Consider the following 72,089-nt stretch of genomic DNA (forward strand, 5'->3'; position numbering starts at 1 on the left):
AAACTAATTTTACCTCTGTGTATCTCTTTCTGAGGATAATTCACTTCTGTACCATATGCTGTGTTCCATATGTGTTCCAATTCAACTTTCTTGTAAAGGAGAGAAACCTGGGACAGCAGCAATGCATCTTCAACTTCTAAAAGGGAAAATGAAGACAAACAAAAGCTGAGTTAAAAAAGGATTAAAAGTATCTGATGAAAAAAAAAAGTATTTATATACAAAATGATGACTACTAAAAAATATATCAGAAAACAAAAATTTGCTCCTTAGAAAAGTAAAAAGCTAAGAGAAGTAGAGAGACATCCTTAAACATTTTTAAATGGGAAAACCAAAAACGGTAATTTCATCATAGAACCATAAAATCATTTTGGATGGAAAAGTCCTCTAAGATCATTGAGTCCAACCATCAACTTAACATCGCCGTGGCCATTAAACCATGTCCTAAATTGCCATGTCTATAAGCTAAATTTAAAAATGACAGTATCTTGTTTCAAATTATTTCTTTCTTGCAATACTTTTTTTTTTCTTTTTTTTTTAAACAATAGGGTCAGTATGTTGCCTGCAGGCAGAAATGCCAGACATGCATTGCTAGGTTGCAGCTTGATTCAAAAGTGCAGTTCCATTTCTGCTCCCAGTGGGCACAGTGCCTTCATTGCCTTTGTACTTCTCATGGCCTTCTGGTTGCAGCTCGTTAGCTTGCCTTTCCCCTGCAACACTCTACTCTTCCTGCCAAGCTGTTGTGGCTCTGTTTTCCAGTGCTTCTGGGCAGTATTTTTCCCCGTGGCTCTCATGCTGTTATTATTACAACTTTTAACTCATAAGCTCCAGTATTGCTACTATGGGTAGCTCTCAGAGGAAATAACGGATGCTCACATGAGAATCATTTCTCCTTTCTTCTCTTTTCTACCCTTAGGTTGTAGCTTTTGCATTAAGTTTAAATTTAACTTACATTATCCAATGAAATGGATCCACAAATGTTAACATCTAATCAGCACGCATCTCTCTCTGATAAAAATGTGTCCTAATCAGTGCTGATACCATAAGAACAAAACCAAAAAAAGACACAACAGGGAGCTTTGAGTGAGACCTCACAACTTATGGTTACCATAGATGAAGTCTCCAACTGGTTTGTCAACAGAAGAGGATATAGAACAAGCTAAATGGTGACACACTGCCAGGAGCAGATGGTATTCACTCAAGAGCTCTAAAAGAACTCAAATGTGAAATCACTGCAGTGTACAGCTTATTGTTTAGGTCAGCCTCCATACCAAGAGGTGGCAAATGTGACAAAATCTGATAAAAGACTCCTATGAGATATTAAAGAATGATAGTTCAGGGAGGCTGACCTTCATACCAACTAAATAAATGCCATAAGGAATAGAATGGGGAGATATGTGTATAAACCAATTATACTGGGGACCGTTTCCCTAAGGAAAGGGCAGTCTTGCATCGTTTTTTATTTTTTTGTTTACTCAAAGAGCAGCTGTTCGAAGATGTGAGCAATGAAATACACTTGGGTTTCCAAAAAGCTTTCAAGTTGTTTCACTAAAAGATAATAAGGAAATGAAACCACTGTGAGATAGGAAGAAAGTCCTTTTGAATTCACAGTTGTGAGACAACGAAGGAAAACAGTGATTAGAATTTGGACTAGAAAAAGGATGGTCCAAGGCAGCATGCAGGGAGTGTGGAGAAGGGGTCACAGTGAAGCAATAGTTAGTTGATGATAAGTGCTTAAAGTATACTCAATATCACTAAATACAAAATAATATGTACAAAACCAAATCCAACTATCAGATTAACATTGTCTAAATTAACTACTAACTTTCAGGAAAGAGATTTTAAATGCCTCCTGGCCAGAAATATCTGAGGGCTGTTTATGAGAAGCATAACTGCTGATGATAAAACCTTTTTAAAACCAAAAGCAGCATGAAACTGGTTAGAGTTGAAGGGCTAGTAAAAACTCAGAGAGAAAAGATCTTCACTACAAGCCACAGGTGGGTGCTAAACAGTGGGTAAAACACAAATAAGAAGCTAAGAATTATTATTAAAATCACTGAAAACAACACAGAAATTATAGTAATACATCAATGCTCAATTATTGGCCTTAAAAAAAGCTACCTTGAAAACTGGATAAATCTAGTTTCACAGGCAAAAAAAACCCCAAAGACATATGCAAAACATGCTACATAAATTAACAAAGACATTACAGGGCAGTGAAGAAAGATGGTTGCAGAACATGTTTTCATTTTCATGTTTATGTTTTCATATAGAACACATGGAAATAGCCTCAAGTGGTCCTTGAGTGCAGAGGCAGAAGCCATAAATATCAACACAATCTGCTGCAGGCAAGGGCTCTGGATGAATGATAATTTGCTGGTACACCACAAACCCCCCACTCAACCAATGTCACCAACCTTATGAGATTGAGCATAATACGAAAGAGAGGGACAGAAAGCAATCTTCTTTATTTTTTGCCTCTCCTATGAGGAGAGACTGAAAGAGTTGGGACTGTTCAGTCTGGAGAAGAGAAGGTGACCTTATTGTGGCCTTCCAGTATCTGAAGGGGGCTACAAGAAAGCTGGGGAGGGACTTTTTAGGCTATCAGGTAGTGATAGGACTGGGGGGAATGAAATGAAGCTGGAAGTGGGGAGATTCATGCTGGAAGTGAGGAAGAAGTTCTTCACCATGAGAGTGGTGAGAGCCTGGAATGGGTTGTCCAGGGAGGTGGTTGGGGCCCCATCCCTGGAGGTGTTTAAGGCCAGGCTGGATGAGGCTCTGGCCAGCCTGATGTAGTGTGAGGTGTTCCTGCCCATGGCAGGGGGGTTGGAACTGGATGATCCTTGTGGTCCCTTCCAACCCTGACTGATTCTATGATTCTATATATAATTTTAACTGCACAAGAACTGAACTGTAAGTGATGGTATCATTGCAACTGGACTAACACTAATTATTAGACTATTAATGCTCTAATTAAATTAGCAGTAAAGTACTGGCTTTGTACATTGTGTCCCTCTTGCCCATAACAAGATTTTTAGTTTAACAAACTAAACAAACTCTACTAGTGCAGAAAGCATCAAAAACCTGTCAGAATTTGCAATGAGAATTTGTAAAATATTCTCATGGAATTATTTCAGTTCCCTAGTTGTTATGTTGCTAATCATCTAAATCTAACTGTCCGATACGTGAATTATACAAAGAAATTACTAAATGTTTAAGCTGAAAATTCTTCTGACTCCCAGAATGTAGAGCTGCTACTCTGCTCTTTCCTTAGCCTTCACTCAGAACAAACGGCTAGGAAAAGTCACATACCTCCATGGTGCAGAAGATCAAGGCTGCTGGAACTGACTTTGCATCTGCTGAATTTAGTTTGTTGGTAATACAGTGCAAAAGGTAAATTTTGCACTCCATAAAAGAGGGTGCTATGGATTTTCAATCTCAGTTTTAGTCTTTGCTGAACTGATGGAATCCTGAGCATGTTGGATGCTTCTAAAATAATTTTAGACAGGTACAAATTGTTCTTTTCCTTGTGTGCTAATTCAGAAAGGTACTTCACGGAATTTCCTAAACCTCCCTCTGGTATCTGGGAGTTTAAAAGATAACGGAGGCATTCATAGAAAGGAATTGCAGTTCAGGCTGGAATAGACCTTTACAAGTCACCTGGTCAAACCTGTTCTCAAAGCAGAATTCTCTCTGAAGTTATATCAGGATCACCTACAGCTGGTTGTCCACAGCCACATCCAGATGGCTTTTGAGCATCACCAAGGACAGAGAGTCCAGGAGACCTGTTCCAGTGCTTGATTATACTCAGTGAAAAAGTGCTTCCTGATGTTTAGATGGAGTCTTGCCTGTTTCAGGTATGCCCATTCCCTCTGGCCCTCTCACTGAGCAGTACTGAAAAAACTCTGGCTCCACTCTCTCTGCACCATTGATTAGGTATTGCTACACATCCCAAGCCTGCTCCTCTTCAGATGAAACAGTGCCACTTCTCAACCTTTGCTCATATGAGAGATGCTCCAGTGCATAGTAACATCAGAGAGCATAATGCAATAACACATGCACACATGCTTTATCAGGCAACACACAAGCTAAGGAAAAGCGTAAAAACCACAAGCAAAAGATTAAAGCAAAACCTCATGTATTTTGGCAAGTCAAATAACTGAGAATAATGAAAGAAGAAAGATTAAGAAAATATTTGCAAGATCAAAAAGTTCATATTCTCGGCTCCTCAGTTCAAGAGGGACAGGGATCTACTCAAGAGAGTCCAACGGAGAGCTACCAGGATGATTAAGGGACTGGAGCACATGCCCTGTGAGGAAAGGCTGAGAGACCTGGGGCTTTTTAGTCTGGAGAAAAGACTGAGAAGGGATTTAATAAATGTTTATAAATATCTGAGGGCTGAGTGTCAAGAGGGAGGGGACAGGCTCTGATCACAGTTGCACCCTGCAACAGGACAAGGGGTAATGGATATAAACTACAGCACAGGAGGTTCCACCTCAACATGAGGAGGAACTTCTTCACTGTGAGGGTCACAGAGCACTGGACCAGGCTCCTCAGAGGGGTTGTGGAGTCTCCTTTGGAGACTTTCAAGACCCACCTGGAAACATTCCTGTGTGCTAGATTCTATGGTCCTGCTCTGGCAGGGGGATTGGAGTTGATGATCTCTGGAGGTCCCTTCCAATCCCTAACATCCTGTGATGTGTTGTAATACCTGTTAGAGGTCAGCACAGTCTTCATTTTATCTGAGGCTTAAACTACTATGAAACTTCAGTACCACTCACTACCACCACCAGAAGAGTGGGCATAAGAGTCTTAATATGCAGACATGATCCACAGTTATAGATCTATGGAAACCTCTCTTTTTGCAGACTGCCTGAAACGAAAACAACTCCCAGCTAACACTGCACACAGATGTCATTGCTTCACTCAACAGAGGGGAAATGGCAAACAATAGTAATACAAGCATGCACCCGAGATTTCAGTTTTATAAAGAAAAGACAATAATGAGAGCACTTACATAGTGCCTTAAACTGCTCTAGAATCAGAAAGCATAGTTCACAGACTAATGAAGCAAATTTCAATTTGTGTGAACCACAGAAGCTAGCTTCTTGCTCCCAAACGTTAAACGAATCCAGAGAGACTGGAAGGACCCTAACTTTGAATGCCATGATTGCTGTACTGAGCAAAACTATTTAAAGAGTGTGTGCAAAAAGTATGACATTTATACAGAGTCAGACCACATCCAAGAACTCTTAAAGCCTTGTGGTATGTTTGAAAAATAGTTTTACAACGTGAAATGAACATAAAAATAGGTCGAACTATTGCTGAGCTTTCAAAAGCCACGTATAATGGAGTGGCATGAAAAGGCCTGATTTACGAGGTATAGTGAAATCTCACTCTGAATTCTACACTCATTTCTCAACCCCTGCTGTGGCACATGAGTCAAATATATCCAAACTAAAACGAAGACAGCTTATGCTTTAGATCAGAGCAGAATTTATCACTTTGTAATAATACTATAACTAACTCATAGCCCGTGTTATCAATTAATCTCTAAGCTCTTGACCAAGGTGGTAGTTCCCATCCTGTTTATGATAGAATGAAAGACCAGGTATAGATTCCTGATTTTCTGAATCCATCTGAACCAGCTCAATCCTTAGCAACAGTCATCTGGGGAAAATATTTCCTATGGAGATGCCGAAGGTGCAAACTAGTAAAAACTACACAAAGATGCAAAGAGGTGATACTTTTTTATCTGGAGCCAGAAAGGCTAAACTTTGCAAATATGTACACAGATGATCCAGTTCTGTCTTCAGATTATCAATTATTAAGGAAATTTCAGCTGGATAAGTTTGCTAATTAGAGCCTTGCCCCTACATTTGTATTCAATGGGGATTTTCTCATGGAGCAATCACAGCTCATAGCAAACCTCTTGGTCAGCCCTGAAATATGGGCACATACAACATCTTTCAAGGATATCTGCTCAGGCCTTTAGAACACAAATGAAAAGCTAATAGGTGGATAGCCCCTGTTTACAGACTAAACTAAGGCTATGGCTGTGACTCTATCACACAATGAGGAAATGCCCACTTCTGTTTGCAGAGTGCCTGGGTTGAAGGCATTATAGTTCCTGAGAGTCATGGATGACCCTTCCTGGAGGTGTTCAAGGCCAGGATGGATGAGGCCTTGAGCAGCCTGGTCTAATGGAAGGTGTCCCTGCCAATGCCAGAGGGATTGGAACTAGATGATCTTTAAGGTCCTTTCCAATCCAAACCATTCTATGAATTGAGTCTGCAACAACAGGTATATATACATACATATATATAATAAAACTGCAAGAAAAAGCATTGGAAAAAATTGAAATGGCTATATAAAAATAGAAATCAACTGCACCAGAGCTGAGGTTAAAAAAAAAAACAAAAAAAAAAACAAAACAAAAAAAAAAAAACCCACTAAACCAAACAACAAAAAAAGCCCAAACATGTTACATTTTTTTTCCATCTGAATACTGACATATGATAAAGATTAAAATATGAGTACCCCTGGATAGGAAAGTAAATTGCATTTCAAGTTCATGTGTATACCATTTGATAGAGCTAGAGTTTTAAAGTAATGCATAGTTGAAATATGTCACTTGTGTCAAAAAAAAAAAAAAAAAAAGGAAAACTAGGATGACTTCACTTGGATGTTTATAATATAGTAGTAATAAGCCAAAAAAAAAAGGAATTTAAATTTCATGACTGTTTTATAAGATGTGTAGGACACAAAGAAATTTCTAGATGCTTCTGTAGATACTGCCAATAGCTTTTAATATGACATGATTCAATATGGGATGCAGTCAGTAGTATGTAGACTTAATTAATTCTCCATATCACACTTCTGTGCTACAAAAGCTCTCAATCTTATCATGCTGCACCCATCTTGAACAGTGCCCAGTGTCAGCAGGTACCCAGCAGTCATCTTCAGGCTGAAAACGTTCATCATTATAAATGTTATTGCTTGATGGGGATTTCCAGACTTTTGATTCCATCCACAGGTATAGAGGGAAGTAGCTCATCCTCCATGGCTTAATTATGCTGTCTGAAAGCTACAGGAAATAACTCCTCTGGAGTTTTTTGTGCATACAGAAAAACAATAAAAATTAACTCTAATCTAACTTTATATATTGGTTAACAGGGACTCACTAGGGATTAGCTGCTCTTGATTACTGAAACATGATCTCCAGAGATCACTTCCAACCCCTATCATTCTGTGATTCTGTGACCTGCTAACATTGTAAATCACTCTAAATTGCATCAGATAATGTAATGCTATTTTCCAACACAGCTTGAAATTAATGCAAAAATTTACAGTCAGCAACATTTCAGGTTCTGTTGTCTTGGATTTGTTAACTTTAAGGCCAATGTTTGTCAGAGACAAAGTGGAAGAAGGAGGATGTGGAACAGCAGCAAACTTCTCAGATTCTGAAGGAAGAAACAATCTGCATTAACAATTTAACTGAGGAAAAAGCTGCATCCAGTTATAAGCAAAGATGAAAGAAAAAAATAGCAGCTCCACTGACAGAGGAAGCAAATTTGAGATGGAATAAAATTTGTTTTGGCAAGGGGAAATAAAACAAAAATGAACAAATATAAAAATAAAATAAAAGCATCTCAGATCTCATTTAATATGCATACACCACACCCAAACTTCTGAAGGAATTGCATACATAGTCACAGAGGTACACACATTTTTAAGGAATCAAGGCACAATGTTGAATCTATAAGAAAGGAAGGCCTGAGCAAATGTTCACTGGGATCCATAGCAATAATCACCCTTTACAGGTCCAGAAGTGCAATCCTGCTCGATATAGGTAGGGAGTTTTATTAATAGACTCCAAACATTCACAGCTAATTCTAGTTCATTTTCAGAAGGGATATCTTAGCTAGACACAAATATGTAGGTGTTCATCCTTTTTGTAGTTGTATCTATCTCAAAACTGGTTTTATGGCATAGCTATTCTGGTGATTATGCTGGTCCACTCAGACTTCTAATGTAATTTATAGCAGCCTTAAAACTGCTGTAAAACTTACTTGCTTGTCCAAAACATAACAGCTAATTTTGGCTCTGGTTGAAATATGGCCACAACACCTCTCCTCTGACCACACTCTATAAGCTAAGGATTGACAGGGTCTTTATCACCTGAAAAACTCTCCACCCTGAAAGAACTCCCAGGCACTAGGCAGGCAGCTCTCTCCCCCTCTGGCTCTGCTAGCTTTCTAAAGCATGAATGAACACTGCCTTTACATAACTGCAAGTTCCACTGTGGTGCAAACCAAAGGTAAGACAGGAATATATTTGAAGTTCTTCATATTTTATCCTTCTAGCACTCTCATTTTGATATCCCTTATCTGTGGCTTACAAGCATAAATCTCTACTCTCCTCTTAAGCATGGCAATTCAGTTCAAATGCCTGGGAAAAAAAATCCACTTCTTCACGTTCTGATGTGTGTACAACTGGCTTAGACTGCAAAAAGTGAAAAAAACCCCAACACATTTCTTGTGTCTAGCTTTCCACAGTACCCACAGAATTGAACTTCACAAGCCTCTGCCTGGATCTGACACAAAAGAATTCCACTCTTTAGCAAGTTTAAAGATAAATAATGCCATATTTTTTGGTTTTCAGGATAAGGAGAGGTAAGAAGACAGAGAGAAGGGAATAAAGGGAAGGGACGATGCAAAAAGGATGAGGACAAGGCACTAAAGGTAACTCACCATCCAAAGCTTCCGTTGTGAAGTGTTGCCACAAATCTTCTCATCTGCAAACACACACACACAAAAAGGTTAATTTTCAAATGGACATTTTTAGGGTGATTTTCTTCTATTTTGTTTGTGCTTATGCATGGAGGAGTATGGATTAGTGTTTCTAAAACAGTTACATTTTGCAGTTCTGTAGGTTACATTACTTCATAAATAACATATAAATAGGCTAATGTTAAGTAATAGTGATAAAATGTGACAAAGCCTATTAATACGTATATAAACTGATTGTTCCCCAAATCTCATAGTTCATGTTAGAGTATTCTACTTCAGTTAAATCTCGATTTTTAAATGTAGTTTTCTACCTTATTTCCTGCATCTCTTATCTTTTCCCAGCCCCTTCCACCATCTGTTCTAAACTTTTTTATTATTAGGAGAAGGCTCTTTCCTTATGGAGGAATCAGCAACAAAAGCTTCAGCACTTTTTAAAATTATTTGTTTCAGAGTCAAAAATCTCTTAGGAAAGGCTATTTTAGAAATAGGAAAACAGAATCTGAAGAGCAAAATCACTGTCAGAGTTACCACAGTTTATCAGACATCATGTTATGCTGCAACACAAGGCTAGCTAACAACTTCTTGAAGCCTTTGCTTCAGAACAGGAGTCTAAAGTTTACAGTACTGTGTCTCACACTTCAGGTGCTTAGGGGTTTGGGGTTTTTCCTTGCAGCCATATTGCTCTTGGAATCATCGCCTTTCCCTTCTATCTTACCAATGTGAGGTATTTCAAATGAAAAACACCTGACAAAATCCTCACAGCATGACATTATAATCAGCTAAGCGATTTTCAGACTCTGAGATACTCAGAAGTACTCAGGACATCACTTTAGAAATTTTAATGAGCATCATTAGGGCAGACATTCTAGTGCATGCACTGCAGTCTGGGAACTGTTGAATGAAGAGTTTATGATCCTTATTAGACTTTTGCATATTTTTTCTTCTTCTGATCTCCAGACTTTAGAAATGGTTGGAAGCCTGGTTCAACATGCCTACAGTTAACCTTGTAAATGATAAAACCTGCTGTTGAGCTCAGTTCTTCCCAGGTATTCTTACTGGTTTATATTTTTCTCCTCATACATTTTATATGCAATTAGTACCTATTTCCTAAGAGATCTGCTTTCTTCAAATAATCTGGGAAATTTGATGGCACTGTGTGACTTTAAAAGGCTTTTCAACAATAAACATTTCATACAAAAAGAATTGTATAAATAGACAATACATCATTACCAGAAAGTATTTTATCTTATTCTGTACTCACTAGTGCAGCAATAGTGTGCTTTTTTTCACATTAGCTTTGAAAACTGAAGTTTGGTTAGCCCATTAAAATCCTCTATCAATTATTATGTTCAAGACCATATAATAGGTCTCTCTTCCTTTCAGATTTCAATTTCATCAACTTAGAACAGTTAGAACAAGCAGTTCCTTATGTCCCATATAATCAATAATAATCAAATAGCTAGAAAGATACAAAAGAGAAGAACTGGTATCATCAGGGAGCTATTCAACAACTACAGACTTCTTGTGATTTTGGCATGATTGACAAAGGTTCTATATTCTCCTAGTCTCCAGTATCCTGTTTTCTTCAGTAATTATGTGTCACAAGATCCTATCTAGAGGAAGACATAACTACAAGAATTCACCGTGATAATGAAATGCTGGATTTAGACAATGTACATAAACATCTGCTACACCAGGCTTTAATCAAAGAATCACAGAAACATTCAGGTTGGAAAAGACCCTCAGGATTACCAAGTCCAACTGATTAACCATACTCTACAAAGTTCAGCCCTAAACCAGAAGGGAAGAAAGGAGGATCCAGGAAACTATAGACCTGTCAGTCTGACCTCGGTACCAGGGAAGGTCATGGAGTAGATCATCTCAAGCACCATTACAAGACATAATGCTACTTTATAAATGTAATTGGTTTCCTAGAGAGTTGGTTGACATCCCAAGCCTGTCAGTGTTTGAGACATTTGGACAACGACCTTAAGAACACAGTTAAGTCTTAATCAGCCCTGAAGTGGTCAGGCAGTTGGACTGAGATGATCCTTTTAAGTCCCTTCCAACTGAAAATATTCTACTCTAATTTACATGGACTGAAAGTCTTCCCAAGTGCATCACAGTAGCTCATTTCTACAGCTAAGAGGGACATGCAAACCATAGCAGTATGGCTCTTGCTAAATGAAGTTTCATTTCACTTTGTTAAAAAAGAAAAAAGTTGAATGAAAAGTGTTGATACAGATCTTTTTTAATTAACACAAATAGAAACTAAGTGGTAATATCTCACAGGTATACACTAACATCTCCTCACATAAGCATTTGCAGTGATCTTGAAAGCCTTTTCTGAAGTCTAAAACCAAGGCAGAATTTAAGCCTGTTTCCACAGTTCCACAAAGCTTGTAGTCTAAGGGCTTTTCTATTTTGAAGATATTCTTTGAGAGTCCCTTTCAATCCAATACAATTTGCAAATCTGTGAATATACCACCTCTTTCCTTGGGCTTTTGTGTTACAATTGGAGTACAGGTAACTTTAATTTTTTTTTTACTGCTTCTAGTCCTTGAGTGACTTATGGCTTCTTTGTGACAGGAAGCAAAAGTTTATGTTTGTTGCTACACAAATATTCGGGATGCATATTGAGCCAGTCCAGGATTGCCAAAACCCGGATAGACCCCTGCCAAAGTTGTGCTTACTCAAAAAGCAACACATGCACAGTCAATAGCACAGCAGGTAAATTAATGAACCCTACTAAACCCAAGTGGGCCAGATCATCTGTGCATCTCCACTGCTCACCTATGGTTAGTGGAGCATTGCCCTCCTTGTCTTTTCATTTTAAAATTGTTCTGACTCTCATTATCTCATTTACAAATAAAGGTTCGGTCCACTGATGATTCTTCATCCATGTAAGCACTGGTACAAAGGCTCTCAGTCAAACACAAGAATCACAAATCTGAGGTTTAAATGTTTCTCATATGAAATGTTCAAAATTATAGTAAAAGATATACAAAAGTAGTAGACAACTTGCCTTTTACATTTGGGTAGAACCTTTTAAAGCCCATTTCTAACCAGAGCACAAGTGATCTGAGTGGAAATCCTGGGGGTGAGGAGACTGATAGTCTTCTGTGGGACCTTATTTTGGCAGTTTTAACAGAAAATAGTGGAGGTGCACTATACTATACATCATATACTACGCTGGTTAATGTCACCTAACTGTCACCAGTGTACCAATACTAAAGTGAAAAATATCTGGATTATATTGACACAGAAAAACTTGCAGTATAAAACACTATATTATAGACAACAAATTGCAAGGAAGGATTACATTTTCAAGGATTTAAATCCACACAGAAGAAAACACTAATTTTGTAAAATACAAGAACTTTTTTATAATTTCAAATGTTATACCAAAAAAAATTAAAAAATAAAGCCAACCTGTTTAAAGACAACTTCTCATTTCAGGTCTAGACTTCTACAGAGCATAGAACTAATAGAAAGTGGGTATGAAAGAAACTTGAGAGATTACAAGGTAAAATTGTAAGAAGGGACTCAATTTTCACAAGGCTGCAGCTCCCATACAAACCCCTGAACAAATGGCAGAATTGTTTAGCTCCCAGTGGCATTAATCTCCAGATTTCCAAAGCTCACTAGCCAAGATAGTGAGCTTTTCTCATAATTTAAACATCTGTCCCACAAATGTGAACAGAGTGTGTTAAAAAAAAAAAACCTGGCCTTTGCTGAGTGCACTGAATGCTTCTGTAATCTTGTCATTAGTGCTTTTATTAGGATCAGGACTTTGAACTCTGCTTTGAAGCAAGTGAGAACCCAATACAGCCACAAAGTGTTCACATCAGTCTGTTGCTAACGAGGTGCATTCCGTATGCTACAACAGCTCAAGAGTTTTGTGCAGCTATTACTTCCAAACCCAGGTAGATTAAGGTAAAGAAGTTCAGCCTGGAACTGAGGAGTACAAAAGGGAAAAGAAAAAAAAAGAAAAAGAAAATAAAGAAAGAAAAAAACTAACTTCAACCACTTAAAATCAAGCAACAGGAAAATATCCACATACTGGCTGAAAGTGGCTGTCTCCAGGACAGCATTCATGCCAAGTGTTAAACCTGCTCTCACAAAACAAAACTTGGTGAACTGAATTGAGAAATCAGTCATATTTGGAAAAATCTGTATGACAGTTTTAATTATACCCAGAACGGGGTTCCTCTAAATCCCATGCCTCCTCCCTCTTGTACTAGAGAAGGAGATATATGAAGCAATGTTAACTCCTAGAGTGGTCTACACCCCATAGAGGGAGGAAATTGTGTATTTAGCTCTAAACTGAAGTTGTCCCTATAGTACTCTAGCAAACAAGCAGCAGTAATGCATAATACGTAATCTTGAAAACCAAAATTGCTTCAGGCTTTTTAACATGGCTCCATGTAGAAAAATATTTGGGAAAGGAGAATGCTATTTTCCCAGCATTCTACAAAGCCTGTTATTGAATGGAACTACTATGAAATTAGAATAAACAAAAAAAAGTTTGAATATTTTGTGTAAGATAAAGCTTAATTCCAGAAAGGTAGGACTCACATTTATCATCCTGACCCAAACAATCCTTGGCTTAACTGCCATCCCTGACAAAGTGTTTTGAGGTGTCTGAGACACAGTGGAGGTATTTTTGATATTAACAACCCAAAACAGCATTATGAGAAAGCTGACAAATCACTGCTTTTCATTTTCTGGGTGTCAAATAATTTCCTTTTCCAGAAGAAGGAGATGTGCAAGATACAGGAAAATTGCTAGTTTTGGAATTACAAGATGTTATGAATTAAAACTATTCTAGTTTAAGGTCTTGAAGATCATTTTGCTTGCATTTGCAGTTTTTACTTTTTGGCATCATTATTAGCCAGCACAGCAATTAATCATATCAAAATACTTCAGAGCTGTGGGAGGGTTTAATCATGTAAAGCTTAATTTATACTTCATGGTATTTCATCCTGACTGGGAAGTGGAAAAACAGCACAACAGTTATTTTTTCTCACAATTAAATGAGCAAAGAAATGTTAATTCTGAGCTTTCAGTAAAGATCTTAAATAAAACATAATTAGTACATAGGAAAAGAAACACATGGAAAATAAAGGAGAGGTTCTGAGTATGAACTCTCAAAGTGCAAAGATTATATACTTATTTCTTTTTTGTATAGGTAAAACCATACATTAATATTTTGTATTGGTATGCAGGTGGCATAGAAATAAATTTAATTTATTTGGAATAGATTTCCAAATAGGTATTTTTAGTATTAATATGTTGAGTAAGCAAAGCTTTTGCAAAATATTAGGAAAGCAGTTAAAAGGTAGGAAGCAGAAGATTAATTCTGTGTGTGACAATAATCCCCACCATGGTGTCAGAATCCTTACAGAATCATAAAAAAGAGGGGGAGGGGGGGAAGAAAAATAAAAAGCAAGCAGCTAAAGAAGACCTTGCAGAGGCCATTTAATCCAAATCTCTGCCAAAAGGCATGTTTCTTCAACGTCTGAACTTTCTCTGCCTGAGCTTGTGCTTGAAAAAATAGAGATGGAATTTCTGCAGTCTCCACAGAACAATGCATGCTGCTCCTGTCAGCTTAATTTTTTTCTGTAACGTGCAAACTAAATCACTCTTGCAGTAATTAAAGCTCTTCTTCTAAGAACTATAGCTGTAGAGAATTGTTTCTTCCATCCATGAAGTTCTGGTTTACATATTTTAAGACGTATCACGTGCCCCTTCCAGTCTTCTTTTCTAAATCCTGTTCTCTTTATAACTTTTTAAGAAACTCAGTTCCTTTGGATCATTTCTGAATCCAGCTTATATGTCATTCTTCAGACCTACCTAAGGAGAGGGTCAGTTTTTCTCAGAAGGGTACAAATTGCCCTGGAGAGAGCTTTTTAATGCAGGTTGGTTGTTGAGGCATGTAACACACACTAATGAAGTTCCCCTGCAGCTGATTTACAGACACGTAAGAGACTAGCCTAACCTGAGAAACACAGTCACAGCCATCTCAAGGATACTAGTTCCAGTAAGAAAAGGCAAATACATTTCCTATGAGGTAATGTTTGAAATATCCTATTATATAATGCATTTTAAATGGAAAAATAAGTTCATTGAGAACAACAGAATTAAAAGGATATGAAACAATATTGGATTTACATTTCAAAGATGAGACAATACTCCAGATAAAACCTGTCATTGCCATGACCTGCTACTGCTGCAATAAAACACAGTTTTATTAAAGCATTGCTTTCTTAATCAGCAGCATGTAGACTACACAGAAAGGTCAGTTCTGGAGTGGGTCTATTCCTGAGGCTGCTGCATGATAGTCATTCTTCCCATTTATTGGAAACTCAGTGGGGCAGATTATGAAAATACAAACCCATCAGACCAAATATCTTGCATCAGTGAATACCGTGTACAGTAGATAAATATGCTGCTATTGCCTAGCCCCAGAAGATGAACCCTTACAATAAAGTTTGATACCTAAATAAAAAATGTTAATTTGAATATACTGCCACTAAATTAAACTTTCTACTCACAGAAAGTAGTGTTTCTATCCTCTAACATCTTAGGCAAAGTTGGTGTCCCAGGCAAATCATAGCTCATGTTTAGGAGTCACTGAGTAAAACACTACTGGCATATGGTTGTTCTATTTACTTCCATGTTGAGTCTTTATCTGAACTTAGCAAAGAGCCACATTTACTCCTATGCTGAGCTGGGTTGTAAAAAGTTGCTGAAAATATCTCTTATGAAGCACTTATGCACTTCAATCTTATGAAGAAGTGTTCCTTTCCTATTCAATGTGCCAGCACAGGGCACACTTCCATTATGTGCCTATCTTCACACATAGCCATCTAAATTGGAAAGCCTGCTTCATTCCCTCAGGAGAGACTATCATTGCAGTGAGAAAGGCTGACATAAAAGGGCACTTCATTTGCATCAAGGCAATTCAGCACAACTGGCTTCAGTTTTGACTCAGATGGATCCTGAGATGTTTCACCTCCCAAGCCGCTTGCTGCTGCACCCATCATACACTGCCTCCCTTTGCCAGTATAACCATTTGGGAAGTTGTGTGGTCAACTGAACTGACTTCTCATAAAAATCATCTACAGAGATTCTCAGTGATCAAGACAAATCTGACATTTCCTCTTTGATGCAATTCTTAAACTAACGTTTCTTCAGTCATTCATAGATGGGAACTGACTGGATACACGTTTCCATTGTCCTGATATATGTGGATTTCACTCTGCTGATCAAACCAAAGCCCAGCAGTTCATTTTACCTCTGCTGATTTGTCTAGTGCATAATTCATCAGCTTGCCAAGAAGGATGTTACGGGAGAGAGAATCAAAAACCTTGCTCATTTTGAATTATTATAAAACAAACAAGCCAACCAACCCACAAACAAAACCTAATTATTTTTAATACAAAGGAAAAAAAACAATTAAAAATATTAAGAGAAAAATTAATTCCTACATTTTCTTATCAAGGTATACTCTTCCATGTTCTGAAGGAAAAAATTCTGAATGTAACTGCACATATAACATACTTTTCTGTTTTGTTTTCTACTCACCACAAAGCACATGAACATTTCCTATGATTTATTAAAGATCCATTTTGTTACTAGACAATCAAAAGGAGCAAATACAAAAATTCTCAGAGATTCTGCTCAAAAAATAGTTTAAGAAAAAGTTTGTATTTTTCTGACCTTCTGAGAAAGGCTAAAATTTTTTACCAAACAAAGACAAAAGGCACTTGTGACAGCAGAGAAAATTTAACACATAATACCAATATGAAAAAGCAGATTTGGACTAGGACTTCTTTTCAGAACAATGGACAACAACAAAATATCTCAATTCTATTCATGGAAGACACAATGAAAGGATAAATTCTCAAACACAAAAGCAAAGGGAAAATAAAAACAAAATATTGAAACAAACTTGAAGACTATGATCTTAAGGAATAGTTTTCAAACAACCATTCAAGAAAGTACATTTAGTCCTATTAAGGGAGGTAACCCCAGTTTTCCAAGATTATGTCTATTTCACTTTTCAATTGTAAACTTTCTTATGATGAGAGCAATTTATTGTGAAGTTGCAGATTACTTTGATAAATAACATGTAGAATCCCATCCATAAGTTACTATACTTATGAGTCATCTCAAACCTTTCAGTCTAGACTTTTACATAACTTTTTTTTCTTGCACATAACTCCCTTCCCCAGCATCAGCATTCTGGTCATTTGGTATTTGCCTCTTTACCATGCAACTGCAGCAACCCTGGCATGAACTTCTGAACTGAGAATTCTATATACTATTCTATACAAATGCAGCTTAAATAAGTTGAATGAATGGACCCTTAATTTTATTATCTCCCCTGCACCACCATCACCAGTGTTATTCAGCATTACCCAGCAGAGTTGTAGCCCTCCAGCAGATGAGAACTTACCCAACAGTTATCAGCATTTTCTAAGTGGTCTGGCATAGGCCTAGAAAAACATCTCAGACAAAACCAAGAAGAAACATGATGTTATTTGTAGAAGGGAAGATAGCAAAATTAGCCAAATCTTTAAAACCATGATCATTTACATTTAGGTATAATGGCCTCTGTCTTGGAAACTGAGTTATCTACCAGCAGTTAGAATGGAATTGAAAAGAAATCCCATCCTGTTTTTGAAATAATGAAAATAAGCACCAGTAACAATAGATGTATTTTCAAACTTGTACCTATAAATGAAATTCCTTCTCAGTAGTTTAAAAAAATATCAGAGACATTAGCTTTTGGATAACAAAATGTGTTTTTCTCAAATATTTAACACATCTAACAGAAGTTGCCCTGGTACAGAAAAGCAAATTTCACCCCTGCAGTATAAATCTTTTTTTTAACAATTCATTACACTGCCTTTTCATTTTGCCATTTTTTTTTTCTTCCCACCAATAAGTCAATTTTCTCATTTGCAAATCAGCCAAGATACCATTTCAGAAACGCTCCAAGCTGGGCGCTCTGTGTGACTGAAGATACCAACATTTGCTGTGCATTTTCACAGCAGCTGAAGGGACCCCACAGGCTCCCACAGGGCAACCAAGCACAACAAACTGATCATGTCCCTGGCACATTTCACTGCAAGATGAACTGTTTTCACGAAAGTATGATAGAAAAAAAAAAAAAACACAAAAACAAAAATAGAGAAAGCATATGTAATTAATGACACTTTACTGCCCTTTCTGGAAGAAAAATTAATTGTAGTAGTTAGGCAATAATTAAATAAATAAATAAATAATCACCTAAATGTGATTAGAAGCTTGGATGGAACCCAGGATTTTTCACACTGCCTATCCCTAGTCTCTCTTGCTCAAGCAAGCTGTCCTTTCCATTTTTCCTCTGTATACCTTTCCCTTCCTGTGGGTTAATTGCCTGGCATACCATGGCACAGTAAGGCAAGTTGATTTAGCATGCTTCAGGACCAAGGTAATTTACAGTCAGCAGGTGTTTGTATTAAATGAAGATCTGCCAAACTGGACTGCCAAAGAGCTGAAGGAAAGAGTCCTGTGAAGATAAGGCAGCACTGATTTGGCTAAAACTGACGAAGCAGGGACTCAGATAACATACACACTTAACTTCAAAACAGATTTTGAGGGACAGAGTGCTCATACAAAGACCTTTGCCTAATTAACTGGAACTGTAATATTAAAGTTGGCACACCTTGGTATGTTAATGAGCAAAAACATATATGACTGTGTTAAACAATCTCCTCCCAAATCACATCAAACATCACCCAGAAGACAGGGACAGCCAGGGCTAGGGTATAAAAACCACAAAAGGAACATCTTTCAAGGGAAGGGGGTATCAGCAACTGCAAAAGGGGTGTGCAGCAGTACCTGTCCTGGCACAAAGGAGGATGGTCAACAGACTATGCCACTTTTCTTCCACTCAAGACAGGGACACATTTCTTGGTAAGAATTGCATCTTCAGTACTCAACTGAACCTTTACAGGCATTTCTACTACATATTGGACCTATTGCAAAGTTCTGCATCTCCAGCTGTGTCAGATGGTACCAAAGATTTATTAACCTGACATCACCTTGCAGTCAGTGCTGTTATCACTGACAATCCCCACACTGTTACATCTGCACTTTGAACAATTAAACCATTTGATTGTTTGAACTTTCTGTGTCAGTGCAAGCCCTTATTGGGGTACTTGAAAGAGAAGTAAACATTAATTTTGCCAAATGGTTAAAGTAGGAGTCCTGGGCTTTGAGACAAGCAGACACTGGGATCTTACCCATAACCTGACACTTTCTTTTTATAGCAGTCAAGTATCCACCAGCAGATAAAATGGACACAGCTTTCCCCTAGCATCTCCTACAGGCTGGTGGTTTCCGAGTTTGTTTGGGATGTGGAAACCATGGTCAGACTCCCTCAAGTCTGAATGCAGTAAATTTGTGCTTCTCATGTCACTAAGCATTAAAGTCATGAGGTTACTGAACCCTAATCTCAAGTTTGCCTCTTATACTTTTCCTGATGAAGAGTGATCATAGTTCATATTAAAGAGTTACAACTTGAGCACTTGCATCTAGGAGTGGTGTTTGGGCCAAGAATCTGACCTTCAAGAAAGACTTTTATTGCCAAACGTAAGTCAGAGCTTACTTTAGGAGAGAGGCATATGCTTATACTTTTGTGTTTGTTGGCTGATGTGAGCAACCCCACTGCATGTGCTCATGGTCGTACATATATCTGATTAATAAGGTTAAAGTAATAATTACTATTATTCTAAATTGATTATTTTCACATTGCATGCATTCCACTGTTGGTATGTTGTACAAAATGGAAAAAAAATCTGAATAATTACATACCTCATCTGCATAACACTGTGGTCAATTAAATAAGGACAAACAAATCTCAGGCCTAAACTGCCTTTTTTTTTTTTTTTCTTTTCCACTGAGTTGTACCATGATCCTGTGCATATCTCAACACTTGAGACAGAATTTCTCTACTTATAAAGTGGAAACTCCTATTTTTGCATGCTAACCTGTGGATACTGTGAATAACTTTGAATGAAACATCCTTTCACTGTATGACATTTCATCAAGTGAGCTTTTTAGTCAAGAGAAGCTTTGCAAAGAAATACCATGTTCAATAAAAGAGAAGTGATGAATAGAGTATTAAGGGAAGCAGAGGTTCAAATCCTTAGTCTGCCTAATCCAGCATGTTCTAGGAAGAAAGGAAGAAAAGAAAAAAAAAAAAGAGAAAGAAAAGTCTATCCTGGTTCATCTAGAACAGTGTAATTGAACTAGGGTTTCCCCTGTGGCAGGCCAATTCCCTAATCACAGCCACATGTTTTGATACATAAACACTGATTTTGATAATTCCATTTGTGCTGCAGCATTCCAAAAGGTTTTGGTCATGTTCCAAGGTGAAACGAAAACAAATGTTAGTGTTGCTATGAAATGGAATTGCTCCAGTTGTGAGACACAGCACAATACATTAACAAAGCATATTATACTTTAAAACATTAGTTAAGGGGACATGTCTGCATTATGGTGTATGGATAGTCAAGACAGGTGTCAGATTAAAAAAAGCTGTAAATACTAGCTTGCAGTGAGCTCTGAGACCAAAATGCAACTGCATTGATACCTCTACAAGCTTGACAAGTTGGTTAAAATCTACTTTGAATTGTACTTAGCTAACATTGCAGTTCTCACTGGTCTTTCTCTGGCAAATACTACGACAACTGAGATGTAAAGAATTTTGTCCACTCTAATTAGATCATTAGTCCACTAAAGAAACATGAGCCAGGTACATCTGTACCTGGATGTACCCAGGCAGGAAATTTGTCTGGTAAACCAGGAAAATCACACAATCAGCAGCTCAATGGATGAAACCTTCATCCTAGGGAAAACAAAACAGTTAAACAAATACATATTTTGATTAGATATTCTATGATTTTTCCTGTAGTCTACAGAAACTGAACTTTCTTGTAAGCAGAAGGGAGAAAAGAGGAGAGAAAGAGAAACAGGAAAGGGGACAAGGAGAGATGGGTTTTATGCTTTTGTAATAGCTGACCTGTACTACTCATAGGAATACTTTGAAAGTTATTCAAAATCTGTTTCAAGAGGCATATTTTATTTTACCAAGAGAATTCTGCAAATGTTTCTGCTTTCTTCTTGAAATAAGAGTCTGCAAATATGATAAATTACTATTGTGTATTTGATTGGAGATATTTTTTCATTTATTCATTCATTTCATATGCCCACCCCCCCTTCTCCATGCAGTGGTCAAAACAATCTAATATTGTAACACTTACCAGAATGTCAAAGATGCCTACAGACCTTTTTCCTGAAGTAGTTGCAAGTCAGTTAATTAGGTTTTGTACTAGGAATTCTATATTCTTACAAGTAGACTTCCAAATTTAATCCACTTTGTATATTCATAAGCAGTATAAATGCATCTCACATTCCAATTTCCACACATTATTCTTACTCTTTCATTGATACTAATAAAGGATTCATGTAATGCTATTTGCCATAAACAGTTAAAAACTCAGTTGGAAAGCAAATGAATGAGTTTCAGTTCGAGTAAGGAAGGACAAGCACACAAAAAACCCCAGTTCAGTGAAAAGCTTAAAAATGCAACATAAATAACAAAATGTGCTGAAGCAGGAGTAAAATAAAGCCAAAATTATTCTTTGGCTCATGTACTTAAAGCCACTCCTGAGAGTTTTAAAACTTCGGGACTGACAAGGCAGAGCACTCCAAAGTTCTCAGTGCTTTTGATTTTTTGTTTTTACAGCTTCAGAGGAAAGCTGTGTTATAAATTGATCATAGTTACAGTATTATGAGTATGGTTTATATCTAGACTTGAAGCAGTAATCCCACTTGTAGAGCTGAGGGAGAATTACTATCTTATCTGAATCATCACATTTTCTAAGTATTATCTTTTCCATATGCTCATGGACAGTAAAACATGAAGTTAGTTGTGTCAAGATTTCTTAATCCTCTGCCTTTCTGTTTTTTCTTGTGTTAAAATTTGATCTTTTAGTACTCTTGAACTTATCATCTAAATTCCTAAGTGTCATTAAGTGTCTCACAGTGTCAGGTATTCACATGAAGATTTGAGGCTAACATACAGTACACGAATTATGGATCACCTCTTGTCAACATCCAGAAAAACCTCATAGGAGCTTTCACAGGGGTGTGATTAGACCATAGGACTACAAAGGGTTAATTTCAAACAGACTTTGTATCCAGATGTATCTTTCTTGCCAAATATTTGCCAAGCAAAAAAAAAGGAACAAAACCAAAGCTGTTCCTGCTACTGAGTAGTTGGTGACATAAAAATTACTCATCTTTTTGAATTTATAATACAGCAGTGCACTCCTTTTAAAAATGTCCTTTTTGGCAACATTGGCCAAACTTCTAATTGAAAAAATATTCATTTATATAAAAATATAAAAGGTTTAAAAGTACTAGCTTGTACTGGGCATGGATTTGTGTCTAAGAGTGGAATAGTGGAGAGAATATGTAACAGTTTGCTGGCTACCTAAAGTGGACTTTAGATATTAAAAGTGAAAAATGTGAAAATGGTAAAAAATAGAAGGAAATTAACAAAATCAGTCCAAAAGCATGCATATATATGCATGAGTAAGATCAAGTCAGGTTCAGGTATTTCCTGATCCAGGAGCATACCCAGACTTCTAGACAGAAGACCAGCAAGCAAGCTCAGACACTAAGCCCCTTAACACCCACATGGCTTGGCAGTTAATCCGCACCTGAATCTGCTCTGGATTACAGTAAGCAACAATTTCCTGTAGTATTCTGCTAGAGCTACCAGTTGTCAGTGTAGGAGCTAATCAGGGGCAGAGATTAGCTCATGGTCCTTTTTTTTTTTAATGCTTTGAATGTAGCCAGTCTTTCACAACAGGCTGGTTAGAGATGAGCAGGAGTGCACACTCTGCATGCTCTTGTTGGGCTGAAGGGCCACCAATTTTAGGTCATTTTCCTGGTCATAAAGTATTCCAGTACCACAATAAGCATTAGAAGCCACAAAGCACTAAAACCTGTCCCATTACTCACATAGTCTCTGCCATGCACTCCACTCAGAATATTCATCTGCAGATGACAGTACATCAAAGCTAGCATTTCGAAGAGTGTCTCAACCAGCCACTGGGACACAAATGGGTTCTCTATGCATTATAAATTACCACATAAGAGGGAATATTTTGTTATTTGGTCTGTGCACAGAATGAAAAGCAGGTAGGAGCAGCAATAAAGGAGACCCAGGTTCCTCTACTACTGGAAATGTCAATTCCTGGCTCTCAGTAAGTCGCTCAGTTGAGCTCATACTTCTTACACTTCTTGCCTTATATATTGTCCATTATCAGCAGCTACAACTTAGTCTTTTTTTTCTTTTTTCATGTCAGTCCATGATCCTACAAAGAAGAAAAAGCAATGATGTACCTTGATCTCATATTTGTGAATGTACTTTTAGACCCAGAGCTTGGGCCACAGATAAAAGAGAAAATTATATCACAGTTTTCTGTAAAGTATCCTCCTAATAATTTTTAATGATTTCTAACTAGTCACATCAGCAAGTCCTTGTATTTCAAAGACTGCAGATCTTTACAGATCTGCTGCCCTCCAGCATCCACCTGCTTGTAACTTTAGGTGACAGAACATTTATATCTAGAGACTTGTCAGATGAAAAGCATCCTTCTCATCTGACTGAGTTGCTAACTGTACAGTGGAAAGCCTTTTACTCTTGTCATTTAGAGAGACATTCTTGTCAATCACCTTCACCAAACATGCATAGGAGTCAAATATCTTAGATACAAGCCCCCTTTTATGCATTAAAAAGTTCTTTTTCCAGTCAGCACAATTAAGCCAAAACTTGATGGCATGCTAAAAGCTGGAAAGATACTGAGTGGTGGTGGTGGTGGTTGTAAAATAAAAGTAATATATAGAAGAGAATCAATACAGTAGTTTGTGCACTATAGCTCATTCTCTAGAGTAAGTATAGAAGGAACAAGTCTAATTAGACCTTAGACCATAATCATGTTTAAATCCACAGTTTGGTAAGTAGATGGTGCGCAAATAACCAAAGAGATTCTTTCCATCTCTTTCTGAAACTGGTTTGGGTTTGGTTTGTTTTTTTTTTTTTTTTTGGTCTTTCACAGAATGGTAGGGTTAGAAGCAACCTCTGGAGGTCATTTAGTCCAACCTGTCTGCCAGAGTACGTTCACCTAGAACAGATTGCACAGAATGAAGTCCAGGAGGGTTTTGAATGACTCCAGAGATGGAGACTCCACCACCTCTCTGGGCTAAATGTTTGAGTGTTCCACCACACTCAATGTAAAGAAATTCCTCCTCGTGTTTAGGTGGAACTGCCTACATTTCTGCAAAATTAGCATACAGAAACTGGAAAAAAACACACAATATAGGCACAGGGGACCAAGAATAAAGGCATGTCTTTATATATAATATAAGGTAATAAAACTCTTTGCAGTGAGTATAGTACTGGGAGAATATTAAAAGTTTTACCTGTAGCCATATGTTACCTATCTCTACGTGCAGAGAAATACGAAAGAAATAAGTCTTCCTGCTTTATAAAGCACTCACAGTACTTTCCTTAAGAAAGTTTTCTCCTCTGTGAAATAATAGTTCCATTTTGTGTATCTTTAGAGTGGAAAACTACTAATTTTTTCCCATTTGCATGGTTTTTAGATTCATTCTGTCAAATATTCACATACATGATATATGTAAAGTGAGGGGAGAGAGAGAGTAGAGAAAGAGAATAGGCCATGGCCACTTTCCATAATGGAAAAAAGTTTCACGTGCACATATGAACAACAGATGTAGAAATATTTAATACTCCAACACCAAGTAAATTAGTTTATCTGATAGTCTTATTATAGAAGACTATGAGGCTGTGAAAACGCTATACCTGCAAGTATACTAATCCTGTCTGTGTCCAAACACATCATGCTAGATTAGAATAGATGTTAGATCTCTTGAAAGAAAATATGCTGGTTAATTTATAGGCTTGTTGTGGGTATTTATTCAAGCAAGCCAATAATTTGTAAGGAAGAGCTGTAAAAAGCTTCAAAACAAGTATTTGCAGTTTAATGTAATACTACCTGTATATGAAGGGATTGCAAACCCCTTTGTATGCTGTAGCCTGAAAGATGCTGTAAGATCTGTTCTGGTGAAGCTTTAAAACCCAACAGGCTTAGCAACTTGCTCAAACACCCACCCTTGTGAATTCAGTTGTAGTATCAGACATGATTCTTGCTCTCACATTACCCACCACAACCATTTATGTTGCTGAGCAGGAGGATAACCCATAGCTTTTAATCAATGATAAATCTGAGCTGCATTAGACAATATTATAGTGATGCTATGTACTATGTCAAATTAATTTTATATGGTGGCACAGGTCAGCCTGCCAATAGCATTATATATAGTCAAAACACCTCATAGGCAAGCTGTTTACAAGAGGGAATTGCTAAAATTTGAGAAAATGATCAATTCTCTGTCCAATGAATTTTTATTTTATAGTGCAGTATTGATTCTGCATTATTGTAAGTCCCCAACCCCACTTACTGCTGTGATTTTTTTTTATCACACTCCAGTGACAAAAAAAAAAAAAAGAAACATCCCTACCTTAGCAGAACTATCACAGGCTTTAAAAAAAAGCACTGAATATCATTGCTTATCCTATTCCCTCTGTTGTAAACCAAATTGTACTGGCAATTTACACTGCAGGAGACCAAGACTACAGATTACAATAACTACCAATTTTAGCTGCTTTGCTTCTGGTTCCTGGCCTTTTTCATATGTAGACAGTAAATATTCAGGCTTCTAGTTTCTATATGAAGTTACAGCCTAATATATTGTTTAAATTTAACATCTAATCAGAACACTTAGCCAGTTAGGTAGGTGTTAAAACCATACTTAAACAAGAACACCAAGGATTATTTTGGAAATTAATTTTGTGTTTGTACACTCTTCAATAAAAATTTTAAAAAAAGAAAACACAAACCCCAAACCAAACATTTAGAAATCTGAGGTAACAATTTCCATGTGGCAGCCTTAGCTCTGATCTTAGCACAGATATAGATTAATTTTTCTAATAAGTGTAATCAAACACCTTCAAGTTCTTCCAACATATTCAAGGTGATTTGAGCATCAAAATACTAGAAAACAAATCAAACCCTTTTAGAGGGCAAACAATAAAACAATATATTGAAAATATGAATTTGTCATTGCTTATTTTCACTTCTGTAGCTGTATATTTCATTGTAAAATACCATTTTATATTACTCAATGTCCATGGGTAGGTCATATAAATGAATCAAGTAACATTTTCTTGTTTGAGCATATACTTAAACATCTGTCTTGTGTTTATGGGTGACAGCAAAGAAAAATGTTGCAGGTCAGAGGGGGAAAATTAAAAAATGTGCACATACTACTGTTCAGCACCACCCCCAGAACAAATACACCCACAACTTATATTCCTCTTCCTTCTTTCTTGTTCTCTTGCTTCCTCACTATAACTGTTTTCTCATTCTGCCCCTTCCATGGCCAGGAATGGTACTTGCAAGAGGAATTGGAAGGATAAAAACAGAAAAAAAGTAAGGCTTTCAGGGAGATAAGATTGATGAAAGATACATCTCCCTTTTCTCTGGCCACTTTCCCAAAGGAGGTGGTGAGATCCACAGTTTTGTTTGGAAACAAAAGGGAGGATTTTTTTTTCAATGCATATCAGAATTTTTCTTCAGCCACATCCTTTTTAGTTATGATTGAATATCTGTCCTTTCTAAACTATCTTTCATCTAAGAAGGACATCATGTCACATGCATTTGTAAGGAAGGCACATGACATACCTGGTACTTAGGACAGGAAGGAGCATCCAGCAGCCTTAGGTTCCTTCCTTATTCAAACTACTAGACAGCAATGTCTGAACTCCCAATAAAAGCATATTGTCCCCAAAACTTCGTGACTTTCATCAAATCAGGACTTCCAATAACAAAAGTAGAGAGAAGAGTTCATACTCTGGACACCAGGAAAGTAAAATGCACTGGATTTTGCTTTTCAATAGTTTATGAGCTCAGAAGGCAGATATAAGCAGGTAGAAAACAGGCAGGCAGAGGACTGATAGGTGAACAGGGTATAACATCTCACACCCTCAGGTTTGGGATGCACTGACAGACAATACTTCCAAACACAACACAAAAATTATGGATGACTGAATGCTGATTACAAAGAGCTGCTGAAAAGAAGGACAGTTTTCCAGCAAACAGTGAAAGTATTGAAATGGCAAACAGAGTACCAAATATTTTAAATAACACAAAAGGGACTTTTACAAGAGTGGAATAACCCTTTCTTCGTTTTTCTCCCTAAGACACAAATAAAAAGCCATGCACATTATAGCAACAGCACATTATTTCTGACTGGGGGCCCAGGCCTTGTACGTTTGAAGGTATTTAAATGTAATATTTCTTGCTTGTTAAAACGCTGACAGCTTCCTGTCTGGGTGAAGTTTGTCAGTGGGCATAAGAACAGGAAGTTTCATAATTAGAGAAAAAAAATTACAAATTCTAGAAGAAAAACACTTGGTCTTAAAAAGTGGAGAAGAGGCGGGGGGGAAAGAAAGGTCAAATCTGTCCCTAATATTTGCTTTCCTGACTGATCTGTCCTCAAGTTTGGAAAACATATTATAGAATAGAGCTGACTCAGAGCAACTAAAAGTGTGTGTATTACTGCTCTGAGTCTTACTAAATAACAAGATGCACTTTGGGTCAGTTTGTGCTTGTAGCAGGAGTAATGACACCTGACTAGTTTTCTTTTGTGTTTTCTGGTTCTGAAATTGTTTGGTTCTGAATTTTACATTTTGAACTGTGCCTAATGAATTGTTTGATCTGATCGGAGACAGAGCATTTTGATCCTCTGTGCTCTTGGGAGATGCTCACCAAGAAACAGGTTTGACTATCTGTGTTCATGCAAGTTGTCCATGGACCCATTTCAGTGGTCAATTTCCCTAGTCATTCTGTTAATAGGCATTCAAAGTGTTGTTAGGAGACAAGTTGCCCTGAACAATTCTGGTTTGCCCTGAATAAATCACCAAGCGGGCAGTGCAGCAGAACTAGACTCACAGAAACTGAAAATGTCAAAGTGAATAAAGCATATTCTAATACTAGGGAAATTGGGATAACAGTATCAGATGCTGTTTCAGAAGCATCCTCTGCTGACTCAGAGCTAACATTTGGATTTTCTTTCACTAACCAGGTGCATGCCATTAGACTGCAAGCAAATCTCCTTTTGTTCCTTTCCTTTGAGTCCCATTTTGCAAGGAAGATTTCCTAAATATTGGGAACCTAAGACAAATTATAGCACTTCAGCTTTATGGTTATAATGTTTCCTAGGCAGGCAGAAAGACATTTTCTGTCCTGAGAGTTTCATTATTTACATAAAAAGAGAGCAGTAGCCAGCTGTAGAAACCAAGATTTCTTTGTATCACTTCCATACCTCTTCTTTCTTCACAGCCCCCCAAAATGTGATATTTTGGGAACTCTTCTGAGCAAAGAAATGGGCTTCAGAAATAAATCAGAACTGCAAAATATCTTCCACATAATGGACTTGTGTTCTTTTCACAGAGAACCACTATTTGACCATGTAGAGGGAACCTTAGCTAATCTTCCAAATGTTTCACATACTTATTTGGAAGTTTTTCTCTTGGGTACAGTTGGAGTAGCAAATTTGCTGCATTAAGAGGTGGGCTTGCTGAAGCAGTCAAGACTAACTTTGTTCAACATCATAAATCATAACTCTGATGATCTACATGTAAAAGTAACATGTGTGAAATTTAATACATAGTTGTGCTGTCATAGTTTTAAAGAGGGGACATATTTTGTCAAATTTCTGAAGCAAAACTAAAAATGAGCCAATTTCATTTTGCAGTCAACAAAAATGGCTACTTAAAGCAAAACTGCCCAAAGGCAAACCAGCACTTGTTTAATGTACCAAAAAGACTGATTTAGCAGATGCTAATGTACTGTTGCTGGAATCCTACTGTTTTAGAAATCACTGTGCATGTTTACATATTCCACACTTTTTTGCAATTTAGTAACTTGCATCCCTTCCCCCAGTAACTTTTCCAAAAGGGTAAAATATCATTAGAGAGAGTTTTCATTTGTATTGCACAAGCTTGGGAAAATTTCTCTATAGGAATTCCAGTGAACTCTCCAGATCATGAATGAGACTTTGGTCTTATCATAGTGGTTTTAGGTTTACTCATCAATTCTGATACTTTATTGGTAAAATAGAAGGCACATCTGCAAATGTTTTTTTCCACAGTGTGCACGTTATTTTCTTTCCTAATGAGGAGAACCAGAAATTGCAGTGTGTTACATTTGAAATGTTTCTTTTTTTAATATGTAGTAATTCTTCCATAAATGATATTTCATATTCGCAAGTTATTCTGATATCCTATATTTCGAAATAATGTAAGTCTGAAGTTTACAATCCTTTCCCAACATCTGGAAAATCCAAGAGGACTTTTCCCTCATGGAGATCACTGCAGAGTGCACCCACTGTGAAAAAGCCTTTGTCAAGCTTAAGGTAAGACCATGTTTTCCTACAACATCTACATACAACCACATCCAGCTGGCAGCCTGTCACTAGTGGTGTCCCCCAGGGATCAGTGCTGGGCCCCATCCTGTTCAATATCTTTATTGATGATCTGGATGAGGGGATTGAGTCCATCATCAGTAAATTTCCAGATGACACCAAGCTGGGAGCAGATGTTGATCTATTAGAAGGTAGAAGGGCTCTGCAGAGGGACCTTGCCAGGCTGGACAGATGGGCAGAGTCCACCAGGATGGCATTCAACAAGTCCAAGTGCCGGGTGCTGCACTTTGGCCACAACAACCCCATGCAGAGCTACAGGCTGGGGTCAGAGTGGCTGGAGAGCAGCCAGGTGGAAAGGGACCTGGGGGTACTGGTTGACAGCAGCTGAACATGAGCCAGCAGTGTGCCCAGGTGGCCAAGAGAGCCAATGGCATCCTGGCCTGCATCAGGAATAGTGTGGCCAGCAGGAGCAGGGAGGTCATTGTACCCCTGTACACAGCACTGGTTAGGCCACACCTTGAGTCCTGTGTCCAGTTCTGGGCCCCTCAGTTTAGGAAAGATGTTGAATTGCTGGAGCATGTCCAGAGAAGGGCAACGAGGCTGGGGAGAGGCCTTGAGCACAAGCCCTATGAGGAGAGGCTGAGGGAGCTGGGACTGTTTAGCCTGGAGAAGAGGAGGCTCAGGGGAGACCTCATTGCTGTCTACAACTACCTGAAGGGAGGTTGTAGCCAGGAGGGGGTTGGTCTCTTCTCCCAGGCAAACAACACCAGAACAAGAGGACACAGTCTCAAGCTGCACCAGGGGAGGTTTAGTCTGGAGGTGAGGAGAAAGTTCTTCACAGAGAGAGTGGTTGGCCATTGGAATGGGCTGCCCAGGGAGGTGGTGGAGTCGCCATCCCTGGAGGTGTTCAAGGGGGGATTGGATGTGGCACTTGGTGCCATGGTTTAGATAGTCATGAGGTTTAGGGTGACAGGTTGGACTCGATGATCCTTGAGGTCTCTTCCAACCTTCTTGATTCTATGATTCTATGATCATTAAAAGGTGTTGTAACTCTGCTGTTAATATAACAAATACTATACCTCTGAACATCTTAAACAAGAGAAAATAGAAGCTCAGTCAATGCTTGTTCTTTGAGCAGTACAAAACAGCAGGACTGGCTGTTCCTGAAAGGAAGCAATGGACCCAGACAGGAAGGCTGCTGCAAGAAAATAGTCTGAACACCTGAACCTTGAGTCCAAAATTTAGTTGAGCATAGCTTCAGTAAAACATTCAGCTGTCAATAGCTTTGTGTGCCTGCCTAATGCATGATAACACAAATCAGTAAGCCCCAAAAACCAGGCTCCCTAATGTGTGGCTCATATTTCTAAGAAACGTTCAGTAGATCTTGACTTACGCTTATTATATGTTAATACAGCAGATAGAACAAAAAGTTCATATTTGGAAAATAAAATATTACAACATTCTAATGGAATGTGTGACATGTCTCATGGAAATATAATATCTCAGCTTTAGAGATCTGACCAGGAGAATAGCTTTTCAATGCTCTGATTTTAGGTTAATGAAATAAGAGTAGGTTTTACCATTAGAATGGTAATAGGAGTAGGTTTTACCATCAGAATTTGTATATAGGGTACTGTGATAATCTACCTTTTTGTACCAAAACTATTAAGAGCAGAAAATTCAGAACCGGGCCGGGGGAGGTGGGGGGGGAAGCAGTGCTCTGATAGGTAAGCATACAAGTACTAAACTTTTTCAATACGTGAAAAAGTATATACCCAAGCAACAGGAAAAAAACAAAAACAAACAAACAAAAACATGAAACAATGAAACTGTAGCACAGCATTTTGTAGTCACTTCAATATGGAACAAAGTTCAAAATACATCTTTCGAACCAATTTTTTCAATCAGGATGCTTTACTTTTTGAAAACCATGCTTTCAAGCTTATATTTTGAGAGTGAAATATAAATAAATGCCTCAAAATTGTGCAAGTCAGATATGAATTTTGTGGACTACGTTTTCAATTTCTCAAGAGGCTTCTTAATACTGCAAATGAGATTAGTTAAATACTATTAACACACTAAAAGCACATAAATGAAATTGCAAAACAGAACTTTACCCTTGTTATAATCCAAAGATATCATATGAAGCTTATCAGCTGTTTTGACTTCCACCAGGTTTTACTTCATTCAGATAAGAAAACTGTCACTCTCTCCCTTTTCTTCCTTCATTTCCTTTACATAATCATGGTGGAGCTTTTGTCTCAAAATTATTAGTCACTCAATTATGACTGCTGGAGAGATGCCTTTGGAATAATGTTAATCTTTTAGAAAACTAAATTCACAATTTTATAAGGTTTATAATCCATTTTAGGGATTGTAAAAAAAAAAAAAAACAAACAAACACAACATCAAGAACAATAAAAAAACCAACCAACCAATCAAAAAAAAAAAAAAACACTAAAACAGCCTACAACCAATCCACAAACCCAACCCAACCACCCCCCCCCCTCCAAAGAAAAAGAAAAAAAAAGAAAACATCACCTACCACAAGTTGGAAAGATTCCATGGTGGAGGTTAAAAGACTAATCAGAGTTTTAGAAAAATGACCTCTAATGAAGCTGAAAGACTTTGTTTAGTCTAGAAAAAAAAAAAAGAGAAGACTAAGGAAGGAAGGACATTGATTACAATCTTCCAATAACTAAGTAGCTGTCATTAAGAGAAGGTCAACCAATTGTTCTCCAAATGCCTGGAAGCAGCATGAGAAGGATTCAGCATAATTTGTAGTAAAAAAGAGTTATGTCAAACAACATGGACTTTTTTCCTCCATGAAAGGTACCAGCAAGCATTCTAGAGGCACTGTGAAACCTCTCCTTGAGATACTTAGGAAAAGGTTACACATACTGTGTATTTAAAGCCTGCCTGACGTCCCCAGTGAACTAAAAGACCTCCTAAGGTCTTTCCCTGTCTTACTTTTCCAGCATTCTGTAACAGGATAACACAAAACACAAAAGTGCATGCTTACCCTCCTTTTCAAGTGCTTAGAACAAGAGTAAGTATCAACCACTGATTTTGTTCATGAATAACCACAGAGCATCACCTGCTAATAGCGACTGCACTGCTATAGGAACTACCAGCAGAAAGTCTGCTTCCCATTGTCTCATAACTCACAGGAGGACAAAAGTGGGACTTAAGACACATACAGCAGGCCTTACAGCTCTTTTCTACATTAAAACAAATTCCTTTCATTCTGTGTTCTTTTCTACAGTGTTCTCAGTCAGAGAACATATTCAAAAACAAAGCTGACCAAAAAAAGAAGATGAAGACTAGAAAAATTGTCTCTTACCTTACACAAATCTTTGCTGAAATAACCTTTAAGCATATGATCTTCCCAGAAGTTTTTAGTAGGAACCCATTAATACATAATTACCTAGGATTTCATTATGGTTATGCTTTTGCAAGAAATTATGAGAGTGACCACAAGTGTGCAACAAACATATTGACTCTTTGTGATTTATGTTTTTTATGCAGCAATCACTTTGAGTTTAAGAACAGAAGTAGCTAGCTTGGAACAGGAAGCCAAACAACTAATCCAAAATATTACAAAATTAAACAGATTTGCTTTTGTTTTTTAAGAGTATCAGACATCAAGTAACACTAACAGAACATGTTCACTAAGACAGTACTTATATATTCCAACTCACTGTGTGATTAAAACTGTTTGTTATTCATGACTAGCAAATGATGGTTAAAATGTTGATGTGCTTCTTGAATGAAAATTTGACTAACAAAATTTACTTTATTAAAATATCTGCATAAATTGTTACAAGAGTTTTTAATGACAGAATTTGTGAATGCATCAAAGTGAAATACAATATTTTGACATATGATAATCAACTACAAAATTGGCTTAAATAAACTAAATTAACATTCACGTGACTTCAGTCACAAAATGACTATTAGCAGCTTATTTGAAAATGCATATTTATCAAATTATCCAGACTGGAGAAGTAAGAAAGAAATTTTCCCTAGGGATAAGCCTGTGAGTTGATCAATGTTATACAGGAAACCAGCAGTTACTTGTATTTTTGCTTCTCAAGATACCACCGAACTGAGACTGTCCTGCACTCACTTCAGCTGCTTTTAACAGACTACAGAAAACTCTACAGCAAGACATTGTGTGGCCCTTAAGCTAAGTAGATGCATAACAAAATGTGTAACTGAGGACATGTGAACTGTCAACTCTTAAATGTAGGCAGACACTTGGGAATTCTGCTGAACTAAGGAGCCTGGTTTAAAGAAGCTGGATTAATTTGCTGGAAGATATCTGTTCATTTTGCTTATTAGGAAAGGACTACTCCGAAAATTAGTTTAAACACATTTTCAGGTAGTTTTCATGATGTAGTGTAATAGTTTATTCTACTTAGTAAAGAAAAATAAAAGGTTGTTTGGGGTTTTGCTGGTTTGTGTATTTGTGCTATACTGGTAGAGTACTTAAAAATACAAGTAAAAAAAATAATTAGCATTCAAATTTATAATAAACAAATCCACAAATGTCAGGCATCAAGAAATATGTGAGAAAGCAAACAAAATAATAGTAAGAAAAACACCCACCTGAGTGTTACACTACCAATAAAGACATTCCTCAAACCATAGAAGTAATACAGCGTTGAGGAACGTGACTAATATAACACCCATAACAGTCTCATACTAATGTAGAACAACCAAGCTTTAAAACTGCAGAAATGGTTCTGCCTCCTAAAGAATCAGGTAATGTGGAGGTAAACAGAGCAGTGCTGTGGATCTAAGCTTGCCAAGCTCTGGACACTGTTGTTACCATAAATTTAAGAAAAGCACAAATTTCTGCATATAAAGGCAAGTTTTTACTGCTTAAACTAAATTTTAAGGAAATACATTTTTTAATGGTAGACTTTGGTCGTCTTTACCTCTCAAAAGTAAACAGTTACACATACACAGCTTTCAGGAGCTGTCAGATTTATCATCAGGCTACATGTCTACTCGACATTAAGAGTTTCTCTCACTTTGTTTCAATGTTGTTTTCACAATAACCTCTTTTGGGTTCCTTAAAGACTAACTCTCCAAATCATGATGAATTTGTCAGATCACAGACCTAGATCTGCTCTGCAGTTTATGAACTTCGTTTCATGCTTTGGCATTCCTGAATTTCCAAGATAATTCTGTGTAAGCATCAGATAAAATACCAAGACATTATTCAGCTGTCCTCTGGTACAACTAGCCCTAATTCTTATTTGTGCTTCAGATACTCCCTTAAAAATTTTTCATTTTGTCCATTATCTAGGCCAATCTTCTAATATTATTTAGATAACCAGCCTTAATTGAAAAAAACAGGTAGTAAGTTTAGTCTTTTACTGGAATAAGCAAGACTACTATGAGCAATACATTGATATAGCATGTCAGAGTTTTTTCTTCTTTTATCTTAGGGGCTTTTTGGGTTGTTGTTGGTCAGTTGGTTTGGTTTGGGGTTTTTTGTTGTTGCTTTGCTTTGGGTTTTATGTTATGTTTTGGTTTGGGTTTTTGTAAGGTGGGAATTTCCAATCCAAACCTGAACTAATTGTTTTAATAACAATATTTCAGGGAGTAAAGATTAAAGCAAATCTCTGCCATACAGAGGCCATGCTATTCCTTTAACAAAAGTCTTGGTGACCTAAAATTCCATGTTGTGTTGGATGAAAAAAAAAAAAGAAAAGGAAAAAAAAGAAAACTGGAAATAAAAAAGGAAAACTGGAAATGAAAGAAACTAGAAAATGGATTCACACACACTAATAATTACTGAAGTGTGTTACCTTTGCTTCCTGCCACTCAGCTAGTCTTAAAGTAACCAACACAAGCTTCTGCCTGAGTAGACTGTGCACTGGGGACAATTTTTCTCCTGTCATAACAGTTGCTAAATTGCATTGCTTCTCATTCTTCATTGAGAATGGTTGATGCAGTTGTTAAGATGTTGTTATGCCATTTTCCTTCCATTTCAAGTCTTTTTTCTCAGAGAATCACACACCTACAGCTATTTCTGTCACTCCTGGTTGCAATCAGAACTGAAAGGCCAGGCAGGTGGTGCTGGCTGAATATAGGCACAATCAACAAATGCAAGTGAGAAGAGGTAAGCACCTGCCATACTTCCAAAGGGTTTATCATACACCACAAACAAAACTGTCTATGTTTAGCCTATGTCTGGGGCTAAACTCTAGAAGTTGCTCTGTTACCTGATGACCTCTCCCCAGGAGAGAAGCAGAATCAGGAAAAGGAGAGAAAACGCATGGGTCGAAATGAAAACAATTAATTTGAAATTATTTTAAATGCAAAGATTTAATGAAATGGGCAAACTAATATTAATGTCAATACAAGATACATAAAGTTATATACACCCAGCAAAGGTACAGTAGTGACACTAAACAGAAAGGAAGTCTTTAGGAGCAGGAGAAGGGAAAAGCAGTCCAAGCTGGGAGCTCTAGTCTCCTCATCAAACCTTTGCACTGAGTGTGATGCTCATGGCCTGGGACACACCTGTAGCCAGCTGCAGTCAGCTGTCCTGGCTGACTCAAAACTGCTGATGGTCTGCAGCCCATGGCTGGACTGGGATTCTGTCTCAGCAACACCAGGACAAGAAACCAAAACACACAGAGCTTTTTTCTTTTGGTAAAATCCATTTGTTTATATTTTTCTGTAAGACTTTAGTAAACAACCACAAAGTATTTGTATTTTACTCAAAAATTGAGCTTTCTACCCCTATGATCACTTGTGTGACTTTTGTCTAGATACCCTACAGCCAGTCTCCCTTACTTCATTTGCAGCAGTCAAAAACACACACAGTGTATCAGCTCAGAACGGTGGAAGCATCACCTCACTCATAAGGCATTTTTCTATTCATGCTTTCTGTTCTCTGACAACTTTCAAAATCATGACATTGTTGACCCTTGTTCCCTTCCCTAGGCTTCTGTAACCTAACTGCTTCCTAAAAAGCTGTTACTCATAACTGTCTTATTCTTTAATTCTGTAATAGCTTTATAAAAGTAACGATCTGGGTCATCTTCCAGCCAAGCACTTACACACCAGATAGAACTTTCAATAGTTACAGATACAGATTTAACCCTAGTGATCTGGGCATTCCAAAAAGACATGGTAGGGGTGAGACAGAAAGAACATGGGGAAGTTATAGATGTCTAAAACCATAGCATAATCTTGTAGAGGGTAACAGGCATTCCATGTATTAAAAAGAAGGGGAGAAAGGAAAAAAAGAAAAAATAAAAAAAAGTTTTAAAAGAGCTTTGTGTGCAATTAGAGTCAATGAAAGGGGAAGGGAGCACTATTTATACTTGTCCATTGATTCCCTGAAGGGAAACAAACAAAGTGATGCAAAATAAGCCATCTCTGTCTGTTAAAGCTGTTGACACTGCAAGCCAGAAGTCACATGAACTGACTCAAAGAGCAGAAAAACATTCTGAGAATCATGAACCACCAAACTTTTTCCTTTAAGCTAGCTTTTATTTTCAGATAAGAACTCTGAGCCAAAACCAACCCACTCAGATTCTGCCAGCTTCAGCTAGCTAGAAAATGTAAGCACACAGCTTCCTTTCACTTGACCTTCCCAGATCCCCTGACCTTTGGTGTCCCATTTATTGCTCCTGAATAGGAACCAGGAAACCTTCTATCTGGCTTCCTGCAGGATATACCTCTATTATCATTCTTGAGTGACTAGACTGGAAGTTTTTTGGGGCCCCAGGGTCTACAAAAGACTCACTGGGTTGTGGACACATGCTCGCAGTCCCAGAGTTCTGCTGAAACCTATTTGGGAACACTGGCTTTGGAATCAGCCATCATCAGTTATGATGATAGTGAACAATCAAAATAAGAAAAAAAAAATCTAATACTTCATCCTACTTTTTTGAAAGCATGAAGAAGAAGAAACAGTGCCTGAAATGACTGTCAATATTCTAAAATTAGAAAATATTAAGAATCCAGTTAATAAATGAGATTGGAAGCCACTGATGAGGTGAAAATAGATGAACTGTTGAGAAAAGCTTTCTTTAAAATACTATCAAAACTACTTTCTGAAGTTTTCCTCAGGTTGTATTTTTCTCAACAATGAAAACAGACATGGCAAGGGGCATGTAAGCACTAAACAGAGTTAGTTTAGGCACAACAGTGCCATCATATGTCCAAACTTCACACATTTCAAAATGTTACTTGAGAATCAAAATGAGATAGAGAGTAACAAAGAATAAAACAAAGTGCCCAGGGTTTTTTGTTTGGTTTTTTAGGGGGGTTGGTTTTTTTTAAAGCACATGAACAGAGCAGTACAAAGAGGTTTCTTTGAAATTAGATGTTTCACATTTGACAATGGAAACAATTCTGCTTTGTTGGTAGTAAAAAAACCCCAAGCCAGTATCTATTTAGTTCAGATAACGTATGAGAGACTCAGAATTTGAGTTCTGCATGCATAGAAACCTAATGACTGCAGTCACTGAAGAGACATCCCCCCTGCAAGAAAGAAACCACCCCTCCATACATGTTTTGTGTCCTTGTCTTTGTTAGTATTCCTTTTTTATTAGAGTTGAAAAATTTGGCAAATTTTCTGGTTCCTGACATTCCTACAGACAACAATTCCACAATGGGTTCTGTTGCTTTTCCTAAAGAGGATCACTTACAGCCAAGTCCATAGCCACTAAACAGAAGCATCCTCAGTGTTGCTGAAGCTTCTCAATTCTACAAACTCTGGAAAAACTTCACAGCAGTCTCAGACCTGTTAAGGAAAAGAGGATTCTCCTTAAATGAGTTTGAGCATGAATAACCAAACCAGCAGCCAAGCCCTAACCTTTTACTCAGCTGAATGTAGATTGTCCCCAGCATTTTCAACTTAAGATCTGCTATAAGGTTCTTATAACAATAGTATTTGCTGTTTCGTAAAGGCTGCCAGAGGAAATTGAAGATTTTCACAGTAGGATGTTGGGCTGCTGGAATTTTTGGCATCTGAAAAAGCAAGGAAAGCAGCTTGCAATCGAGAGATAAGCATGTTGGTTAGATTCTTCTGCTAAAACATCTGTAAGCAAGACTGATTCTTCTCTTGCCACAGCCCAACAGTACTGCATAGAAATGGACACCACTAACACTTGTTTCAGGGATTTTTATTTTGAAAATTCAGGAAGCCATTACTGCTGTAGTAATGGGGATTTGTATTTTCTTTTTCAGTGCTTCGTATTTTCTTTTTCAGTGCTTCGTATTTTCAAAAAAAAGTCCTTACCCCCCAAAATTATTGTTCTTGGGCAGTAGGGAAGCGTCGCTTAAAATGAAGGCCGTCCACTGCACGTACTATGAATTACATACAGTTTAATGTTTGTTTCTAGCCTAAAATATTCAGACCTGCCTATTGAATTCTCATATCTGACTGTTCCAATTCAGTTCCCTATGCCAAGTAATACTTAAACTAAAAACAAAAAAGCAGGCAATGGTAAAAAATGCAATGTGATACAAGGAACGGCAAGTTACGACGTGACATACATCTCCCCAGTACCTAAGTGATATCAAAATGGAAACTCATTTACAAAGAAAGACAAATTCATGTTGCAGAGTATATAGACACGATCCAGAATCTGTCTAGTAATGTGCTATAACTTATACTTAATGCTTACAACATTTTCTTTCCTTTTTTTTTTTCGTATCAGCTACATATCCCAGAGGCACTATGTGGTTTTGTTCAGGTTGACTCTAGTGCTGTGTAATTTGATTGACTTTGACTTACTTTAGATAAGAAAGTAACAAACAGCATAACTCATTAGTGCATAAAGTCTGATAAATTAATAAATCTACTGACTACTCCATGCAGTTCACTGAGCTGAGGATAAGTCAGGAGAAAGTCTAACAACATATTTGATACATCCTTTGCTAGCTACTAGAAAACAGTTTTAAGGACTAAAGACTCACAGCAAACCGAACTTGTGTTGTAGGAAAACAACTTGATTAAGGAACATGCAGTTAGTAGGGGACAGAAACACACTTTGCATTAAAGAGATCTTAAGCAGACCAAGTAGTTTATAGAAGGCAAATTACTACTTTTCATCTTCTTTCAGGAATCAGCATGCCACTTGAGTCACGTCATGCATTTGTTAAGAAGCCCAAGTTGTATAAGGAATGGCTTCTTTAAAGTTCTGCAGGATAGAAGCTGTGACCTCCAAGGTCCATATAAAGGCGAATGGGGTGGTGGAACTATTTCCAAAACTTTCTCTCTAGATACCCAAATGCCTTCATACTCCCCACAGTCACCCTTCAGTTCTTTTGGTGCAGTACATGCTCATGGGAACTGCACTAAATGATGTTGTGGATCCTCACCTATACACTGTAAAGCTTTGCATGGTCAGTTCAGATTTATCTTTATTTTGATACAGGAAAACCACAGGAAGATGATCCCCTTTCAAATGCTGCTATTTGTACCTTGTGTCCTTGATTTTGTGCATTGAGGTTTTATGTGCTTTTCATGAAGACACATTTTACAGCCCTATATATGCAAAGTCAGTTAGAGAAGATTTTTTTCAATGATGGTATCATAACTTTTGGAGAAGTAAAATTTGATCTAAGTGTTTTGCTGACGTGAAAAGGTTTTGCTAACACATCCTGTGGAAACAGCTGACTAGTGCCTGGGCTTTGGTAATGACTGTGATTTTTGGATGGTGCTCTTTGGAACTAGTCTGTGCTGGAAGTTCTGGTGTCTCAAGCTATGAAGCTCACCCAGAACAACAATTCAAAAATGTGCAAAGTACCTATTTTTTTTTTCCCCACTTGGCTCATGAAGCTACACTACCTCCCCCAGTTTTTCCACAGGTTTTGGTTGGGAGGGGAAGTTTGTTTGGGATTGTTTATATGGCTTTTAAGTAAAAACAGCCAAGTTTTCCAGCCTTTTCAAAAATTAAATCTTAATGACTCAGGGATTATATACACAGATTCATAGGTGTAATAGTTTGGAAATAACGTTAATGGGCAGAAAAGTTTAGTCAAAATTCAAAATCCTCTAGAAAACATGCAGATTGTGCTTGGGTTTTGTTTTGGTGGGGGTTTTTTGGGTTTTTTTTGTTTGTTTGTTTGGGTTTTGGTTTTGTTTTTTTTAACCACGTTAAAGATTTCAATTGTTTTCAAAAAAATAAACTAAACTTTAGCATCACCAACAGTGGTAGCTACTGTAAATTCCTAATAACACCATTTGTGTTAAGCCAAACATATGTATCTTAGAAGCAAAGGTTAAAGAGTCTACTCAGTGTGTTATCCCAAATTGGAAAGGTGAATTTAGAAGATTAGGACTTCAGTTCAGAATAAAATATTGAAAGAACATTTTCTGAAATGGCTTCATAAAAGGTTTTGAAACAGACAATCTTCTCAAAACCTTATTAGTTCTGCAAATGTCTTCATCTATTCCCAAAATGACTGTTGTTAAAAAGGATGTTAAGAAAAGTAATGTAATTTAGTTGAGCCATGGAAATAAATGACACTCATAATAGTTACCACATAACACTGATAAACTGATCCCATTTTTAAACAGAAATAGGGTTTTATCTTTATTCTGCCACACATGTCTTTACGGCAATCCAGACTACATTTATTTAGATATCAGCACAATATTTATGCAGAAAAAAAAGATTCTTTAAAACCATAATTGTTGTTCTTGCTCTTAAGGAATTTTACATTTGATGAGAAGGAACATGTTAGGAAGAAAGACATCAAACATAATAAAATTATGCCAATATGCCTTAGTGAATTGTGATCTATAGTTTTAATAAATATCCATAATTGGCATATAACAAAAAAACTCTAGTCTAAGGACTAAGAGCCTGATCATGACTGCTCAAATGTACTCTGATTTGGAGACAGGCTTCAAGAGAAGAAAAAATAATTTCATAGCTCATATTATACTAGGTAAGGAGATACCTTTTCAAAGGAGCAGAAAAATGGTCATATTAGCCATGCAATGCAGGATCACCTCAGTATCTGGAGAATGGCCACACAGGAACCTTATGAAGTTCAACAAGTGCAAAGTCCTGCTTCTGGGGAGGAACAACCCCATGAACTGATATATGCTGAGGGTCGCCCCTTTGGAAATTAGCTTGGCAGAGAAGGACCTGAGGTTCCCAGTGGACACCAAGTTGAATGAGCTAGCAATGAGCCTATGCAACAAAGAAGGTCCATGATATTCCAGGGTTGCATTAGACAAAGAATTAACAGCAGCCAGAGAGTGATCCTGCTTCTCTGCTCAGCTCTGCAGAGGCCACACCTGGAGTGCTGTGTCCAGTTCTGAGTTTCTCAGTATGAGAGAGACATGGACATACTGGATGGAGTTCCACAAAGGGCTGTGAAGTGGATTAAGGGTCTGGAGCATCTGTCCTGTCAGAAGAGGATCAGTGAGCTGAAATTGTTTAGCTTGGAGAAGAAAAGGCCTAGGGTGGACCTTCTCAATCTGTACAAACAAGACAGAGACAGACTCTCTTCAGTTGTATTTTCTTTCACTCTGGGAATTTTTTTAATCTACTCTTACAATTTTATAAGAAAATAAAAAACTAAATTAAAGGAGTTCTTTCTATCACTATGGAAATACCCAAGAGACAATATTTAGAATAATTATATTTTTCTTTCAGATAATAATGAAGCATAAGCTTGTATATTCTATGATATAATCTTTCACTAGTATTAACTAATTGACAAAGAGGTTTAACCTCTGTTGCTGTCTTGTGGTGAATTAAAAGTTTGAAATTAACCTAATTAACAGTTGTGTAATTAAGTGATTTGTAGCTGAGGAACTCAAAACTATAACAAGAAAGAGCTTTTCCAGAGAGATCAAGAAGTGTTTTGACACTGTGTTTCCACTATAATTTTTACTTGGGAGGTCAGAAACCAAGACAGTCTAGAATCGTGGGAGTTCAGAAAAGTCTTGATGCAAGGGATGCCCACAAACATTAAAATAATTAGCTGGGATTGTTGTTTTGGAGAGAGAATGGTTTTATGTAGTTGCCTTTCTACTAGTTGCACTGAAGCAATTTTTAAAAGCTCCATATATGATCATTTACTAAAGGAAGCCAAAAGAAAATTGTATAAATGTCATGAGAATGTAATACTGCAAGATCAAAGGAAAACAAACACAGAGTGAATCCTGAAGTTGTTATTCATCCTTCTGTTCAAGGGAGTCAAAAGAACCCAGATATTCAACAGAAACTGCAGATGAGAAAATCTTTTTTGTAAATAATAATTACAACTTTATGAAAGCATTACTTTCTCATACAAATAGTCTTTAATTGATGGATGGGAGCAAAAGGGATATCTTTTTTCTTATTTCCTCGTAGAGGGTCTGAAATTTTCTGGCAGACTGAAAAAGCAAGAGAATTTATAACCACATGGTATACTGAAAGCTCAAACTGAATATTTTCACAGCCAATTTATGAGTTCATCTTCCCTTCAAAATGAGTTACATGAATTCATCCAGAAATAATTCAAAAGGTTACAAAAAAAAAAAGCCTCCTTTTTGTAATAGGCAAATGGCTTTTCACAGCTGCAATTATTATAGAATCATTCTTTTGATCATCTTCATTATCAGGAAACTCATTTCTATACCCTACCTTTGGCTGCATAAAGAAATCATACAAGAACAAAAACTTATTTCTTCCACTGATGTAGATTCTGACCACTGATTTCTCTCACTATGTTAAGACTTGGAAATAGCAGAGAGAAGAATAATATTAGTCTTATTATCGCCAATTAGCAATGAAGGGCTGATATTTTAAGTGTCTGTAAAAGTCTTTTCCTCCTAAAAGGGAAAGAGCTAGCCAAATCTTTCTCACCTCTGTGAAACTTATTAACGTCATGCAGCTGTTCACACCTGGGTCTGTGAAGCATCAGATTAGTCTTGTTTCTTGCTTGCATCAACCCACAGCAGATACATTTGAAGGAGAAGTTCGCTAGCTGTTTGAAGAGATCTAAAATGAGGGCTATGATAATTAGAGTTTCTTCTGTTTCCATTGTTATTCACCTGACAAAGCAATGAAGTCACTTCAGAAGTCATGTAGTTGTATAGATTACTTCTCTGAACTTAGTAACCATCATCACAGCACAAGAATCCTGGCCCAGATGTAAAGGAGGGAACTAGAAGATGAAGTATGAGTGTAGAAGATGTGTTTCAGATTACACTAGGATACTTTAGAGTTGTCTCCTAAATCCAGAGCCTTGTATGCACTTTAAGCGAGCATCCATGTTATAAAAAGCACTCTCACTTTAGTCATGGCCTCTAAACACTGCTCTGCACTATCCTTTCCCTTGCAGCATCACTATTCAGCATCCTTGATCTGGGCTAGCAATATCACAGCTCAGCTCTTTACCTCCCCATCCTCACCACACAGATGCTTATGCTCATGGGAGGGGAGGAAGTGGGCTGAAGGTTGAGACTGCTTCTTCCAGAACATGACAGCATGTTTGGAGAAACTGAGCTGTCACTGACTGGGGTGGTCTCTTCCCCAGCCTCAGCTGCTCTTTCACTCCCTTACAGCATATGTTAACTGATCTGCAGCTGCAGGATGAGTCACTTTAGCAACCCTGTCTAATGGAAAACTAATTTTTGTTTGGTTTGGGTTTATTCTTTTGGTGGCAGGCTGAATTTCTGTCATTGGATCTGACTCAAGGGAAATACTGGACACATGCAGCCAAAAGCAGGACTGGAAGAAGGGAGGGAGTTTCTTTTAACACAGCTCACATTTACACCACATTAGGGATGATGTAGTATCTGACACTAGAGAGACAGAAAGTATCCACTGACTACTCCATATTATTTATTTCAGTGGATTTGATGATAACTGAACTCAATAGCAATTTACTACTGAACTTGTGTAAATATGAAATTCTGATCTTATTGAACGCTGACATCATCTCCAATAATTTCCATTTTCCCTTCTTTGGAATATAGCAGATTAGTTACATCAAGGACTTACATTAGAGGCTTTTCAGCAACAGGTCTGGTTTAAATCATTATCACCTCCCACCCACTGTCAGCTGTTCATTCCCACACTTCTCTCCTGCCAGTTATATTGACACAACTGTTTAACCCTTCCCTCAGCTATATTAGTGAAATGATCTAGGTTAAGGAAAATATAACTGTTTAAAAAAAAACCAAATAGCCAACTAAATAAGTACATACATATATACTTGCTTTCTACAGAGATCATTTCACATACTCATTTGAATAAGCAGTGTAAGTTATGTCAGCAGGATTTCAGAAATGGTAGGAGGAAGCAGGCAAAGGGCATCTTTGATCCCATTTGCTTTTAGCTCCAACTGAATCAATCATTAATGCTTCCTGAAGGAAACTTATATTACTGAAACTGTGCAAACACAGAACACCTTTTTAGCCATTTCTAAAACGAATGAGAGTTTGTACCACTTATTTTTCACTGACAAAGTTCAACTTCTGAGGTTAGATAACAATTTTTAGACAATCCTTTACACTTGAACCCACAGAACTCTGACAGTGTTGAAGCCACAAAAAAGCAAACACCACTGTTTGTCTTATATGCCACTCCTCTTGTCAGTTACTGAGTCAAATCTACAAATATTAAATCAATTGACATTACTAATTACAAGTTACACAGTCACTAACACATTTCCCTACCATTCCCAGCTTCTTACAACAGGGTGCAAGGCAGCTAAGCAAATGAAGGTGGCAGCAGCATTGCCTGACATTTCTGGAGGACAGATTAATTAACATCTTGAAATTAAATAGTATAGCATGACTATAAGTATGATAACAATAATAATGTGGTGATTTTAGGTAAAGCAATTTTGAAAGTAATAATAACTAATGAAATTGAATTGCTAGTTAAACCATATATGTGGCTTATATTGCATACACTATACATAGCAAATATTTTATGCCTGCACAGACTAGGGAAAAAAAAATAGGCTGACTGCAAGGAGAAACCAGAAAAAAAAAAAAAAAAAAAAAAAAAAAAAAAAAAAAAAAAAAAAAAGCTCACTCTGTTTGTCATAAATTTGCATCTACTGGTGGATCAGACATTTTGGTCCCCTAAAACATAAAGGACAATTTCATAAGACATGTGTCTCACACACCTAAAGTAATACAGCTATGCACAATTTCAGCTACTAAAGGCCCTCTATAATTATTTGAAGTATATAAGTAATTCTAACAGTATTAAAAAATGAAAATATCATTAGTGAAACAAAGAGTTGAATACTTCAAAACAGGATGTCTGCAAGAATTGTAATTTCTTTAACTAACCAGTGATTTGGAGTACAAGCAAATATTCTCTCTTCAGTGAGAACATAGTTGGAACAAAACCACCCAACTTGACCCAAAACTGCTTTCACCTTTTTCTGTTCCAGAAGCAACTCCCAGGCAAGCTTTGTCCCTCAGAATGCCATGCAGCTAATGGAAAGGCTAAAATTTATGTTGAACCACTCAAATTTAAAGTGTTAATAACATACTTCCTAGCTAAGCTTTACAAATTAAATCAGCTACCTTATAAAAAGTTTATCTCGTTAATATACTCCTTGGGTAACTGGAACAAAATGATGCATCTGTTTTTATTTTTACATTGCTACAATTGTCATTGTGGGGGTCTTTTCCTAGTTCCACTGAATGTTAAAATAATAGATTTGGCCTTTAAAATATATTTGGATCCTATGGCTTGCTTCACAGCAGACCTCACAAATCCTTGGCTACTGAAGTCTTCATCAGCTCTGATTTCAAGGTAACTCTTGCATAAAAGATACAAATTATTTCTACTACCAGAACAGCCCACTACTCAGGCAACCTGAAAATAGTTGTTGGAGTAGAACAGTAAATCTATTTTATATGGTTTTAGGCACCAAAATTCTTTGGTGAAGTGCATGCTTAGTTTTCTTTTGGTAACTTTTTTGGGTTGTTTTTTGTTGATTTTTTTTTTCCTTTTTCTGTGTGGTCCTTTAAGATATGTGTTGGAAAGGTTTTAAAATCTTTAATTACATTGTGTGTGTTGGACAGGAACTATTTAAGAAGCAGTTGTAAACTCAGTCCTCACAATTTTGGTGAATGTCATGGCCTAAGGATTCATAAAAGTAAAGCCAGCTAATAAAAGAGACAAGTTCTGAGTTGTTCTTAAGATTTCTGGTTGTCTGAGATTATTGGACTCTGAAACCTCATGACACATGCATTACAGATAACACTAACTGCATAATCCAGGTCGGAATCAGAGTTTGTCTAACAATTCCAGCCATGTGGCTATACACCTCTAATTCAGCCTACTGCAGGAAGAAGAGAAAAGTTTTAAGTTTGCACAGTAAATGTCAAAGGTCATTAGTCTTTAGAGCTGAACTCTGCTCATTGAGGCAGACAGGTCTGATTCTACACAAATGTAGTGCAATCTGTTCCCAAGGCAGCACACAGCATCCAGCTTGCACTGCTGAATTGTTGACAGAAGCTTCTAGGATAAAAAGAGCAAATCTTGGATTTGCAACCCAAGCAGTGCTGTTAACACACCAATGTGTCAGTTGCTGTTGAGCAGTGCTTGCATAGCATCGAAGCTCCTTCTGCTTCTCACACAACTCCACCAGCAAGCAAATTGGGGGTGCATAAGATGTTGGGAAGGAACACAACCAAGACAGCTGACCCAAACGAACCAAAGCAATATTCTCCACCAGATGACATCATATTCAGCAATAAAACTACCAGGGAGAAGGAAAGGGTCCACGTGGAGCTATGTTCTTTTATCTTCCCAAACAAGTGTTACATGTGATAGAGCCCTGCTCTCCTGGAGATGGCTGAATGTCTCTGTGCCCACGGGAAATGGTGATTCTATTCTTTGTTTTGCTTTGCTTATGCACACAGCTTTTGGGTTCTCTATTAAACTGTCTTTTCTTCAACCTGTGAGTTTTCACATTTTCACCCCTCTGATTCATACAGCCATGCAGCTAAGGGAGTGTGAGGGAGACACTGGGTGAGGCCTGACTCCCTGCTGGGGTTATCCCAAAGCAAGCATATTTTCTGTTGTCATTAGAATCTATTAGATGATATATTCTTTTCAATCATCACAAGCACATTTTAAGCATTCTCAATACAGAAGAAATACTATTCCTAGATGTTTCCTTTTTATTTAAAATAACCTTTCACTTCCTTTTTTAAGCCTCTGTATGACATTAAGAATACATAAAAATATATACTTCTCTATAAAAAGGTAAAAAAATTGACCTTATGATCTAATAAACACCATCATTTATAGTTCTACAGTATTAACAATTTTGCTTCATTAAATCTTAATTTTAAAAAGGGGGAAATTAAACCCATGTTTTTTCACTTGCCCATAGGAAACAAAATTGGAGCAACAGAGATAACAGATATTTAAAAATGTACATTCCTGATTAAATTTAAAAACACAAAAAGAGGATAATCTACAATAATGAAATGGAAATTTATGGAGAATCTCCTATCTATAATAATTTAGAATAGATTAAATTGATAATGTTGTGGCTAGCAGAATGCCAGACAAGCAAAACACTATGACCCTGAAGCGATGGATTCCAATTCAAGTCCTGAAGTGCAAGTGTCACAAGTTTATTTGGTTTTCCTCTGACTATTTCCCACAGGCTGCCTAAGACAGTGTGCCATTCTAAAGCAGATTTAAGGTTTCACTTTGGTCCATCTAACCTCCATGAATTTTGTTAGGATTTCACCCCTTTCTGCCTTTTTTTTCTACTGGCTTGGCATAACTGTCCTTTCTGCATCCTGTGTTAACCTGAGGATGAATATAAAAAAAGGCAATGACTAGCCAGAATTGAAGAAGTATAAACATGTGTATATATTATCAGCTTGGCTTTTCTATTATTCCTCCTCTTCCTTGTTTCTATTTTGGCCTTGAGTATTTCCATGCTTGTAGGTTTTACAGACCAAACTAACTCCTTTGTTAGACATAGCTGGCCTGTTTTCTCTCATTTGGGAAATAAGTCTGCTCCCACAATATTTATTTCCTGTATTACTGCTCTTCATCTTCTTTGAAAGAGAAAAAAGAAGATTAATTAAGCCCAGAGGTGCCTATACAATTTATGTTTCACTTGATATAGATACACCAGAGGAAGCTATTTGCACACAGATGAAAAATGAAATAACTACTTATAAAACAAAGATTGCAGCAGGGTTAATAGACATTGCAGAAGTCCCAAGAAGAGGCATCACTATTTTTAAGATATCAGTTAAACTAGAAGTCACTGATGATATGGAAATTATCATCTGTTAACACTGTAACTATGTCAGGATTTAATTTAGCCTTCAATATAGTCTCCTCATCAGAGCTTTGTTGTTCTTAGTAAGAAAACATTTACCAATAGTACTGATGAAAATGTATTGATGTAACTCCCATTTCAACACTTATTTTGGTTTTCTAGTACTCTGTTTTTGATAAGTCTGTCCTCATCTTTTGTATAAGCCCTCTTCAAGTACTGAAAGGCCACAGTAAGACCTCTGCTGTGCCTTCTTTTGTCCATGTTGAATGATCTCACCTCTTCTCAGCTTTTCCTCATAGGAGAGGTGTTTTACTCCTCTGATCTTTTTTGTAATCCTCCTTTTGACCTGCTCCAACAGTACTGATAATTGCAGATCTGGATGAAGCACTCCAGATGGGGTCTCACCAGAGTGAGACCTCACCTCTCTTGACCTGCCGACCACAGTTCTTTTGATGCAGCCGAGGACACATTTGGGATAGCCAGTGCACACTGTCAGCTCATGCCCAGTTTTCCATCTACAAAAATTATACTGAATTAATCTCAGAGATTCCTTCTCCTTTCCCATGTGCAAAGATTCTATATGTCAAAAATGGCCTTGTCTTTCTTCCTCTGTATGACTGTAGTCAGGTTTGTGGAGCATGATTTGCTATTTCCTTTCCAAAGCATCTCAGGTTAAGCCTGACAGTCACAGCGTGCCTTGGAAAGTTACAAGGCTAGGGTCAACTGCCAACGGTTGAAACTAGGGTCACACAGGTAGCTAAGAGACATTCTTCAAGATGTGATTATTGTGTCTGTCAAGAAAGTGCACTGCCAACTCCTGAACATGCATATTGCAACTCTGTTCTTCTCCCTGGGGTTTGCTCCAAATGGCACAGATGGGTACCTATAAATCTGACAAAAACCAGAAGAAATGTGACTACTAGTAGCAGGGGAAAAGTCAAAGCAGAAACAATACCAAAGAGGAAGCAACAGAACCAGTGGTAACCTTGCACACAGCAACAGTACAAGCCACTCAGAAAATAAACACAGAAAACACTGTCAGTGCTCTTATCTCTGTATTGCAGTTGCTTTATGTTCTTTTCACTAGACCGTGGAATATTTGGTATGTGAAAGATGAGAAAGGTGGAAGAGTGGGTAAACAGGAGTAAGTCACTGAATGCAAATACCTTCTAAATAGAAGGCATCACTAAACAGGCAAACAAAAAAAGCTGCTAGCAAAGTCAGGGTGTCAGAAATCTTTGTTTCTCACCTCTTGTGAAGAGGTCTTTCTCTGAAATCTAATTACACAATTAGAGCAACGGGTGTTTTCTGCACATTTAAGATCCACAATCTGCTGAGTGGAGCAGCTCTGTTTTGTTGCTTTACAGTCTACAAATTCTGGGGTAGAACTTTTCTTAAGCCAAATGGACCACTGCTATCTGACTGGCGCCTATAATGGGCAGTAAATAAAGACTCTCTTCATAGATACTCCACAGCACAATGATATGTGCTGGGAAACAGTCTCTGACATAACCAACATGTGGCTGTGGAAATAGGCTGCATAACAATATCACATTGACACCTCTCCTAAGACTGGCTTGGCAGAACAGCAAGCTGTGGCACTTGCGTGTAAGATGAGGGTAATTCTCCAAATATTGCCAGAAAAAAAAAAATAGGTATTTCATTTGTAGGCCTCTAACTATCTCCTAGTACCAGGAATTTGCCTGCACAATTGCAGCAAGTGTAACACTGTGCACAAGGAACAGAGCAGTAATGATATGAGTAGAGAGCTGCAGTTCGATTCCTTGATCTGAAGGCCTTTGTGCTCAATTTTTTTTTTTTTTTTTTTTTAAAGACAAAGATCATAGTAGGAACATGGCTTGAAAGGCTGCACATGCAGTGAAAATGTGAACCAAAAGGGAAAAGACATTGACATTTCTAAGTAGTACTTCCAAAAGTGGCAGTGGTTTAACTTAAATTCCTCTACAGACTCACATTTAAATTTAGAACGTCTTCTTTCCATTCAGCTTGCACTTTCAAGTAAGTCTGCTTACAACAACCACCTAAACAATTTTTCATTCTGTAGTAACCATTGTTTTTAAATAAGACAAAGCTTCAGACAACACAGATTTATACTATGGAAAGCATAAAGTTTTCTGAAAGTTTAATTTAACTTTCCAGCACTAAGGAAACACCATTATAGACCAGGAGATATTTTGACTGCCTCCATTTCATTTTGATTAAACAATTTACATTTCCATTTAAAAGAAGTGATTTCTACAGCTCTACACAGATTCCCATGCTGCCTGCCAAACTATGATTTTCCAACTTCAGGAACACTTAAACCAAGTTTTAAAACCATCGCAAAAACCTTTAGCAGAATAAAACTTTATTTTGTTGGCATATTTCTCAAGTAGGGCCCATAAATTACAGTGATGAATATGAAAATGCTGCTTTATAAAGGTGTCCTGCTCATAAGACTACATACCTTTGACATTGGTTTATGAGAAAATGGGTCAAAGCTTAAAAATTGGCAAAATATAAGAAGCTATTGAAAAAAAGTCATAAAGCCAGTTTCCTAAATCCAACTTTCTGGGCTTTCAGATACATTAAATTTGTTATATCTTTAATTCTTAGCATATTCTGTTGAGGTTTATTCAATCAAGATGCCCTTTAGGGTTTGTTTTTTGTTTCCTGAGTTGTTTTTGTTGTTGTTGTCATTGTTTGTTTCTTGTAAGAGGGGGCCAGGGGGAGAGAACCAACCATCAACCATTTTTATTTATTTTTGTTTTACACTGAAAGATTGTCAAAACTTCTTCCATATAATGTGGAAGCCCCTCTTCAGACTTGCAAAGTACATGATAGACATAGCAATAGGAATGGAGATAACCTATTAAATTACTCTCTTCCCCAGAACTGAGAAATTTTATTCAAGGGTTGTCTTTCTATTATCTTTACTCTCTGGAGAGTACAATTTTTATTTTGGTTTAAGTAGACTGAAATTTTTTTCCCTTCCCATACCCTCTTCACTCTTCCACTGAGAGAATTGTGCACCAAGTAATTAAACAAGTTGTTAGTATGTATGTGCATCTTTTTTTATTCCTTGCATCCTATAGTTATATGTGTATAAACTTAGATACATGAGATTGCTCTGCACCAGCTAAACTACACAGGATATACAAGGATGATTTAATGGGTAATTCAGAACATATTTCAAACAAAGCTTTCAGTGCATCAGCAAGAATGAAGCTTCTGTTTCAAAAGATATATACATATATAATTTTCAGTCTGAATCTTGGAAAAAATCATCACTGCTGATCTGTATTTTCTCTTGTGAGAAAACAACAGCACCATGAGTGCTGTAAATTATTGAATGGCTTCCTGGAAGCAAAGAGATTGACTCCCTAAGACTGTTTCAAAGTCCTGACACTGTAAACACTAGATTATATTTTAAATAATGAATATCCACAAAATTCATTATGTCCCATAGCCATCTTCCTCCAAGACACTTGTGTTCTCTCAAAGATACCAACTAGAATGATTACTGCTAAATATATAACACAGCCTGATTGCTCTTCAAGATTAAAAATTGAAAACAGTTGTGATGTTGTGTTGTTTGTATTTGCTAATATGTCTTAGCCCATTAAAGTATCAGACATTGAATTTCTACTTCCAGGCAGCAGAATGTGCAAGTTTGAAGCAAGTTCTCTACCCTTATGTTGTTACCTTAGAGCCTTCACACTGCAGTGATTGGCTCCACATAATTGTGAAAAACTTCTAAAAATATTATAGTAGCAAGCTTAGGTTTTACTTGTTCAAGCTATGAGTTTGACTGGGACCTTAGATCCAGTGTATAAATGAAGATGTTCTCTCCTGCTTTTGCACTAAAACATCCTCAGAGGTAACTGTGCCACAGTTCCATGCCAAATGGTTAGACTCTGCTCTTACAGACCTTTTCCAACAATTCCATAAAACCATCAGCTCATTCCCTATCATATATGCAAATGGATGGAACCCACCTTTCGAGACTTCATTCAGATTCAAAACACACTCATCAACTGTGCTGATGTTGCACCAATCAGTGAGACACTGAAGATAATACAGGATTAGCTAGAAAGACCAGGTGAAAGCAGAGAAGAAGGGAGAGAAAATTTGAGGTTAAGTCACAAAACACTGGACTCCTGTTGCTGACCCAAGGTCAGCTAAACAGAAGTGGATTAAAAAACTTCATTTTCGCTGGCCAAGAGATTTAAATAACACCACCAATAAGACAAGATCAAGAGTACTTCATCCCAAAGTAGCATATGAATTATGAGATGGGAGAGAAAAATAGTATTTTTGATCTCCCTCTTTCCAGATGGAATCCATAACTACACAATTAATGCATAAAAGAGATCACATTCTCTTTTTTTTTAGATCTTTGGTGGTCTCTTGAAAGAAAGGTTTGAGAGATGTGTATTTATTTAAGACAAGTCTTAAAATTCACAGCCTTGAAGCATTTCCCGGAGTTAAATGCCTAAATACCTACTGCAATAAAAGCCTCCCAACTCTTGGAAAGTGTGAAACAATGGCATTTGCATCTCTAAGACTTATGACAAGCTATCTGACATATTGAGAGTGGCTTTTCATTCTAAGATTTCATTTAGGTTTGTAAATTCCTGCTGACAGCATTTTCTGGCTCCATCTAAGTGCCTTGATGCTCTTTTGTTCCTTTTCCTCAGGCTATTGTAGGTTGTTACAACATCCACCATCAGGGTAACTGGGTGATCTGGCTGACCAGTTTTCCATTTATCTTGACCTGTCCTGTTGCAGTTTTCCTCAACATGAGAGCCAAACCAGAACTTTAACAAGGCTATTAGAGCCAACTAACTGCATTGTGTATGAAAAAACACCCACATTACATTAGCCACAGGCATTCAAACTGTCTTGCTAACTCTGAGCTTTTGAGATGCTTTCTGGTATATGTAGAATGCAGCTTCTAGAGAATCCTCGTAAGATTCCAGGCTTGACTTGGATCTGCAGAAGCCATCAGCTTTCTCAGGTGCCACCCAATGATTTATTAAGTGAAATACTGTACTGGTCACACCTTTACTGCAGTGATTCTACATGCTGCACACATGAATTTTAAGAATCAAAATCAGAATATATTAGCAATTTCAAAAGACAATTCAAAAGCAATTTCATTTTAAAGGGGGGGGGGGGGGATTTTTGCTTCAGGAAATCTACTGGAAGACATGCTTCCATAAAACAAAAAAGACAATTGCCAAAAGAAGCTTTAGTAACTTATCCTAAGCTGAGCAAGACTTGTACATAATGAAGATCTTACATTTTAACTTCAACAGTCCCAGAAGAAAACAATTGCATATCGCCTTGATCCTGAATTCAGTAGCAGGAAAATCTAAATATGTAAAGCTCAAGACTGCTCTGTTCCACACAGTTGCTGCAGGGCTCTTTTCTATAATCTAGTAATTACAATATTTGCCTAGTACTATGAACAATTCTCTACACATCACTCTGCAGCTAAATCTGATGCAAACAATCTCAAGTCACTCAGCCAGATTTTCTCTTTAGACACACATGCACCAATCCCACCAATACCTGTGAAGCAAATTATTTGCCAAAGTAAACAGGGAGAGCTTTTTCCACAAGCTGGAATCCTAGTCATATTTTTATTCTCCCCAATACAGAAATTCAGTTTCACACTGAGAAGCTGATGTGTAGCCAACAGGTGTTTTTTGAAAGGTTGGACAAAAGAACTCAGCAATGACCAGAAGTTTACGCTTATGCAGAAAATAAATTTACCACTAAGTACTAATATTTGTCTCCTCTAGCTACTCCTTTATATTCAGTAGTAAAGCTTGACTTGATAATATTTTATGCTCTTCTTTCTGAACTGGTGTATGCAAGGTATGTATTAGTTTGATGTCTTTGCCTAATTTCACCTGGTTTCCTTGTGATTTAATATGCAGCAGACCAGACTGCATATTCACCTGGTTTCCTTGTGATTTAATATGCAGCAGACTAGACTGGGGCTATATAGTCCCAGATGATAATCTTGGCAAAGAAACAGATCAAGAAGTTCCCATCTTGCTTAATCTTGTCTTCTTTTCTGCCCATATGTTTCTGTCTGTGTCTTCTCTTCAGAAGGTTATCATTTAGCTTAGATGAGCCCAGTGATTCATTTTTTACTGAAGATAGCAAAAATTTGCCAGCACAGCCAAGGAGATTGTGCAGAGGGGTGAGAACAAACTGTAGGAGAAGCCACTTCATAAACTACTTTTTCTGCTAAATCCAGCAAACCCTAAAGTACAACCCAAGTAGAACTTACAAGAGGAGTAACATAGTAGCTACATAGACTTAACCCAGGTAATCAATCAGCTGTATTGATCTTTCTGTAGATAAAATATATTACATGCAGTTGCAAAAATTAAGCAAGCACAACATTCTGGCACCCCAGCAGCTGAGTGAACAGATCAGGGACATTATAAATTTCATTTACTTATGGCAGACCAGAAAGCTTTCCAAGACAACAGGCAAAATAGCAAATATAGATGAAAAACTCTCCTAATACAACTGAGGCCATACCCAAGCTTCTACAGACCACAGAAGGAGCACTAGAGATGTTTAAATCTTTTCATCTTTTGCAATTTAGATGAGCCTGCTATTCTTCACAGCCTGATTTCAAAAAGCTCTTTTCTTCTCTTCCTACTGTTAGAACAGATTTTCACAGACTGCTGAGCCCCAAATGTGTAAGCTTAGAGTAAAAGGCTTTAAGAAAGAAATGGTGGTTATTTTCTAAACCCAGAAAGAACTGGTTGGGTTCCTTCCATCCAGCACTGCTCACAGAAAATGGCACAGATCCCGCTAGGATGTTCTCAGTTACACAATTACAAAGTGAAAAAGCTAATACCAGCACACTACTACTGCTTTTTATTTCATATTTTCAGATAAGGACAATTTTTTGCCTTGGTACACAGTAAATCTTAATGGGAAACTAGAGCTGTCTACAAATTAATCAGCTATGACAGATGCCACAATCTAATTATAACACTGAAGTGTGCAAAGCACTGTAATGAAAACTGATTACTATCCACATGATTTCTACAATTTTAATCATAAGAAATACTTTAAGTAACTGATTATACAAGTATGTCACATTTGCCTGTTCCATTCCTCATTACAAAAATTCTACAGCAATACAGTTGCTCTGCTTTATATTTTGATTCCATTAGTTTACTTATTCCATATAATTCATTTTAAATTGCTTTTTCTGAATCATAAAATTTCATTTACATTTTACTTCCATATGAAGATGTTTAAAGAAATAACCCAAAATATTTCCCTGGTATTTGAGCTACAAATAATACAGAAAAAGAAACATATCAGTCTTACTCCTTTGAAGACAAAAAACTATGTATATACAGCCAAAGACAAACACCTTGCACATGCTTCTTTGTTTTCAAAAGCCTAATAAAACCTAATGAGCCTTGATATATGTCCTGAAAGTCACCATGAAGAGCTGATTTCAGGCTATGTGGGGAAAATAGAGGCAATCTCAGAACTCAGGAACTCTTCAGAGAAAGTGGTGTATTAAATGAAGCAGCATCTCCTATGCTATTTTCTGCTAAAACATTTAAGGATGATGATAGATGGAGTGGGACTAGAAGAGTGAAAGATGTGTCCAGACAGAACTATCATTTTCTTAAAAAAAAAAAAAAAAGAAAGAAAAAAAGAAAGGAAAGTTACACTCACTCACATGAGCAATGAAGTTCCATTTTAAGTTCAAAGCTCTCATTGTCATTCTAAAGTAGGGTGCTGAAGCAGACAAACAAACTTTTGCTGAAGAGAGTGATACACCAAAGCTCCTGTGTATTTTAGGGACTTAGTATACTAAGGCTTAAGAATCAGAGTTTTATGGCATGAGTTTTTCCTCCAAGATGAAGAAGCAGCACCATGAAGTGCTTTCTCATTTCACAGAGAAAAGCATATAAAACTGTTTATTGGCTTCTCAGAACTGCAGTATGCCCTGGCTTTATCCATAATTTAGTATCATTCATTCCTTAATGCATTTTAATTCTGGTAAATTAGGTTTATTTTCTAATCCTTCTTAGCATGTCAACATGACAGATTGAAAGCCGTCAGTATTAAAGCTCACATTCTTCACTGTTCAAGGATTTTCATGAGGTTTCCAAACACGAATGGATGGAATAATTGCCCTGCTTGTGCAGGATGATGTTTGACCCAGAAAAAAAGCAGCAGACGTTTAACATTAAGAAAACAAAACACAACATTGTTGTAGCACAAAATTGCATTTCTTCTGTTTTGAACTGAATGTAAGTTTTTCCACTAGCCACACAGAAGCCTTGATCTGATAATTTCTTAGTGCCATAGTACTTCAGCTCATAAGAACAGATTCTGTTTCCTCAATATTCTTCTCTGCAGAGAGGGTAACTTTGCCTGTTGCTCCATACTAAGGACAAACTAAACAAGAAAACTACTACAGCCTGGAAACAAGCAGGTGTAACAGTTTAGCTGAAGCACTAGAGGTTGATAATTTTAGGTGAAAAAAGTTTCAGACATGATCCTCCCAGTCAGTGACATCCCTGTGCAAGCACTGCACTTTACCATGGTGTATGAAAGAAGGATAAGAGAGAAGAGGCATAAATTGAAACAAGGGATAAGGAAGATCTTTCATCCCATGACACTGCTTTGAGCAGGACTTGGATGGACTAGAGAATTCCTTAGATCCCTTCCAACCTGTATTATGGTCCTATACATGCAGAAAGAATAGAAATATGGTTATTACTAGGAGTGGCTTTTGTGCATTTGAATGGAATAAAGAAGCAATAGCTTCTGCACCTCCGCTTGCAGCTGAAGCAACTACATCCTTTTTCGGTAACATCTCTGATAAAACGCTGACTTTGTAGCACATATGATTTTTTTAAAGCTTTATATAAAACATTAACCTTTATGAAAGCAAACACTCACCATACAGAGTAAAACACGTGCAGCCCCTTGTACAAACTTGCATGTTCATTTATTATTTCTTCAGTGGTCATAAAAGTCGCTTGATTATTTGAAGAAATGAAACATGAGGGGAATCCAACCTTGACATGTCTTTAGTTTTGAATGAAACAAAAAACACAAGAGGCAAAATTCATTTTAGGTGTTATACATTGTTTGAGTCTCAAATCAAGATATCTTTAAGGTGGTAGTGGTATTTTTTTTCCCCTAATGTAGAAGTTCCTCTTTTCTTTCAATGATCTGAATAAACATTGTAGAAAACTGATCATGAACAACCTGTCCATGTGCCACAAACACATAATGTATTCAGAAGTAAAAGACAATTATTTTCTTTTTCCCGTGATTATAAAAAGTCATGCTCTTAATTGTTAAAAACCAAAGCACAGCATAAGCAGGAATATGATTATAAAGTTGACAAACCACCTAAATTATTTAGTAGCATCCTTGTTTCTTTTTCAAGCATTCTAAAGAATTTGGTGAGAAATGAGTTTCTCTAAAGGAACTGCTGACTTAGACTGCCAGAAGTAATTTCTCTTGGCTTAAATATGAGTCCTCAATCCCTTCTAACACTGAGAAGTCACTTTGAACATGCAGATTTTTATCACGTATTAGAAAAGCATCAATATAGTGATTTATGCTGTAGTTATCAATGTTGACCTGGCATGTAGGAGACTGCAGGGTCAATTTTAGGGGCAGACTCTCTTATCTCACACAAATGGATGTGTAGTGAGGACTCTAAGGAGAGAGAAGATCTGGGCTCTGACCACAGGCTGAGATGCCAGAACCTGCAGCAGTGCACAAATCATACAACAGGTTGCAGAATTTGAATGTGGGGGAAGTGGAGAGCAAGGAAGAGTGTGAAAACAACTGTATTTACATATCCTGGGTTTCATGCAGTAATTCTCTTTTGAAGTCTCTTTTCTTAGCCTAGAGGGAACTGGCTGTTTTGTTGCATAGTGGCACACTTCCCTAGAACAACCTGTGCTCAGGGCACTCTTGAAGTATGGGCAAATATCAGTGGTAATACCGCAAGCAGAAGCAGAGCTTCAATCTGAGTATGCTGTATATAAATCAGATTTTACCATCCTGTGCTTCCTGATGGCACTCTGCTAAATCACTAGAACTGAACCATAGATAGTGTTATGAGAAGAATCTGAGGTAAGTTAAAATGTTGCCTCCAAATAAGAACGTCAAGACTCAAATGTATGAGAAACAGATGAAAAGTAACACTAGGACAACTGAATTTTAAGATGGTCTATTGCAGAAAATTTAAAATCTTCACATGATGAAGAGCTCAGGAGTAAAATCTAAGCTGTGATAGCCATTCTCCATTTAAATCTTCCAAAGGATAATTATCTGAAAAAGGATAATCACTGTCAACATAAATTAAGTCAGATTGCTTATTTCAATTCCATACTAGTCATCAAAACACTTCTAATCTTGATAATTTTCTTGACAATCTTCTTCTCAAGAAACAAGACTGAAGCACTTATGTATTCCAGCTCCAGCAGAGAAAGACAATCAAAGAAGGCCAAGCACCCAGTAGAGTACTCTGAGGATAGAGATGAAGGAGAGTACACTTTTCCAATTACAAATGCAGAAATGAGTAAGTTAAATCCCAGAAGTTTCTTTTTAATGCTGTTACTCTAAAGCAGTTTATGTTGACAGATTGAATGTCTCACAGTTAGAAACTGCTACCTAATGAGAATCAGTGTCATGACATGTAATTTCTGCTTTAGTCCTGCAATAGGCAGGGCCCTGTGAGGGTTTCCCTAAAACTCCAGGGAGGGGTGGAGGGTGGATGATTGTTATTCAGAGCAATGCATTTCCAGTTTCACCACCTGCTATCTTATGTTTAATATCTACACAAAATTTACAGGGAAAAAAAATCGTGCATCCAGTAAGAAAACTGCATTAATATTTCTTATAATGCTATTTTTCCATTTTCTTCCAATTAGTCAGTAACAGGAAAGAAACCTGAATCCAGGAATGTGCTAATTAAGGTACACAGATATTAATCAAGAGATTTAAGAAGAAGAGAGAAAGCAAATGTTTCCTTCATTGGAAGATGACATCCTGGTGCTAATTCACAGGAAATGACAAGATAATAAACAGGAAAGAGAAATGCAAATTTCATTTGGGACTGAAGAAGAAAAATCTTGTCCCCAGCTCTGACCTGAATGACTTCAGTAAGCAACTTCTAAAACAGAAAGAGGAGAACTGCAGCTCCAGAGCTCCCAAATATGCACCAATTCCTCAATGACTCTTTTGGTCAGTTGTGCAAGTTTAAAGGACAGCTTAGATGGTGAAACTGCTAGAAGGAGTCTTTATGGTTGAATATATTTCAATAATTTTAATAAATTGTTTTAATATGTTTGATTCATTTTTGTAAATCCACAGCCCTAAATCTGTTTTATTTTAAATGTTGCTGCATGCAACATCCCTGACTGAACAAGGCGTTGCTCCGTGCAACATCCCTGACTGAACAAGGCGTTGCTCCGTGCAACATCCCTGACTGAACAAGGCGTTGCTCCGTGCAACATCCCTGACTGAACAAGGCGTTGCTCCGTGCAACATCCCTGACTGAACAAGGCATGGCGCCGTGCAACATCCCTGACTGAACAAGGCGTTGCTCCGTGCAACATCACTGACTGAACAAGGCGTTGCTCCGTGCAACATCACTGACTGAACAAGGCGTTGCTCCGTGCAACATCACTGACTGAACAAGGCGTTGCTCCGTGCAACATCACTGACTGAACAAGGCGTTGCTCCGTGCAACATCACTGACTGAACAAGGCGTTGCTCCGTGCAACATCCCTGACTGAACAAGGCGTTGCTCCGTGCAACATCACTGACTGAACAAGGCGTTGCTCCGTGCAACATCACTGACTGAACAAGGCGTTGCTCCGTGCAGAGCTGCATGCAACATCACTGACTGAACAAGGCGTTGCTCCGTGCAACATCACTGACTGAACAAGGCGTTGCTCCGTGCAGAGCTGCATGCAACATCACTGACTGAACAAGGCATTGCTCCGTGCAGAGCTGCATGCAACATCACTGACTGAACAAGGCATTGCTCCGTGCAGAGCTGCATGCAACATCACTGACTGAACAAGGCATTGCTCCGTGCAGAGCTGCATGCAACATCACTGACTGAACAAGGCATTGCTCCGTGCAGAGCTGCATGCAACATCACTGACTGAACAAGGCATTGCTCCGTGCAGAGCTGCATGCAACATCACTGACTGAACAAGGCATTGCTCCGTGCAGAGCTGCATGCAACATCACTGACTGAACAAGGCATTGCTCCGTGCAGAGCTGCATGCAACATCACTGACTGAACAAGGCATTGCTCCGTGCAGAGCTGCATGCAACATCACTGACTGAACAAGGCATTGCTCCGTGCAGAGCTGCATGCAACATCACTGACTGAACAAGGCATTGCTCCGTGCAGAGCTGCATGCAACATCACTGACTGAACAAGGCATTGCTCCGTGCAGAGCTGCATGCAACATCACTGACTGAACAAGGCATTGCTCCGTGCAGAGCTGCATGCAACATCACTGACTGAACAAGGCATTGCTCCGTGCAGAGCTGCATGCAACATCACTGACTGAACAAGGCATTGCTCCGTGCAGAGCTGCATGCAACATCACTGACTGAACAAGGCATTGCTCCGTGCAGAGCTGCATGCAACATCACTGACTGAACAAGGCATTGCTCCGTGCAGAGCTGCATGCAACATCACTGACTGAACAAGGCACTGCTCCGTGCAGAGCTGCATGCAACATCACTGACTGAACAAGGCATTGCTCCGTGCAGAGCTGCATGCAACATCACTGACTGAACAAGGCACTGCTCCGTGCAGAGCTGCATGCAACATCACTGACTGAACAAGGCACTGCTCCGTGCAGAGCTGCATGCAACATCACTGACTGAACAAGGCACTGCTCCGTGCAGAGCTGCATGCAACATCACTGACTGAACAAGGCATTGCTCCGTGCAGAGCTGCATGCAACATCACTGACTGAACAAGGCACTGCTCCGTGCAGAGCTGCATGCAACATCACTAACTGAACAAGGCACTGCTCCGTGCAGAGCTGCATGCAACATCACTGACTGAACAAGGCATTGCTCCGTGCAGAGCTGCATGCAACATCACTGACTGAACAAGGCATTGCTCCGTGCAGAGCTGCATGTAACATCACTGACTGAACAAGGCATTGCTCCGTGCAGAGCTGCATGCAACATCACTGACTGAACAAGGCATTGCTCCGTGCAGAGCTGCATGCAACATCACTGACTGAACAAGGCATTGCTCCGTGCAGAGCTGCATGCAACATCACTGAATGAACAAGGCATTGCTCCATGCAGAGCTCCAGTTTTGTAAAATATCCTGCGTCCTGTTCCCCCAAGTACCAAGCTGTAACATTTTTTCCTATCTCCAAGATGCACAGTCAGGTTCTGTGCAAGTACAACTCAGGGATGAAGGACCAGCAAGGTAAGCTGCTGCTTGTAGAAGGCATGGAAGTGGAGACAAGGATTTCCTAAAGCTTGGTGTGCAATGATTCAATGTAAAAAGTGGTATCTCATGGAAAAAATGAGGAGGAAAAAAAAGTGGCTCTTCACTACCCTGTAAGAGCATCTAACACAAATACTCAAAGAATATGCTGGAGGTTGATAAATCAAATACTGCAGAGAAGCTGGCCTTTGCTACAGGCAGCTGGGAGTAAGGCAGGAACCACACTGCACTTGAGATGGAACAGAGCTGATGTTCCCCAGTTTACCCAGCAAAACTTGTTACATTTCTAGGTACCACTCAGCTAACAAAATGTTTGCCTGCTCCTATAATCATTACACATCACTAATTCCTACTCACACAAGAGTCAGCTCTGATCTCTTATCTCTGAACAAGGAGTAGTTCTGTCAAAGTAAACAATTGTAGCAGAGAAACTGAGATCATAATCAGGCCAATTAATGTGAGGTTCCCAAAACTTACATCAAAGTGCCAGTCATGTGTTGCTAATGACTTGAGCCTCATTCTCCCATTTGTATCCCTTTCTTCACCCCTTTCTTTAGTCTTTGTTATGTGCAATCCACTAAACACCACCTGGGTTTCTTAATCATAACACAATTCTTCATTTCACTTCATCCTAAAAAAATTATGATGTCTCATCCCTGATACTCCCTAGTACACAGCTGAAATGTTTGTAATGAAGTCAAAGATGTTACTCCTCCTGGATTCAGGCTCTGGCTTCTCCCTGTGACATGTTTCATTTCAAAGGGTTTAAAGAGAATTCTCACGGTAAAACTGACTGCTCATGGTTTGGATGAGCATACAATCTGCTGGATAAAGCACTGGCTGGACTGATGGGCCCAAAGAGTGGGGGTCAATGGAGTTAAATCCAGCTGGCAGCCAGGCACAAGGGCTCAAAGATTTTTCACTATCAACATTTTGAATTTAGATTCAAACCACAGGAATTCTTAATCCATGGAAAGGCTGGGATGTTGGATGAGGAATGGCATAATTAGAATCTTGTATTATTGCACAGAGGAGGCTGCCATGGATGAACGTGGAAGTATCCTTGATGTCAGAGGAAAAAAAAAATATATAGTTTTAGAAAGTTTAAGGGTTTTCTTTAGCTATTTTGAATTATAAAATATCCTGTATATGAGAGAGAAACACTAATTTGTAGCAAACAGTTTCAGAAAAGGTTGAAGTAGCACAGCACCATTATAGAGCTGAAATGATCTAATTTCTCTTTATCCACTGCTCTAGAAGATATGCATTATAGAATTGTGTGAGTTATGCTTAATGGAAGCCCAAAGCTATTGCTATCAAAGGGGAACTTAGTGTTTTCCAAAGAAAATTATTATAAGTGAAATGAGTAGAAAGTGGAAGAAACCTGATAGGTTTTCCCTGAGGTGGTGAGAGGAATCTTTTAGGGCTTTGGAGGGGAGGCCTTATGAAAGTCAAGATAATTAAATTAATACAATAAAAGGTGAAGTTTGCTGGACAGGCTTGTGGTTCATTAGTAGTGTTTCCTCTAGAGGTTTTCATTCTATGTTTGTTCAGAAGTCTGACATGCACAGACAATGCAATCGCCTCAAACACGAAACGTTTGCGGTTTTATTTTCTGTAGTATCTCATGGCCAGGAAGACAGAGCTCCCCCGCATGGGGAAAAGGTGGTAATGCAGGACATTTGACCCTGGGAAATAAGGCGGTATAGGAGGGATAGACTGCCGAACCTCATCGATTAATGCAAGGGAAGTAGAAGCAAAATCTAGACAAAAGAAAATCAGGTCCTGGGTTTTCAGCTTGTTCCATCTCAGGCCTCTAAGACCTTTTTTCACTGTGTGGGTAAGAGAAAAAATATTACCCCGGACATTTTGCTAATGTTTTAGAATATTAAACTGAAGTAAGATCACAAGTCCCTTCACACTATGAATCCCAAAATATTTTGGTATAATCAGAACAGGGGTCCTAAAAATGCACTAATACATTTCACAAATCTGCCAGTATCTTTGTGCTTGTGACTCGCATCACTGTTTGACATAATAAGCCTGCTCTAGCTGCTTTCAATAACAATCATGAAAATCTGTGTTGCTACGCTCATTATCTTAGTAAAGTAACTACCTTAGTCAAAGAAAGCCTAAAGTTTAAAGGTAAGGTCACAAGGAAGACTGTCTGTAAGTTCATTAAAAATTTTAGCAAAGAATCAAATTATATTTTGAGTTTGAAACTACAAGGCAAGAGATCCTGCATGCTGCTTTGCAAATAGGTGTTTCCAAAAACAAAACCAACCAAAAAAAACAACAAAAAAATAAAAACAAAAAAACAGACAAAACCAAACAACACACTACAAATCCAAATCCTCTTATCCTCTTATAAATTAAAGAGCATTCCACTGAAGCATGCTACATTGTAATAGAGTGAACTAATTGTCAAATTCCCTCATGTAGATGAAAGACATGTTAAAAGATAAACTCATTCTTGAAAAAGTTCTTGTATGTAAGAAATACTAGGGTTTTATGCATATGGTAATCACATGGATTAAGCATAATGAAAAACCCCTGGGACACAAAACTTTATGGGACCAATGAAGTCTCATTTAACATCTTAAAATTTTAGTTATTTTAACTTATAAATTATTCATTTTGAGTACTTTACTGCTTAGTTAACCTGTTGGAATTTTGGAAGAGGATTTCTTTCTTCATAAAACTTCCTATGATGAGCAATTACCCAATATCACCATAAATAAATGTATGCTATAATCTATTAATTTTTTTCTGGTAGGGCCAGACCTTGCTTCAGTGTCCAAAGTGATTATGAAACTTCTCTTCCTTGCTATTAGGCTATTGTGAGTTTAAAATTAATGTGATAATGTAGAAAAGGATTAGAAATATTGGGGGAAGGGGGAAGGGTAAGATAAAGAAAGTTTTCTAGCAGATGTAGTGAAGGCCCATAAGAAATTATGTATCATTCAATGCACTATATGTCTATCAAGTCTTGCTACCTAACCATGGGACTCAGAGAAACATCTCTGAATTCACACTGGAGCTGAGCCCATATGAGTCATAGTCACACAAATCAAGGTCAGATTCAATTAACAGGTGATGCTATTCTACATTACTTACCTGGTGAACAGCTCTGATGGCAGCATTTTAAACCACACTCTCTATGCTTTTCTCAGCTTTGTAATATCTCCTTTGAGAACTACAGTGGGTCTTGGTAATAAAAATGTCTGAGGCTGACAATGAGCTGGGAAGAGGCATTAGTTTTTAAATGCAAGGGTAGAGGACTTTGCCAGGTTCTCTATGTTCAGATCATATATCCAATGTGAAGTTCCTTCCTGTATTTCCGACATGGAATTTGAAAGCTAGTTTTGTAATTTTCTTCAGGAGCACAACAAGATTAAAACAAAATAAATGCTCTGGGTATCAAAGATTGTAAGATTTGATCTGCTGTAAGGTTGTGCATGAATAAATTTCCTTGAAAATCTGAGAAGCACGGTAAGAATTCAAAGTAGCATGTGGGATAGAATATCTGCTGTTACTGGCTCATGTGCTCCACTGCTTATATCAGGTCCTCATCATTAAAAACACAGCCTGTGTTGTCACCAGTAAAAAAATAAACACAATGTGAGGCTTGTGCAATTACCTTGATTCAGCAGGTTTGGATGCTTGGACATTTTTATGCTCTCAAAAAAAAAATTCCTGTCCACTTCTTAGTTTCCATCAGGAAGAATGAAATAACAATAAGGTTATTGAAGCAGGGCTGTCTGTTGTTTCGTTTTTCTCTTTTATGTGCAAATACATTTCCACAAATAAATAGTCCAAAAACACCATTCACAAACTGGCTTTCAGAATAAAATAGCAGAAAGCACAAAACATTTTGGAACACTAGTGTGGTTTCATACAGTGCTTTTCAAATGCTGTGATAAGAGGTCTTTTTAGAATCAAAGACTGAATATGATGGAAAGGTATAGACTGAAGGCAATATCTGCCTTTTTCTGCTACTGCACATGTTGCTACAAGATTTAGGCATTAGAACAAGTTTTAAATAAATGATGTACACTGCAAGAACTGCTCTTACTCTAAGGAAATATTAGAAGCCAGACAAGACAGCAAGGCAAAAAGCAGTCCAATTTGAAACCTGTCAGAAATACAGAGCCCTCCTGGTGAGATTCTCAATGACAAAGTCTTAGATGTTAGATCACATATAAACCTCAAGCGCTGTGTAGAAGTCAAAGCTTCAGCTCAACCACTTTCATAGCCCCTCATTTATACCAGAATTGATGTGTACTGAAGAGCAAACTTGATCATTGTCTGTGGCTGAAGAAGCAAGTGCTGCTGAGCTGTACAGAGACTTAACCAAGACAGTAACCAGGAAAATTCACTTCTAAATGGTCACCTGGAAAGGATGGCAGAATATTCAAATCAAATTCAATAGGATTACATGAGCAATTATGTCCAGAGGTTTAGATTCTCTGCTGTGCTACACCCTACAGATTTGTATATCTACAGAATACCTACATGGGAGATTCTAAACAAGACCAGAATGATAGCATTTGACATTGTGGCATAATGCATAAACCCCAAATTACTGTAGACTGTATTCCCTTTTGTAGAGCCTTCCTGGACTATAACTCCAGCCCTCCTGGTTGAACCTCCTGCATCACAGAATCCAGTCACTTGTCAACACAGTCACCTATCACTCCATCATTAGTGTGTTTAGCATCGTCCACAAAGCAGCTAGTCCCTGATGCTCCCAGACAGATCATAGACTCCTGTGTTTTCAGCCCCACAAAACAATCCCACATTGTCATCACTGCCAGTGCCAGACATAAATCGGTCCTGAAAATTAGTAGCAAAGGCACTGATGTGAATTTTAAGACACAGAACAAACCATAAACCAGGACCCTGGCACCGACAAGAGATGTAAAAAGGGATCTCAGGTCTAAGATCTCCCTCTTTCCTGTTCTGGATAAGATGATGTTATGTCCCTGTATTTTCCCTACATCAGTTAATGATTTTTCCAGCAAGGAGGAGAATGGAGAAGCCTAATCCCACTGTATTCAGGCAACACCGTTTTTACCTTATTTTTATCAACTTCTGTGTCAATCCAGATCCCAGCATTTAAGCAAAAGAAATTACATTGCTGTTGAGGAGAGTCAGGCAACATACATGTCCATGTAACATTCCCAGTGCATTCTGAATTAATTATAAGCCCAGTATGAATTCATAAGGCATTGCACAGAACAGCAACAACAGTTATTCTTAACTGCAAGCCCAGCTTGGTCCCAATCTTAACCCAGCAAGAGTTTGCTAATAACCATAGCAATAACAGAAAAATAAGCACCTTTGCCCAACACAGTCATTACTGACTTGCTTCCACCCCACTGGTATAATTTGACTTGGACCCTTTGTGCTGTCTGCTTTCCTCGTATCCCCAAACCAGGATAATCAGCACCTATGACAGTAAGGGATATTTGAATAACTGCACTGTTCCCACACTGCAGATCTACAGAGTCAACCTGGGAGCACTGAATTGAAAAAAACATTCAGGAAAATCTGTACAGGTCTCTCTTATTACTTTACCTCACAGACTGAATATAAACTTTGTGTCCCAAGGTAAGGAATATCAGCAGCAATAACTATAATTTGTGCCAGGAAAAATCTCAGAGCAGGTGTCTAGAATTTAATTTTTACAAAATTAGTTGTAAAAATAAATAAATAAATGCAATTTGCCAGTAAATGTAAAGTTTTCAAGGAAGGGGAAGAAAAAAAAAAAAAAGAAGAGGTTAAATCTGAGTTCAGCTGAGTCAGAATGTGAAACGTGAATGTCTCCAGGCTGTTAATTCAGCAGAAGGCATAGACTGGCAATTGCTAGAAATTAAAGTGAAAGCAAGTTGTGACATTCTGTCAAACTGCACCTACAAATGCAGATTATTTATAAAAATAAACTCAACTCAACCCTTCTGTTTCCACAAAGTATAAAAAAAAAAAAAAAAAAAAAAGACAAGATTGGGGTTATTTTCTCAGCGTAATAAAAATGAATCTGTTTAATAGATCCAAACTGAAAAATTATGTTTTGCAATTCTAATGAGAGTATTTATCACACTTACTATTTTCAGAACATGGAGTAACATTTTCAATATCATCCAAGATTTTTCACTGGCCAGGCTTTGAAACCAAACTTTTCAAGAGAACTCAGATTAAGTGAAACATGCAGCACAGCAGCTCCCAGTTATCGGTGTTCTTGAATGACAATTCTTTGGAACCAACATTTTGGAAACATCTCTGTGTTTTGTCCACCCTTCTATGCTCAGTTCTAACCTTTTAGTTCCCTCTGAATACAAGCAACATCCTACATATCATTCCCTCACAAAGTATGAGCCACTGCTCTGAAACAGCTTCAAGAGCAATAAATGCTATATGTGTCTGTGTGGCTGAGGCTAACCTTCAGCAGTTGCTCTATCACTTGATGACCCCTCCCCAGCAGACAAGAGGAATCAGGAAGAGATGACCCACAGGCTGAAATGAAAACAGATTGAATGAAATAGACAAACTGATCCCAATGTCAGTACAAAGCATTTGAAGTTATACTCAGCCCTGCAAAAGTGCACCAGTTACAATATCGAGGAAGGCAACCCTCAAGACCAGGAGATGGAAAAGGAGCACGATTAGAATGGGGTCAAGCAGAAAGTTCTAAGAGAAAGCTCCCTTGTCCTCAGCAAACTTCCCCCTTTACCTAAATGCAATGCTGGTCTGGGACACAGCTGTAGCCAACTGGAGTCAGCTGTCCTGGCTGTCTCAAAACAGCTAATGGCCTGCAGCCCATGTCTCCCAGCAACACTAGGACAATATGTTAGTTTATGGCTTAGACTATTAAAGCTTCACTTTTTACTATATATATTAACTTTTGAAAACCCAGTCCTTCAAGCTGATATGTGCAGATGGATTCTAGTGCTTCTATGAACCCCCTCCCCCCCGACTTCTGTGAAGATTTTTCGAATATAAAGTTGTAGTGCAGAACATTAGAAGTTGGAAGGGGCATCTGAGGTTCATCTACTCCAACTCTCCTGCTAAAACAGGGTCCCCCAGAGCAGGCTGCAACAGAACACATCGAGGTGGATTTTTAAAGTCTCCAGAGAAGACTCCACAGCCTTTCTGGGCAGCCTGATCCAGTGCTCTGTCACCCTCACAGGAAAGTTTTTCCTCAGATTCAGATGGAACCACCTCCTGTATTCTAGTTTGTGACTGTTTCCCCTTGTCCTGTCACTGGGCACCACTGAAAAGAATCTGCCCCCATCCTCTTGACACCTGACCTTCAGATATTTATTGGTAAGATCCCTTCTCAATCTTTTTCAGGTTAAACAGCCCCAGGACTTTTTCCTTCTTAAATGGCAGAGCCTAGAACTGGACAGCTTAAACCCATTGCTCCTTATCACTAGGCACCACCAAAAAGAGACTGGAGCATTCATCTTCTCAGCCTTCTCAAGACTAAACAGCCCCAGTTTTGCCATTCTGTCTTCATAGAAGAGATGTTCAAGTCCTGCAATTGCTCTCAGATCTCTCTCTTGGACTCCCTCTAGTAGATCCCTGTCTCTCTTAACCTGTGTGGTCTCACCAAGGCAGAGTAGAGGGGGAGGAAAGACTCCTTAGACCTACTGGATGCACTTGGCTTGATTCACCCCAGGATGCCATTGACTGTCTTGGCCACAAGGGCACATTGCTGTCCCATGGATAACTTGCTGACCACTGGGTCTTTCTCCATGGAGATGCTTTCCAGCATGATGACTCCTAACCTGTACTGGTGCACAATGTTATTCCTCCCAAAATGCAGGGCTGTACATTGTCCCTCTTGAACATCATGAGTTTCACCTCTGTCCAGCTCTCCAGCCTGTCCAGGTCTCACTGAACAACAGCACAGCCTGATGGTGTCAGCCACTCCTCCAAGACTAATACACATTTACACCTCCTTGCACCTCATTCTTTCCAAAGAGAGGCAAGCACCATTTTCCTTTGTATTTCTCTCTTATTTGCTCTAATGTAGTACCTTTGTTGTCCAGACTCCTTGTGCTATCTTATATTGCATGCAAAAAAAAAAAAAAAATGTACTTTAATGGTACTAAGATGATGATTTATCTTAAAGAATTCCATTAACACAGTTCTCTCTATATAACACTACATGATCCTCTTTTGTGCTCTCTTCTTTAAAGATTTGCAAAAACAAATGATATAATTTTTGGCAGAATACCACTGTAAAAACTCCTGCAATCTGCACAGGATCTTTGGAAAGTATTATTAGTTCTGGAAAACAGGACTTTTCATGACCTAGGAGTGAAGACCTATAACTACTTTTTTTTTCCTGAGGAATATAAAAATGGCCTTTTTTTTTTCCTCTCCTCTCAGAGGGGAAGGGAACACACAGAAAGGATATTTTAGGAGTTTCTCTTGGATAGCATGCACTTTGTAGCCACTTCATATGACAGGTTAGTACACAAATCAAAGCTCAGGCAAGCTTTGGTCCTCCACTCCCTACTTATTTTACTGGTACAATCTTTCAGTTACAAGTATAATGCTTTGCTGAACAGAATATGGACACATACCACTGCATATTTCTTGCTTATATGCTTAAAAGAGGATGAAATAAGGTGGTAAATTGGTTTACTTATTGCACCAATACTAAAAAAGTATAAATTTTCATATAGGCAACACCTCACCTGGCTTCAGCAATCACACTGTAGCGTGTAGGAGCTTTTCAGACTATGGCAGAAACCAGACAGCTCTACTCTAGCAAGCTCCAAGAAGGCTTAGGGAAAACAGGGAGTTAGACTGAGAAAGAAAAGCAGTGAGCAATACCTGAACTTTATGAGCAATCAGCAAAACACTGATATGGCTGAAATGCCCAGAAGGACTTAGGCTAGAGGTCCCAGAAGGATTTAGCAACAGTGGTGGGATTGCAAGCTCTAGGAAAGGAGTTAGATGAGATGATTTCAAAAGTCTCTTCCAATCCCAACAATTCTATGATTCTATATTGAGGCTCCATAAAAGACCTGTCTCAAAACTGAAAATGTTCATGCCCTGCTCCCCAGGGAAAGTGTCAGCACTAAATGCTCTTGTCCACCCTTGAGAACCCCTGGTAACTATTTCAAAGCCCCAAGAAATCTGGGGGTACCACCTTGACTTGAGCTTCAAAATTACTTCTCTTCAGGCTTAGTAAGAGCCCAGGTCCTGTTCTCCACCAGAGAAAGTGCCAGCACTGAATGTTGTTGGCCATCCTTGAGTGACCTTGGCAAGCACCTCATAGCGCCAAGAAATTTTGAGGTACCACACCTATACTCTAGTTTATAACCCACAGTGCTTCACAGTGACCTCTGTTCTGGCTCACCAAAAGCCAAGGTTCTAAATTGAATGTCCAGCTCCTGCTCAACCAGAGAAAAGGCCAACACAATGTTGGCCTTCCTTCCTGCCTTGTAGAAACTGTTTATTTGGCAATGCGTACAAGCAAAGTGTAACCTGTTTTCATATTCTTAACAAACCCACAAAGGGACTCATATCCAAAAGCCAAAGATCTGTCTTTCTTTCATAACACAAGATAGGTGCTGTAGCTCAGCTATATTCCTGAAGAATTATCAGATCAGATGCTAGGATCAAGCGATCTATATTTCTATAGATGATGCCAACAGCCAGAACAGCAAACATATCCTGATCACACTAAATTCATGCTAAATTATTCAGGCAAAAAGCCAATGCTATTCCATTTCTTTCCAACTTCTTATATATAAGACCCTGTCTCCCTTCAGAAGGCAAACTAAAATTAAAGTAAGTTAAAATACTCTAAAGGAAGGATCTGACAAAATTAAGAAGGTCCATGAGATCTT

Source organism: Indicator indicator, chromosome 12, assembly GCF_027791375.1.
Source record: "Indicator indicator isolate 239-I01 chromosome 12, UM_Iind_1.1, whole genome shotgun sequence".
NCBI lineage: Eukaryota > Metazoa > Chordata > Aves > Piciformes > Indicatoridae > Indicator > Indicator indicator.